The 72,089-nt window shown below is 35.9% G+C and overlaps 2 protein-coding genes across 2 annotated transcripts; both read left to right on the top strand.

The window, feature by feature from the left end:
* Positions 1 to 13,119: 13,119 nt before the first annotated feature.
* On the top strand, positions 13,120 to 15,133 carry LOC120423236 (fibroblast growth factor receptor homolog 2-like). Its single transcript, XM_039586945.2, has 2 exons — positions 13,120 to 13,169; positions 13,233 to 15,133. The coding sequence occupies exon 2, from the start codon at positions 13,246 to 13,248 to the stop codon at positions 14,806 to 14,808; it is 1,563 nt and encodes a 520-aa protein (XP_039442879.2). The 5' UTR covers positions 13,120 to 13,169; positions 13,233 to 13,245; the 3' UTR covers positions 14,809 to 15,133.
* An 18,209-nt stretch (positions 15,134 to 33,342) lies between these two features.
* On the top strand, positions 33,343 to 61,757 carry LOC120423237 (uncharacterized). The gene is given in 2 exon segments (XM_039586948.1): positions 33,343 to 33,446; positions 58,722 to 61,757. Coding segments are annotated over 2 exon segments (2,829 nt in total). The 3' UTR covers positions 61,447 to 61,757.
* The last annotated feature ends 10,332 nt before the right edge of the window (positions 61,758 to 72,089 follow it).

Raw genomic sequence — 72,089 nt, 5'->3', positions numbered from 1 at the left:
CAAAAATGGATTTTTCAAGAAGATTCCATAACACTTTCTGTTATTTTAACAGTATTTGTTATTGAAATGGCATGAATTTTGTTATTGCCTTCTGCCCGGGTATTTGCTTCGAAAATGTAATTAAAAAAATGTATTCAAAGATATTGAATCATGCCTCAAAGACCGCTGCCTCTAAGGAGACAAAATAATTAATTTAGTCGGCTTTTTTACTTGGATTTTCCCATTCTGCTGTGACGTTTCAACGATTTAATGTTTCTTTTTTTCAGTTTTTCTGCTGAAACTCTGAAATTTAAAAGAAAACACCTATTTTTTTCACTGATTCTTAAAGTACATTATATTTGTCATAAGAACCAATTTTGGGTTTTGGATTTAATATTTTGGCTTCTGTTCTACAGGAGAATTCTGTTTTAAAAATCATTTAATGAAAAAGACGTAATCAGTATAAACTACACTTTTTCAGGTTATTCACGTCGACTTAATAATGCAAATATCAAAAGAATTATTCCCAAAATTGGAAACAATAGCATATTTTTACATTTTCTAAAAAAAAAAAAAGTCAAAATCATATTTTATCAAAAATATGTACCCTCGCAAAATCAAAGCCCAAAATTTCTCCAATAAAAATGTAAATCAATCTCATTAGCAGTCAATCCCCTTAGCAGCACGTCAGGGGCTCGCCGAAAACTGTTTGCCACCCCTCTTGCAACGCAAAAATATTTTTCTTAATGCGTGACAAATCATCAAAAATGTGACATCCGATATAGACTGCACACGCATGCGACAAGTACAATTTACGCACATTCGACACATATGAATCAACAATATTGATCTCTTTGCTGGTGGTGGAATGGTGGTGCCATTGCGCTTCGTTCTGCATCATTGAACTGTTGCTTCTCGCAGATTGATTGCACGGAGGGAAATTTACACTCGCTTTTTCTGTTTCTTAATTGAAATTTTCTTCAAAATATTTCTCTCAGTGCACATTATAATCAAAAGAAATTCTCGCTCTTTTCTTTTTCTGTTTGTCATTCGTTTACATTTTGCGCGCAAATAAGCGGAGAAAAACCAGAAACGTCACTCGCGCTGTCACATTTCGCGTGACAATAAATGTGACAGATGATGGACGCAAGCAATTCCCCTCGCTCAGAATGCTGCTGCAAACTTTTCAAATGAATAGCGAATGTCTGCGTTACTTGCAATGGTAATTCTATAATATTTTTTTGCGCCCATCCTGTTGCTCTAAAATTCATTAATTTAAGGGGAGGGATTTCCACTTTAAAGTAGGTATTTTCATCCCCTCTGCAAATAAAAAACGACAAGTAAAAAATCGCCGACGTGAGTGGCGTTGAAGCAAGTAGCAATTATCATTTCAATATGCAAATTAACAGTCATTGTGGCGTAAATTACAATTTTCCAGGACAATCGGGCATCGAATCGGTGACTTACTGCGGCGTCTGGCCGTGGCATGGCAGCAGCTGTCCCCGCGTCCGGGATCGAACCAAAAGTAATTATTTAATTAAAATAACGTCGATCCAATTTCGATGGGTCGCGATGGGCGTTCAGGCCCCTTTTTTTCGAGCACCCCGCACCAATCGGTGAATTTAAATTAGTTGTGGAAATTTAATTTCAAAATTATCTGCAATTAAAAGCGAACTTGGGCTGGCATTTGCAAACCAATTCGATACACCTGATCAATCTATTGGTAGTAGCTTGGAAAGTAACAAATTAACTGTTTTTTCCCCTCAGATTCAAGTTTTCCCCCGAAGCCACTGACAGTAATATGACAGTATCCGAAACAAAATTACACTTGTTACTTTTGCCCCGAAAACGACAGCTGAGACCAAATGTCGACCCGGTAAAGCTGACACACTAGAGAGAGATGAAATTAGTTGCACTTATCCCGGGAATCCTCCCGGTTCTGCAGTTTGAATTCTGATTGAAGAGGGTCATCCAACCGGGTGATCTAGAACAGGGGGCGTGAAGAAAACAAGGGGTTGGTTGGCTGTTTGGACAATCCGGTCACGATTTGGTTCTTATCCACTCGACATTTGGACTACGGACAGGTCAAATCACAATTCTTGATTGGATCGGACTAATAAATCATACAGATGGGAAAAAGAAGGGGGCGGAAGAAGTGGTTGCGAGGAGAGTAGGAAATTGCTTTAGCGATGCTCGTTTGGCGAGTTACGACCTTTTGAGTTTGATGATTTCTTATCGAGGGATCGGATTTGAGGGCGTAATAAGATTTTGGTTATCTGTCCATCACTTGGACATTGGAGTATTTTTGAACGAAGCAATGCTTTCGAGAATGAGCAAAATATATATTTGTATTCCTTGATATGATTGAAACGTTGAGGGTGCATTATATCTGGATCTTCTAATTATATCATATCTGGATCTTCTAATTAGAAAATAGCTATATTTTGAGACTCTCCATTTTGTCACACTTGCGACAACCCCCCCCCCCCTTCTTGAACGTGACGTACTTTATGAATGACGCCTTTCGGGGACTGGTCATACAAATTGAGCTTGCAAATTTTCGAAATTTACATTTGCATTTTCGAAATTTGTATTTTGAGAAGGGATTTTCTGATAGTTTGATGTCTTCGGCAAAGTTGTAGTTCATCATTTAGACTATTCAGAAAGTAAAAAAAAAATCTGAAAATCCTGATATTTTCTGATTTTTTAAAGGGAATATAACAAGCATATTTGGCGTAAGAGTTTAATATGAGTAAAAATATGGTACCGGAAATATCATTTGTTGACAAAGAAAGATTTTTGGTACAAATGTAAAATATTGTCATACTAGATATTGAAACTCTGTTTGAAATGCAATCCAATTGCTATTGAAAATTTCTTGCACATTATTTTATAAAATTACAACGATTTTTATAAATATGCATTTAAGAGTATTTTTAAAATGCTAAGTTTTTGCTATTTAAAAATACTTCATGAAGGAAAAGCAACCCTGCAAAAAATATTTTGGAAAAAAAATTCTATAAATTTACTGTTTAGACTTTGATGGATTACTGACTGCTGATAGAATGCCTCCTACTGTGATTTTTATTGTTAAAATGATTTTTTTCTCTGAGACTCGATGGAATTGGATGCTGTTCCTTTTTTATGAAAATAAATTTTCTTCTTTTTTAAATAAAAATAATTTCAATATTAAAAAACTAAGCTCAACTTTCAAAAATGCTTAAGATGTTTCAAAATGCATTGATAATCTTTTTGAGCATATTTGAATTAGCTTGAAAATATTTTGATTTTTTCAGAAATCCGAAGTACAGCCACCACAAAAAGTTTTTTTTTTTTTGCAAAAAAAATATCGCCAATACTTAGACATTTTGATTGTAAATCAAGTGCAAAGGTGTAATATGCATTTCAAAATACTTTTTTCATTCAAATGTTGAAAAGATGGGTTGTAAATTTCTTCTATATTTTTTTTATTTCTCCATCCTCCTTTCGACTTTGGTTGGAGTCAAATATTTCAAAAAACTCAGGTCTGAAAGGGTTAAAACGGTTCACTTAATCAAAATGTGTGTGAAGTCATTTTAGATTGTAAATTTAGTTTTGCATAATACATTTTTTCAAATTTTGTTTAAAATTTTTATTTTTTTTCAAAAACAGTTTTTTTCAATATATAAAAATTTTCGATGGTTTTGTTCGAACGCGAATCAGTTCGTAACGTAAAATCAAATATTGATCAAAGGAGGCTGAAAAAGCAAACAAGCTAAAAACGTCAACAAACGAGGAAAAGACATGACGAAGTTTGTCGGGTTTAGCTTGTAATTTATAACTCTGGTACCACATTTTGCATCTTCATATAGGTTAAATATACCCATTTTAATCACTCTAAGCCGTTCGATCAATTCTCATCACTTTCGCCGTTTTCCGCTATTAAGTCAACATTTTAAGATGTACCAACAATGGAGAGTTGCTTGCTCACTTTTCTTTGAGCTATTTATTACTTTGGATGAGTCAAAAACACTTTATGAAAGCGTAATTCATGACCAAAGTGCTGATAGGCCGATAATAGAAATAGGCTGAAAAAGGGTATAGTTCCCTTACTCCTCTAGCGCAAATGCTGATTTTTTAGTCCCTTTAAGGCCGTTGCAAATATTTTTTAAAGTTTATGTTGCCCCTCTTGCAAAATCGGCTTTAAAAATCAGGAGGCTAAACTTCAAAATTATAACGGAAATATCATACACTGAAATCAAGTTGACAAGCAATTTCTTGCATTTTAAATCATATTTATCAGGTTTAAGATCGATTTTGAATATTTTTTAATATTTATATAACACTTAACAATGGAAAAAGATATCTTTGACAGAAAAAATTAACAGTAAAAAAACAAAAGAAAACTTCAAATTGGTCTGTTCCAGCTCTGCCGGTTTGTAAGGAAAAATTATTTAATATGAAAATTTGTTTCGAACTACAAAAAACATGCATACAACAATTCCCCACGAAAACAGCATGGAAAAAAAAACAAATGTGCTGGGGGTTCCCTGGCCGAAATAATTAGACCCGTATTTATTTGTTTGGCCATTAGGGTGACCAACGCCGTGTTAGGGTGGTCTGAAAAATGACCATTTTCGTCGATTTTCGCAAAAACCACTTTTTTCGAAAAATCATAACTCCTCGCCATTTCAACCGATTTCAATTGTCTTATACGCAAATGATAGGTGATAAGTTGGTCTTTCAAAGAAAAATAATAAGAAGTTTCTAGCCTAACATATGAAAAGGGCGTTTGAAACATTAAAACACCGTTTTGACGATGTCTGGACCAAAGAGTTTATGTCTGGAAATATTTTCATCGGATTCGTCGGACATTTTTATGTAACATACTAAAAAATGGGAGGAGTTCATTAACAGGATTCCGAGATATGATTTTTTCAAAAAAATATCCGTGTTTTTCGACGCGCCGAGCGCATTTGAAAGACGCAACTTTTGGACATGTATAAGCCATCGCTGAAATTTTAAAGTTATCGCAGTTTTAGTTAAAAAAGTAGATTTTTTGCCGATTTCGTCATTTTCCGGTTTTTGCGCGCGGCGCGTCGAAAAACATGCTTTTTTTTTCAAAAAAAAAAAATATCTCGAAATCCTGAACCCCCAGAAAATTTTCGAGCCCGATCCGAGCACTTTTGTTTTTTTCCATGCTGTTTTCGTATGGAATTGCTGTATATCTGTAATTAAAACACCAAAATATAATAAATTACATGAAAAGGTACTTTGGGGTTATGAACACTACAAATTCATAAATTTTTCCTAATAAGCTAAAATCATTCATAATGCGCATTAACAATTTTTCTTAAAATTCCTATCGAATACTTATAATTCAACAGTTCCTCAATTTTCACTTCCAAACTTGATTTTTTTTCAATTTTAAGAAATCCGGAATAAATTATTAAAAAATAACAGAATTTGGGAACTACTGGTTTTGAAAAATTCACAAGAATTCTATCTTCTGTATTTTTTTTTGGTTTTTATGCGATTTTTTGTAAATTTTCATGATGGTTAAGAGCACCTCCCTGAGAGATCGATATTGTTTAAGAACAAATTCAAAAACAAAGGACGTTAAAGTTGGTTTAAATAATATAAATGAAAATTGCAAAGGTTTTTCAAAAGTGTTACTATTAACATCATTTAGACAATCAAACACTCCATTGTAATTCGTCTGTTCAGTCTAAATTACAACCAGCCAACACAGACAGAAGCAATTAACTTTGTACCATTCTGGTTGGCACCCTCCTGGCCATAAACAGGCCCCGCCGAGCAAACTCAATGATCCGTTCCAAATCCGGCCCGGAAAACAATGGCACCTTAATCATAGATCTCGATGACTTCTAAAGCTGCAGCATCCCGGTGCGTAGTCCTGACCGGTCAAGGAGCGCAACAGTAACACAATTGACGCAATAATAACATCCCTCAGTCTCTCTTTTGGCGTTCTGCGTCCTCGTTTCGGAATTATTGGGAAATTGTACCATTTGGTGGCCGTGATTTTTCCTTCCTCGCAAGTTTATCTTTTATTGGAAATCAATTTATGGTGTTGGTTCGTTATTGTTCCTGGAAACTCCCAAACGATTTGGACGGCGACGGCGAGGTGCCCCCGAGTGGCACTTTGGACAAATCTGCTACGATTTACAGCTAGTTAATTACGGGGGTGATTGTTTGGAAGGACGACGAATTGTTTGGAGAGTGGAGAGTTGGGAATTTTGAGAATTGAATCGATTGGGAATTATATAAGAGGCGATTTTATCAATATTTTTTTAAGATTGACATTTTTATTCTGTTTTTAAGTTAAAGAAAACAAAGAAAATTAAAAACTAATTTTGTAAAAGTTTTTTTATGAAAATTATAATCCATAATTCATAGAGATGCTGTCTAAAATAGTGTACAAAGCTCAAATTAGATATCAGCACCGCTGCAGCCATTTTCTCTGCAAACAGTTCATAAATCCTTCATGCACTTCCACGGCCACGAACTAATCCCTTTCAAGACCCCACCATAGAGAGCTCCATTATCCTTTCCAGAAGACCACTATCGATTACATTAAACAATGGTTAAGTGAACTTTGCGCGGGGGCCAAACTGCAACTAGGTCATCATTGTCGCTCATTCACTCGGCACGCATTAATTAGCCATTTGCTCGGTGTAATTAAGGCACCACCCCCATCCCACCCAGCCTCTCAAACGAGCTGCTGAAGCTGTCCAGAACCGTGTAAATCACGTGTTGAAGCTGGCGGCGCTCCCCGACAGTAGTGTCGTAAATCACACACCACAACCGCCATCGACACCGCCGCCGTCGTCATGATGATCCTCACCATCGAGTGAGAGCTCATGAAAGTCGGCGTTGAAATTCTACACTTTGCACTACTCTACTGGGTTCGCAAGTGAGTGAGTGAAGTTTCGCGAGACGGGTCGCTTTGAAATTGATGCTCGCGACGCGATTGGAGGTGGTCGTGAATGAGAGGGGCGTGGGCAGATTTTGGGGCGGAGAAGCCTTGGTAGACATGTGGTGTCAGGGTGGTTTCGAGGAGATCAGAATTTAATTTAATTATTATGATTATAATCTGTGTAAGTTTAGTCACTGAAGATGATTAAAAGTGGGCAAATATGTGCACTTATTAAAAAAAAAACTGCGACTATTTTCAAAAAAAGTTCCCTAAAAATGGCTTTAACTTGAAAACGATGCACTTTATCAAAATTTCACTGAAGTACATTTTGATTGCAAATTTGATTTTACATCGAAAAATGAAGTTGAAATTTTTTTGCGACCAATATTTCGATTTTTTTTTTTAAATCATTATTGATTCCAAAATTCATAACTCGGTCACCGATTTTTGCACAACCTGGAAATTTCTGAAAAGGCATTTGATGTCTGCTAAACATATCAAAAAATGAAAAAAAATAATATAAAAATAGTGTTTTATTTGCAAATCTAGTTTTAGTGACAAAAAGTTAAATTTAAATTCACCCAAAAAATTTTACCGTGTATCATTTTTTTCAATGTAGTCCTTATTCATACCTACAACTTTGCCGAAGACACCTAATCGATCAACAAATTCCTTCGAAAGGTACAGATTTTTGAATTTTCATATTTTATTTTTGTATGAACAGCTGCCAAATTTGTATGGAAAATTATATGGACAAACCAATGGTGCAAAATGGCTTCTTTGGGCATATCGAAGCCACCAAAAAAGTTTCAGCGGGATTAAAAAATACAAAAATACATGAAAAAATAAGAAAGGGAAAATGTAATGATAGTAGGTGGTAAAATAGGCCAAATACTATCAAAAACAAACATAAACTAGACAAGATATATGCAAATTTAAATACTAAAAATAAAATAAGAAAAACTTAGAACAAGAGAAGAAATGTTTTTCGTAGAAAAAAAAGTTGATCAAAATGACCTCCTGAACACGGGAAATTTAAAAAAATCAAAATACAAGTTATATTGATTTCCAGATTTAAGGGAACAATTTTCTTATGAGGCACTTTTTTAGAGAAAAGATTGTTAAATAATGAATTTTTCGAATTTATGAATTTATGAATTTATGAATTTATGAATTTATGAATTTATGAATTTATGAATTTATGAATTTATGAATTTATGAATTTATGAATTTATGAATTTATGAATTTATGAATTTATGAATTTATGAATTTATGAATTTATGAATTTATGAATTTATGAATTTATGAATTTATGAATTTATGAATTTATGAATTTATGAATTTATGAATTTATGAATTTATGAATTTATGAATTTATGAATTTATGAATTTATGAATTTATGAATTTATGAATTTATGAATTTATGAATTTATGAATTTATGAATTTATGAATTTATGAATTTATGAATTTATGAATTTATGAATTTATGAATTTATGAATTTATGAATTTATGAATTTATGAATTTATGAATTTATGAATTTATGAATTTATGAATTTATGAATTTATGAATTTATGAATTTATGAATTTATGAATTTATGAATTTCTGAATTTATGAATTTATGAATTTATGAATTTATGAATTTATGAATTTATGAATTTATGAATTTATGAATTTATGAATTTATGAATTTATGAATTTATGAATTCATGAATTTATGAATTTATGAATTTATGAATTTATGAATTTATGAATTTATGAATTTATGAATTTATGAATTTAAGGTTTTATGAATTTATGAATTTATGAATTTATGAATTTATGAATTTATGAATTTATGAATTTATGAATTTATGAATTTATGAATTTATGAATTTATGAATTTATGAATTTATGAATTTATGAATTTATGAATTTATGAATTTATGAATTTATGAATTTATGAATTTATGAATTTATGAATTTATGAATTTATGAATTTATGAATTTATGAATTTATGAATTTATGAATTTATGAATTTATGAATTTATGAATTTATGAATTTATGAATTTATGAATTTATGAATTTATGAATTTATGAATTTATGAATTTATGAATTTATGAATTTATGAATTTATGAATTTATGAATTTATGAATTTATGAATTTATGAATTTATAAATTTATGAATTTATGAATTTATGAATTTATGAATTTATGAATTTATGAATTTATGAATTTATGAATTTATGAATTTATGAATTTATGAATTTATGAATTTATTAATTTATGAATTTATGAATTTATGAATTTATGAATTCATGCCACTTTATTTGAACACGGCGCACGAGTGTAGGTGTGCGAATTTTTGGACCCCCTAACTCGGTTTAGGTTGCCCAAAGGGTCAGACAAAAAATATGGTTCTGATTATTTCACCCAAGGAACCTGCAGAAAATGTTTGAGTCCGATCAGCTTTTTTTTTGTTTTGCTCTTGGGTAATTCTCCGCCAACTCACACAGCAGTTGCCCCGACCCCCCTTCGATTTGCGTAAAACTTTGTCCTAAGGGGTAACTTTTGTCCCTGATCACGAATCCGAGGTCCGTTTTTTGATATCTCGTGACGGAGGGGCGGTACGACCCCTTCCATTTTTGAACATGCGAAAAAAGAGGTGTTTTTCAATAATTTGCAGCCTGAAACGGTGATGAGATAGAAATTTGGTGTCCAAGGAACTTTTATGTAAAATTAGACGCCCGATTTGATGGCGTACTCAGAATTCCGAAAAAACGTATTTTTCATCGAAAAAAACACTAAAAAAGTTTTAAAAATTCTCCCATTTTCCGTTACTCGACTGTAAAATTTTTTGGAACATGTCATTTTATGGGAAATTTAATGTACTTTTCGAATCTGCATTGTCCCAGAAGGGTCATTTTTTCATTTAGAACAAAATTTTTCATTTTGAAATTTCGTGTTTTTTCTAACTTTGCAGGGTTATCTTTTAGAGTGTAACAATGTTGTACAAAGTTGTAGAGCAGACAATTACAAAAATTTTGATCTATAGACATAAGGGGTTTGCTTATAAACATCACGAGTTATCGCGATTTTACGAAAAAAAGTTTTTAAAAAGTTGGTCGTCATCGATCATGGCCGTTCATGGTCACCCGCGACAGACACGGACGACGAAACAAAGAGAAACGCAAAAAGTAACTTTTTCAAAACTTTTTTTCGTAAAATCGCGATAACTTGTGATGTTTATAAGCAAACCCCTTATGTCTATATATCAAATTTTTTGTAATTGTCTGCTCTACAACTTTGTAGAACATTGTTACACTCTAAAAGATAACCCTGCAAAGTTAGAAAAAACACGAAATTTTAAAATGAAAAATTTTGTTCTAAATGAAAAAATGACCCTTCTGGGACAATGTAGATTCGAAAAGTACATTAAATTTCCCATAAAATGACATGTTCCAAAAATTTTTACAGTCGAGTAACGGAAAATGGGAGAATTTTTAAAACTTTTTTAGTGTTTTTTTCAATGAAAAATACGTTTTTTTCGGAATTCTGAGTACGCCATCAAATCGGGCGTCTAATTTTACATAAAAGTCCCTTTGACACCAAATGTCTATCTCATCACCGTTGCAGGCTCCAAATGATTGAAAAACACTTTTTTTTTGCATGTTCAAAAATGGAAGGGGTCGTACCGCCCCTCCGTCACGAGATATCAAAAACGGACCTCGGATTCGGGATCAGGGACAAAAGTTACCCCTTAGGACAAAGTTTCACGCAAATCGAAGAAGGGTCGGGGCAACTTTTCCCGATTTCGTGTGAGTTGGTAGAGAATGACCCATGGACAAACTAATGGTGCAAAATGGCTTCTTTGGGCATATCGAAGCCACCAAAAAAGTTTCAGCCGGATTAAAAAATACAAAACTACATGAAAAAATAAGAAAGGGAAAATGTCATGATGGTTGGTGGTAAAATAGGCCAAATACTACCAAAAACAAACATAAACTAGACAAGATATATGCAAATTAAAATACTAAAAATAAAATAAGAAAAACTTAGAACAAGAGAAGAAATGTTTTTCGTAGAACAAAAGTTGATCAAAATGACCTCCTGAACACGGGAAATTTAAAAAAATCAAAATACAAGTTATATTGATTTCCAGATTTAAGGGAACAATTTTCTTATGAATTTATGAATTTATGAATTTATGAATTTATGAATTTATGAATTTATGAATTTATGAATTTATGAATTTATGAATTTATGAATTTATGAATTTATGAATTTATGAATTTATGAATTTATGAATTTATGAATTTATGAATTTATGAATTTATGAATTTATGAATTTATGAATTTATGAATTTATGAATTTATGAATTTATAAATTTATGAATTTATGAATTTATGAATTTATGAATTTATGAATTTATGAATTTATGAATTTATGAATTTATGAATTTATGAATTCATGAATTTATGAATTTATGAATTTATGAATTTATGAATTTATGAATTTATGAATTTATGAATTTATGAATTTATGAATTTATGAATTTATGAATTTATGAATTTATGAATTTATGAATTTATGAATTTATGAATTTATGAATTTATGAATTTATGAATTTATGAATTTTATGAATTTATGAATTTTATGAATTTATGAATTTATCAATTTATGAATTTATGAATTTATGAATTTATGAATTTATGAATTTATGAATTTATGAATTTATGAATTTATGAATTTATGAATTTATGAATTTATGAATTTATGAATTTATGAATTTATGAATTTATGAATTTATGAATTTATGAATTTATGAATTTATGAATTTATGAATTTATGAATTTATGAATTTATGAATATATGAATATATGAATTTATGAATTTATGAATATATGAATATATGAATTTATGAATTTATGAATTTATGAATTTATGAATTCATGAATTAATGAATGTATGAATTTATGAATTTATAAATTATGAATTTATGAATTTATGAATTTATGAATTTATGAATTTATGAATTTATGAATTTATGAATTTATGAATTTATGAATTTATGAATTTATGAATTTATGAATTTATGAATTTATGAATTTATGAATTTTATGAATTTATGAATTTATGAATTTATGAATTTATGAATTTATGAATTTATGAATTTATGAATTTATGAATATATGAATTTATGAATTAATGAATTTATGAATTTATGCCACTTTATTTTGAACACGGCGCACGAGTGTAGGTGTGCGAATTTTTGGACCCCCTAACTCGGTTTAGGTTGCCCTAAGGGTCAGACAAAAAATATGGTTCTGATTATTTCACCCAAGGAACCTGCAGAAAATGTTTGAGTCCGATCAGCTTTTTTTTTTGTTTTTGCTCTTTTCAAATTGTATTGCTGTTAAGTTTGACATGATTTTGTATACAAATTCATCTGTTTTTTAGCTGTAATCTTTAAAATATAGATTTATAATTCATTGTTTGCACATGTTTAAAAAATATGACAGTTTTTTTTAGTTTTTTCCCAAATCCCAAAAATTACAGTTTTTAATACTGTGTTGATGAACTCGGGATACAGCTAAAACCAAGATTTTCTACGTGGAAACTTGAAAAGTTTGCTACAAATTTGTTTGTTGAACAACACTTTTGCAGAAGATTAGTCATCGAAAACGAAAAAATATTTAAATTACTCAAATGCAACTGTATCAGGCTGAATCACAACAGAAAGCACTACTTATGTTTGTGGTTTAAACAAGCTTGTTATCAGTAATTACACCAACCGACAACCTAGTTGTTCACTCTTAATTCAAAGGGAGGCAAATCCGACGTTGATTTTTCGAGTTTTTTTTGGGAATGCCGAGCTAAATTTATTTCTCTCATTTTTTATTAATATGCAAAATAGCGGCATGCAATTTTCGATCATTTTATAGCGCTGATTTGCCGTATTAGTAAAAAACTTAGAAAAAATCATTCGGCTCTCAAAAACTCAATTATGCTCAATGGTTGTTTGTTCCATTTGTTAAGGCTAGTGTATTTGATAGCAGTATTTATTTCAAGAAATTCCTTCATCAAACATGCAGCGTGACTCTAGAAATCTCACTCCAATTAAATTGGCAACGTATGTTTGAGTGATAAGCGAGGTTTCGTTCATTGCAGTGACTAATTTGTATTTCCCTACTTTCATCTGAATGTTTGTCGTGGCTGCGCATAACGTTAGTAGTTTTTGCTGTGCAGTTGAGAAAGGTTGTTGGTTGTTTCGTTCACTGAATCGGTAATTACATAATGGATATTGATTGTATATTTAGATTGATGTATCTTTTTTTTCTCATTTTAGCTAATTCACTAAAATGACATCATCGATTAACACATTTATAATCAGCATTTTATCGGTAGCACTAATTATTCTAACCATCGAGTGTGAAGCAAAATTTGACTCTTTTGTCGAAAAGCTGGCAAGAGGAGATAAATATTCCGTAGTACCAGGGAACAATAGCAAGCCTTTCAAGGAACAACTGTATCGAGTAAACGTCACAAGCCCTAATTTGTCCGTTAGGCTGCCATGCGGTGCTCAAAAAGTTTATCATTTTGCACATTTTTCCTGGACGAAAGATCGACACTCCGTTGCATTAAAATATTATAAAAATAAGTATTCTCTGTTAGTGCGAAATCTCAACATTGCTGACAGTGGAATATATAGTTGCATGATATGCAGCTATACAACGTGCACTAGTTCAAATGTAAAATTAGTGGTCAACTCTGGAACTATCATGCGTAACCAAACAGTGCCCGCTGGATCTGATGCAGTGTTCAACTGTTTTATTCCATTTGCTGATAATCAGAACTATGAAACAGTTGTTTATAAAAAGAGTGCTGTAGACACGGAAGAAATGCATTTCAGGAGGGCAAAGCATAATCATACATTTGAAAGAGTTACCAAAAAAGCAGAGGGTTGGTATACGTGTTTGATACGAGAATCGAATACTGGTACAATAGTTATAAATGAAAGTGCATATTTGGAAGTTGATGATAATAATCAAAATAGTTTGGGAACCACCCTAATAATAATCTCCATCATACTAATCCTACTTATCGTGATAATGATTCTGTTATCGGTCTGGTGGTTCCGAAAGGAACCCAAGAAAGAATACGACGAACGCAAGATCAAACTAGTGACGGTGTCCAAAAAGACATCGAATGATTCTACGAAGGGTTTTCCAAAACCGGTCGTCCGGGTCAGGGGGCAAACTATAATGTTGGAGCGCAACAAGGATAACTCGGCTAAGGTGTTCAAGTACAGGTTTCCGTACGATTCAAAGTGGGAACTTCCACGTGAGAAGCTGGCTTTGGGAAACATGTTGGGAAAAGGAGTGTTTGGAAAGGTGTTTCTGGCGACTGCGGGCGGATTGGTTGGAGGAGGTGTCGCTGAGGTTGCAGTTAGGATGTTGAACGCTGAACATAGCGATGAAGACGTGGAGGACTTGGTGCACGAGTTGGAGGTTATGAAAATGGTGCGAAGTCATCCGAATATCGTCAACTTGCTGGGATGCTGCAGCAAGGATGGACCACTGTACGTAATCGTGGACTATGCAGCCCATGGCAATCTACAGAGCTTCTTGAGAAAGCATCGATTAGAGTTGGAAATTGACCAGGATGACAAGTCGGTTACTTCTCAAAACCAACTGATTTCATATGTGGCCCAAATCGCTTCCGGAATGGAATACCTCGCCTCGATAAACTGCGTCCATCGAGATCTAAGAGCTCGGAACGTGCTGGTCTGCGAAGGTTACACCATGAAGATCACCGACTATGGCCGGGATGTGTACAATTTGGACCGTTTCCCCAAGACTTCGTCCGGTAAGGTTCCGATCCAGTGGATGGCACCGGAATCACTGCTGGAGCGTTTGGAGTGACGTTCTGGGAGGTCACAATCATCGGTGGATATCCACTCCCGGAATTTGCGGACTGTGAACAGTTGGTTGAGTTTCTGAAGGAAGGAAATCGTTTGGAGCAACCGAGGAGCTGTTCTGATAGTGTTTATGCGATTATGAGTGATTGCTGGCTGATGCAGGCTGAGAATCGTCCAACGTTTAGAGAAGTTGTTCAACAAATGAAACAACTTCCGTATACAATTTTGCTCGATGGTTACAGTAAAGTGCATGATGAAAATGATAGTAGTCGCGATTCGTATGCATCTATTCATGAATGGTGAGAATAAAAAATAATATTGGAAGTTTTCTAAATCAATCAATGCTTTAAATATTCATCCAAAAACCTCCCTCAAAACACCCCTGCGTGTCATATGACAGCTTTGATCTCGCGCGAAGACGACACGTCGCGAATGAAAAGCAACTCCACCTCCGAAACTTGCTTCCACTTGTTCTCACCTAATTTACGACATCATTAAAGTGAATGCGTCTCTGTACCACCAACAAGCATGCATCCAATCATAAAGAGTCAGTTTCATAAACATCTTTCAGCTGAGTGAACAGGTACATAATGTGAGATGAGATGAAATAATAAGTCATGTTTGTTCATCCTGAAACGATTACTTTAAATTAAATATTGTTTTGAAAACATTGGTTTCTATTAAATAACTATTGAAGTTTTACCTGATTATTGTTAGAAACTAGAGCAATTTTCTGAGATTTCATTCATTTGATTTTTTTTTATTTTTTTTATTCTGCTGAAACTTGTTTGGTGCCTTCGGTATGTCCAAAGAAGTCATTTTGCATCATTAGTTTGTCCATATAATTTTCCATACAAATTTGGCAGCTGTCTTTACAAAAATGATTTATGAAAATTCAAAAATCTGTATCTTTTGAAGGAATTATTTGATCGATTTGGTGTCTTCGGCAAAATTAGGTAGGTATGGATAAGGACTATCATTGAAAAAAATGATATGCGGTAAAAATAATCTGGAGATTTTTTATATATTTTTTTGTCACAAAAATTTGTTTTGCAAAAAAAACACTATTTTTTTCTGATATGTTATAGGAGACATCAAAGCCAACTTTTCTGATAATTTCAGAATGTGCAAAAAATCTTTGACTGAGTTATGAATTGAAATCATTAAATCGAATTATTGGTCGACTTTTCAACTTAATTTTTTAATGTAAAATTGAATTTGCAATCAAAAAGTACCTTAATGAAATTTTGATAAAGTTCACCGTTTTTACGTTATAGCCATTTTTAACTTTATTGAAAATAGTCGCAGTTATTCATTTTTTTTAAATCAGTGCCCATGTTTAACCACTTAAAAAAAAATATTTTGAAAACCTGAGAAAACTTTGTTGATACGACCTTTAGTTGCTGAGATATTGCCATGCAAAGATTTAGAAACAGGAAAATTGATATTTTCTAAGTCTCACCCAAACAACCAACATTTTTCTAATGTCGATATCTCAGCAACTAATGGTCCGATTTTCAATGTTAAAGCATGAAACATTCGTGAAATTTTCCGATCTTTTCGAAAAACATATTTTATTTTTTTTTAAATCAATACTAACATTTCAAAAGGGCGTAACATTGAATGATTGGCCCTTTTGAAATATTAGTCTTGATTTGAAAAAATACTAAAATAAAACAAAAACGACCGATTTCGTAGAGAATAGCTCACTATGAAGAGTTTCTGTTTTTCAAAAGAATTGAATAAAATATTTCAATAATCTGAAATCTCGCCACCGGGACCTTCTGGGATTGGACTCCGGCCAACTGGGTGAGAGGTCAGCACGCTTACCCCTACACCACGGATCCTGGCGCATAATTTAGATTTTTTTTAAGTCTGGAAAATTATCTATGACTCAAAATCAATGTTCGGGGTTTATCAAAAATGCGTTTTAAGAGAAATTTATGATGAATTTTTTTTCAATAAGTTCATCGGTAATCATTGCTTACAGGAAAGTTTCCATCGATAAAAAAAAATCAATTTTTATGCCTAATTTGCAAAAAAAAGCTTTATTTGAACTTCTTCCTTATTTTTTGATTTAATATGCTTTTTACCAGAATAGACTTTTTTCAACCTTTGAAAAATCAAATAAATGAATATATTTTTTTCCAAGATTGTAGCATTTTTTAGATGGTCATCAAATCGCTTCGCTAGGAGAAGGTGATTTTAGTGGATTGCAGACTGGTTTAAAAACGTAGCAAAGACATCAAATTGATCATAAAGTATATTGTGAAGATTTTATATTTTTAGATTTTTATATAGTAGCAAACGCATTATGTATGGTTTTTTTTTCTTCCGAAAAATGATTTTTTGTTTTGAAAATTTGATTTTGTAATATTTGTTTTGGAAGAAATTTTTGGTGTACCTTTTCAAGTTATTTTGCATTCTCCATTCTCATACAATTTTGGCAGCTGTCTTTATAAAAAGGATAGTAAAATTTTCTAAAATCTGTATCCGTTTTCAAGATTTTCTGATCTATTTAATGTCTTCGGAAAAGTTGAAAGTATTCCTCAAGACTTCTCAGTTTAAAAAAATACAGTCCAAAAAAACTTAGCCGTTGTTTAAATTGTTTTTAACCCATGAATCAATCATTTCTGGAAAATCTCATTTTTTAATATGTTTTAGAGAGAAAAAAATCCATTTTTAAAGTTATGGTACAAGTGGGTCATAATTTATTAGGCATTGTTGCCAATTTTCCAAAGAAATATGATTTTTGAATAACTTGGAAAAGTGGCAAATAACATACAAACATAATCAAACTTGCAATCGAAAAGTATCGTGAACCGTTTCTAGTTATAGCCACTAAAAATAGTTATTTTTGTAAAATATTCCGATCACCCAATTTATTTTTTTCTCAATATTTTGATTTCTTTCCTATCATTTGTAAAGGCCTAAAAGCATTTATTTCTGACAATATCAATAGTATTGGCTATAAAGAATGCTTCTATCATGAAGAAGTTTTCAAAAATCATTAGAATAGTTCTTCTTTAAATAATCTTCTGTTGTTGTTTGCAATATGTGTGGATGCTGAATATTGAGTTTTTATCATTTATAACGTATTTCAAATTTGGAAATAAATGAAACAATAGAATATCAAGCGAACTTTTTATCAAATAAGCCGTGTTTTTGTGAAATTTGTTTTTTCATCACACTTACATTTGGTATTAAATTATTCAAATGTCATTTCAAGTATCTTCCCCTCCCCCTTTTACTAATTCCTCCAAAAATCATGAAGCCAAATAAAATTTGTAGAAATTGGGGGTTTCACTGTAAAATGAAAATTTAGTTTTATTTTGGTGCAAATATTTTTTTCATATTTTAAATTTGGGACCATAAACAAGAAATTGACTTACGGAAAACAAAATGTATGAATTATCGTTATTAGACAAAATGTTACAAATCCATTGTCGTAGTCAAAACATTTTTTTAATAAAAAATAAAACAAAACATAAATTTTCAAGACAGTTTTTATATACCATTACCAGTTTCCACGAACAATTTAACAACCGGTAGGAAAAAGTAACTGTGTCGCGAGTTGAAAATGGAAAACATTCAGCACAAAACGGAGGTTGGAGTTTTGCGAGTGTTGCGAAGGACAATCAGTTCAGCAGCTGGAATGAAAATGAAATGGGAAAAGTTTTAATTGACATTTATTCAGTTCGCGGGTTTGCCAGTTGAGGTGGGTTCCTCGAGGAAAGCAAACAAATCAATGTTAAGAAAATGGCGAGCGAATTTTTGACAATGCTTCTTATTAATGTTAATTTGTTGAAAAAACTAAATACATTGTATCATGTTTTTATTCCAAGAAATTTAATACTTCAAAACACACATGCCTTCATTTACTGCTTGCTCGTTACATCGCACCGGGTATTAGCTTTGATTGCAGAGGTGGTCCTCCTCCCGCACCTTCTACCTCCCCGTCCAAGGCACTAAATCCTTTCGTCCCAAGCTCCAGCCTGCAGCACGATATTCCTTCAATTGTTCCAGTGGGGAAAAAAAAGGGAAGGTGGAAAAGCGGGTAAATTTCATGTCTAGTTTACGATCACTATCACGGCTCATACACTTCTAAGCAGGATAAGCCCCCTTTCTGTGCCCTGGTTCTGGATTGAGCAACAACAACAACGACCACCTTTAGCAACCTCCAGCAGCAAAAGCTCAATTGTTCGGACCCAGGATCAGGACGACGATGACGATGATGACGATGAGGAGAGGTGGTCCGAGGTGGTTCGAGAACCGATCTGGGGATGAATGTTGTTTGTTACATTGCAAGGGATGTGCTTTTTTCAAGTGTTGTTCCATGCTGAGAATCCAGGTCAGAGGCGGCATTAGCAGACGCAGCAGCCGGTACTCGACTTATTCTGGAGAATGGGAGTATTCCTGCTGGTGCTGCCTAGGATCAAGGTTAATCCTTTGCCGAATGATTTTCTGCAATTAGGAAAGGATTCAGTCACGTTCCAGTTGAGTACGCTGGATTGTGTTGTTACCTTTTGGTCAAATAGTGAAAAGTACTGAATTGGTCTAAAACATGTAAGTTTTGAAAGGTTAAAAAAATACTTAAACTACCTTTTACCTTTACCAAAGGGTAATTCTCCGCCAACTCACACAGCAGTTGCCCCGACCCCTCTTCGATTTGCGTGAAACTTTGTCCTAAGGGGTAACTTTTGTCCCTGATCACGAATCCGAGGTCCGTTTTTTGATATCTCGTGACGGAGGGGCGGTACGACCCCTTCCATTTTTAAACATGCGAAAAAAGAGGTGTTTTTCAATAATTTGCAGCCTAAAACGGTGATGAGATAGAAATTTGGTGTCAAAGGGACTTTTATTGAAAATTAGACGCCCGATTTGATGGCGTACTCAGAATTCCGAAAAAACGTATTTTTCATCGAAAAAAACACAAAAAAGTTTTAAAAATTCTCCCATTCTTCGTTACTCGACTGTAACAAATTTTGAAACATCTCATTTTATGGGAAATTTAATGTACTTTTCGAATCTACATTAACCCAGAAGGGTCATTTTTTCATTTGGAACAAAATTTTTCATTTTAAAATTTCGTGTTTTTTCTAACTTTGCAGGGTTATTGACGTAGACTTACGTCTTTGTCGAAGGTACTGGGGTGTCATTCCAAAAAACCCGGGCCGAAGGCCCTGGAATATTGCGTCATCCGTCAATCGCTTATATCTTCCTTCCCTCAAATCGAATCGGCACGATTTTGGTTCCACTCGATTCGAAAATTATTCAGCAATTTGCTATAAAACTTTCATTGTTGGCAAAATAGTTTTACTATTGAAACAATTGAATGTTTTAAAATGTTTTCAAAATGCAGAGATTTTGCAAGCAAAATGAGCGCTTCCCACTCACGGACGGGAATGTCAAGTACCTATTTTGAGGGGAAAAATCATCCGAGCAACGCGACCGAGTGTCGGTCGCGAAAAAGGAGGGGAAGTAGCAGACCGAAATCATATATAAGAACGCGCGCTCAGCCCATTCTATCATTCACGTCTCAGACGTCGGACCGGCAGCAGCAGCAGCAGGAGCAGCAGGAGCAGCAGCAGCAGGAAAGCTCAGCCCAGAGCAGCAGCAGCAGGAGAGAGAGGGACCAGAACTGCAAAAGAAGTGCGCATCGCCTTCTCGTCGTCACCGTCAGCCAGTTGCCTCTCGATGGCCGGACCGTTTGGATCGTCCCACCCGGGACGAGGCAGCAACAAGATGGGGCGCGCGCTTGCTGCCTTCTCGCCGAAAAGTTGCCTCTCGTGGGTCAAGCCGTGGTTGTGAAACTTCCAAATTCTAGTTGTTAAACTTCCCAACTCTTCGGAGTTGCCTCACTCCCCGTCCCTCGTCCCACCCGGGGCGAGGCAGCGCAATGAATAATAACAGTTTAAATTTCAGGAACAAATTTTGGTTTTCGGGGGCGACGGACTGCACAGCTTTCTGAGGCTGCTCTCGCCCCCAACTCCTAAAAACCCGGGCCGAAGGCCCTGGAATACTGCGTCATTCGTCAAACGCTTATATCTTCCTTCCCTCTAATTGAATTGACACGATTTACTTCGGGGGTGACGGATTGCACAGCTTTCTGAGGCTGCCCTCCCCCTCATTCTGCTACCAAAAATTCATTCGGTTCGCGAAAAAATCGTTTTTCCTTCTTCTTTTTCCTTCCTCCATTCGATGTTGTCTAGTCAAAGATTTATCAACACATTCAAAGTATGTTTACATGGTAGCTGCGGTTTTGTTCGCATTAGATTTGCCATCTCTTTCTAGTAAAAGTCAATTCGAATCGTATAAAAATTCTGTTTCAACAACCGGTACGTACACGGTCCGATTGAATTTACCGATCTTATTCCGTTAATGTATTTCAAGTGTCTAGCTAATTCATCAAAATTAAGAAATGGTTCACATATCAAAACTTTACGTAGTCTACGCCATTCCGGTTATGTCTGTGACATAACTACTTTGACTTTTTTTTAGAGTGTAACAATGTTCTACAAAGTTGTAGAGCAGACAATTACAAAAATTTTGATATATAGACATAAGGGGTTTGCTTATAAACATCATGAGTTATCGCGATTTTACGAAAAAAAGTTTTGAAAAAGGTACTTTTTGCGATTCTCTTTGTTTCGTCGTCCGTGTCTGTCGCGGGTGACCATGAACGGCCATGATCGATGACGACCAATTTTTTCAAAACTTTTTTTTCGTAAAATCGCGATAACTCGTGATGTTTATAAGCAAACCCCTTATGTCTATATATCAAAATTTTTGTAATTGTCTGCTCTACAACTTTGTAGAACATTGTTACACTCTAAAAAATAACCCTGCAAAGTTAGAAAAAACACGAAATTTTAAAATGAAAAATTTTGTTCTAAATGAAAAAAAATACCCTTCTGGGTCAATGAAGATTCGAAAAGAACATTAAATTTCCCATAAAATGACATGTTCCAAAAATTTGTACAGTCGAGTAACGGAAAATGGGAGAATTTTTAAAACTTTTTTTGTGTTTTTTTCGATGAAAAATACGTTTTTTCGGAATTCTGAGTACGCCATCAAATCGAGCGTCTAATTTTCAATAAAAGTCCCTTTGACACCAAATTTCTATCTCATCACCGTTTTAGGCTGCAAATTAATGAAAAACACCTCTTTTTTCGCATGTTTAAAAATGGAAGGGGTCGTACCGCCCCTCCGTCACGAGATATCAAAAAACGGACCTCGGATTCGTGATCAGGGACAAAAGTTACCCCTTAGGACAAAATTTCACGCAAATCGAAGAGGGGTCGGGGCAACTTTTCCCGATTTCGTGTGAGTTGGTAGAGAATTACCCCAAAAAAAAAAGATTTTTTATGGCATTTTGACCCACATCTCAACTAAAATTATGGGAATAAATACCGTAAAAAAATGGTATCTCAATTATTATTCAAAATCACTATAGTACTATGTGGATTACTCCGTGTTTTATTTTCTCTTGCGCTGAAAACGTAAGCATTGTTTTGGGACAAATTGCCTCATCAGGCCCCGTCGACAGCTGGAATCTAGTCCGTTTTTTGCCAGCTTTTGCTCAATCAATTCGATATTAGTCTTGTCGGTGGACGGGAACCTTTCTGAAGGATTGTTGAGATTTCTCAGATATGTTCGATGTTTTTTAGTGAGCTCAATTAATTTAAACCTTTTTTTGTAATCTAATCTGGCAAAAAAATAATTCTGAATTTTTTTTTCATTAGTACATGACCAAAATATAAGATTAAAGTACTTAAATGAAATTCAATTGCATTCCAATTGGGAACATTTACCGTAATTGCAATCCACAAAGCCTCTCAAAGGCTTACACTAGGAAATCTGAAACCCTTCAAAGTCAGTAGCACTGCAAACCAGTGAGTACAAGTAAGTCTATAATTACGCCAGACACTCCAACTGAGCTTGTTATCCCAAACCCCCGCTTTCGGCCAACCGTACGAGCAACAAGCGGCGTCAATTTTCTGTAAGAAAGTCCACCCAAAGTCTGCGAAAGAAGTGTTGAAAACAATATCCCTGTCGGCTCACACTCTGTGCCGACTCCCCATAAGGAAGAAATAATAACATGTTTTTGGCAGTCGTAGTCTCCACGGAGTCGCCGTCGTGCATTTCTCAAGGGGTTAATATCGACCTCGAAAGAAAGAAAAAATCGTTGACTGACTGACTAACTGGCTGCCTGTCGTCGCCGTCACAATCGCCTGAAATTGTTAATCACTAGCAGATGTGTGAAATATCTTCGCGTGATTTAACTATGACACGACCTTAAAAATCGTACAGAAGCTGTCGAAACTACCCGAAAGCATCGTCACGACCTTCCGCAGGGAGTGTTAAATTACACTAGGGAAGAGTGGTTCAATTACCATCCAATAACAAGCGATGTTTTCATGTGTCAAAACAGTCACGAAGTGATTGGTTTGGGATTTTCTCGTCACACTCTTGATCTGTTTTTTTTTTAAAGAAATTTATTTATCATGATTTTTTTTCAAGATTTCATTTCAAAAAGGCCAAACATTCAATATTACTCCCTTTTGAAATGTTAGTCATGATTTAAAAAAATTGAAAATATTGTTTTAGAAAAGATCACGAACTTCATATTTTAACATTGAAAATCGGACCATTAGTTGCAGAGATATCGACATTAGATAATGGTGGGTTGTTTGGATAAGACTTTAAAAACATAAATTTTCCTGTTTTCAAACTTTTGCATGGCCATAACTCTGTAACTAAGGGTCGTATCAACAAAGTTTAAAAAAGCAAAATATAGAGAATTTTTTTAACTGCACACTTTTGTAAAAAATATTCTTGAAAAGCTGAGAAAATTCTCTATATTTTGCTTTTTTAAACTTTGTTGATACGACCCTTAGTTGCTGAGATATGGGCTCTAATTAAAAAAAAAAATGAATAACTGCTACCAAAAAATTTATATAACTTGAAAACGATGCACTTTTTCCCAAACTTCACACAGTACTTTTTGATTGCAAATTCGATTGTACATAAAAAATTGGTTGATATTTTTTTGCGACCAATATTTCAATTTTTTTTAAATCAGTGTTGATTCAAAAATTTACAACACGGTCAATAATGTTTTGCCAATTCTGAAAATTTCTGAAAAGTTGGCTTTTGATGTATCCTAAAACATATCAGAAAAATTGTGATTTTTTCAAATCAAATTTTTGTGACAAAAAGAGAAATTAAAAATCACAAAAAAAATTCAACGTGTATCATTTTTTTTCAGTGTAGTCCTTATCCATATCTACAACTTTGCCAAACACTCCAAATCGATCAAAAAATTTAATTTGTTAATATGTTAATTTGTTAATTTGTTAATTTGTTAATTTGTTAATTTGTTAATTTGTTAATTTGTTAATTTGTTAATTTGTTAATTTGTTAATTTGTTAATTTGTTAATTTGTTAATTTGTTAATTTGTTAATTTGTTAATTTGTTAATTTGTTAATTTGTTAATTTGTTAATTTGTTAATTTGTTAATTTGTTAATTTATCATCGGGACTGGCAACACCAGCCAGCAACAGTCAACTGTTCGTAGCTTCTCAAACTTTTCGATTTTTTCGCCGTAATTAACCGTGTTTACCCGCGAGTTTGCTGCTTCAGCATGCCAAGGGCCGGCAGTGGCCGTGGCAGTTCGAGTGCGGCCTCGAAAAACCCGCGAAGTTCATCTACCGGCAGAGTGCAGAAAGGTAAACACACCAACGCCGCATCGACCGCCATCGCGCACGGGAGCGTGCCCGGTGACGTCACCGATCCTTCTTTTTTACACGTGTCATACCGTCCACGTGAGTCCCCTGTACGGACGAGACAATCGACCCGGGCATCCGGAAGCACTTCCGGCCAGCAGCAGCAGCAGTCCACCAGCACTACGACAACAACCACTTCCAACGTTCCCACCAGCAACGAATTTGAGATGCTGAGTGGAGAAGAAAACAACACCGCCAGTGACAGCAGCAGTACTGGCGACGACGATGATGATGATGAACTTGCGCGCAAGCAAGGAAAGCAGAAAAAGTGTAACTCTCCGAAGGAACGACGTCCACCTCCAATTTTTGTTTTGGATACGTTGGCTGACGATGTTGACGAGTTGCTTCATTGTTCATCGAGCATTCGTTGGAGAAGGTTGTCTGATTCAACATGACTCGTCGCGTCCCGGCGCAAAACGCCGGCAATATCGCCCTACCTGCGGCTCAAGCAGGCAAAAAAGTGGGAATTTCCAAAAGGAAGGTTGAGGCCTCAACTGATGGCCAAAAACCGGGGATTTCCAAGAGGAAGGTGCTTTTGGAAGTGACATCGAACAGCAAAAAGACGAAAAAGAGCGACGGTACTGTACCGATGGATGAGGAGGAGGAGAACTCTTCATCGCACGAGGAGCAGCTATTGAAGAACAACAAGTTCGCTGGACTGCCTGACGAGGACCAGGTAGCGGAAGCAAAGGAGAATGAAGTGAAACAGCGAAAGGAGAAACTGCCTCCTTTTTATGTGCGGCAAACAGCAGCAACGATCGACTTTCGAGCGGGGCTGGTTGAACTCATCAAGTCTGGGAAAGTCCAAGGCAACATTCGTCTGTGTCAGGACGGATTTAAGGTGCTGGTGCAATCCAGGCAGCACTATCAACTGGTCAAGGAATACTTGACCGAAAACGAGGCGGAGTACTTTACCCATGATGTCGCCATGGATAAGCCGTACAAAATCGTCTTCAGAGGTCTGTACGACATGCCAGTGGAGGAATTAGCTGCCGAGCTAAAAGTTTTGAAACTGGATGTGTTGGCCGTGCACAAAATGAGCCGACGCAACAAAGACATCAAGTACCGTGACCAGCTCTACCTGCTGCATTTGGCTAAGGGATCGACGACGCTTCCTGAGCTGAAGGCAATCCGAGCGGTTTTCAACATTATTGTGTCGTGGGAGCGATACCGACCAGTGCACCGTGACGTCACACAATGCTTCAACTGCCTGGGTTTCGGGCACGGAGGTAAGAACTGCCACCTAAAGCGTCGTTGCGCCAAATGTGGTACCGATGCGCACATCACATCCCAGTGCATCCAAGATTCGCTGGTTAAGTGCCTCAACTGCAACGGTGAGCACTCGTCAACCGACCGAAAGTGCCCCAAGAGAGCTGAGTTCGTGAAAATTCGGCAGCAAGCATCGACGAAGAATCAGCCTCAGCGTCGTAGAACTCCTCCAGCCCTGGTGGAGCAAAACTTTCCACCTCTTCAACCGCGACGCCAGGTCCCGAACTTGGCACCGTTGCCGTTGGATCCCAGGAAGAGAGCTGAGATGAATCAACCGCGGCCGGGTTCCAGCCAGGAGCCGAGACCGTCACCACCGGGCTTCAGCCAGGAGCCAAGACCAACCCAAGAACCAGCAGTTGAGGAAAATGGTAATGATCTTTACACCTCAACCGAACTCCTCAATATTTTCAAACAGATGTCCGCTGCACTGCGTGGATGCAAAACCAAGACCCAGCAGATTGAAGTGCTGACCTCGTTCGTCATCCAGTATGGATCGTAGGTCCCTCAAGATGCTGAATTGGAACGCTTGCTCCATTAGGAGGAAGAACTTAGAGCTGGTGGATTTTCTTCGCGAGAAGGAGATCGACGTAGCTGCCATCACGGAAACTCATCTGAAGCCCGGTGAAAAAGTTTATCTGCAAAACTACAAGATCGCGACGCAACTTGACAGGACCACCTCTGGAGGAGGAGGTGTGCTTGTCGCTGTTCATCGTGATCTCAAGCCACGCCGGCTGCCACACTTCAAGCTGGACATCATCGAGGCCGTTGGGGTGGAAATTCCCACTTCGGTTGGCCCAGTACTCTTCATTGCTGCATACTGCCCACGTCAGGTGAATTCCAGAGATGGTTCAGCAGCAAAACTGAAGAGCGATATCCAGAAGCTGACACGGCGGAGCGCAAAGTACATCATCGCTGGTGACCTCAACGCGAAGCATGAAGTTTGGGGCAACAGCAGGAGGAATCGGAACGGAGTGATTCTGCACAACGATCTGCAAAACGGATACTACAACGTTGTGAGTCCGGATCGTCCAACGAGGGTGGCTCGGTCTGGGAATCACTCAATCATCGACTTCTTCATTACCAATATGGCTGAGAACGTGGCTCATCCTGAGGTGTTTGAAGAGCTGAGTTCTGATCACTATCCGGTGGTTGTGGAGGTTGGAGCTTCCGTTACTCCGCAGCAGCAACCAACCCGGAAAGATTACCACAACGTTGACTGGCAGCAGTTTCAGCAAGTGGTCGACAGCAACATCGACTATGATCAACACCCGGAAACTTCTGCCGATATTGATCGTTCGCTGGAGGTGATCCAGCAGGCTATCAACCAAGCAGAGGCTGCCAACGTTCGGGAGGTTCCTGTTAATTTTAAGGTAACTGATATTGACGTAGATACTAAACACTTGATAAGACTAAGGAATGTTTATAGGAGACAATATCAACGGACTGGGGACTATGACAAAAAGATTTCAGTGAACAATTTGAACAAAATCATACAAGACCGACTTGACAATATCAGAAATCAAGAATTTTCAAAACATGTAAGCCAGCTTGGGAATTATTCAAAACCATTTTGGAAACTTTCTAAAGTTCTTAAAAACAAACCAAAGCCTATTCCTCCTCTTATTGTTGAGGATTCTCCCTTGATTACATCCGAGGAAAAGGCAAATGCACTTGGGCTTCATTTTGTTAGTTCTCATAATCTTGGCGCTTCCATGACCAGCCGTAAAGAAACATCAGTTGCCAATAGTATTTCAACAATTAATAACTCTACCTTTGAATTTCCTGCAGATTCCCATGTTTCTGGTGAGGAAGTCAAAGTTGCAGTAAAACAAATGAAAAATATGAAAGCTCCTGGCTTTGATAACATTTTTAATCTAGTGTTGAAAAAACAGAGTGATCAGTTCTTTCAACATCTAGCCAATATTTTCAATAAATGTTTGCAACTTGGTTACTTCCCCACCAATTGGAAACTGGGCAAAGTCATACCAATTTTGAAGCCTCAAAAAGATCCAACATCGCCAACAAGTTATCGTCCCATTAGTCTTTTGAGTAGTCTGTCCAAACTCTTTGAGAAGGTCATCTATTCAAGGCTTTTGGATTTTACCAACGATAATAATATAATTTTGAATGAGCAGTTTGGCTTCCGTAAGGGACATAATACTGCTCATCAGCTTACGAGAGTAACTAAAATCATCAAGCAGAACAAGCTTGAGTCTAAATCAACTGCTATGGCTTTGTTGGATGTTGAGAAGGCTTTTGACAATGTTTGGCATGATGGTTTGATACATAAACTGTATTTGTACGGTTTTCCAATGTAACTTATCAAAATTATCCAGCACTATCTTTCGGAGAGATCGTTCAGGGTTTTGCCTTCCTCACTGAGGTAAGGCTATAATCCTGCTCTAAAAATGAACTTTTTATTAAAAGCTCAAAGACCCACCTTCATGTGTACATATCGACTCAGAATCGAAAACTGAACAAATGTCTGTGTGTGTGTATGTGTGTGTGTATGTGTGTGCGTATGTGTGTGTGTATGTGTGTGTATGTATGTATGTGACCAAAATTCTCACTGAGTTTTCTCAGCACTGGCTGAACCGATTTTGACCAAACCAGTTGCATTCGACTTGGTTTAGGGTCCCATAAATCGCTATTGAATTGTTTGAAGTTTCGATAACTAGTTCAAAAGTTATGTATAAAAATGTGTTTTCACATATATCCGGATCTCATTTATATGCATGTAAACGATGACCGGATCCATCATCCTACCCATCGTTGGTTAGGTAATCGAGAGACCTTTCCAACGAGTCCACAACATTGAAGATCTGGCAACCCTGTCTCGAGTTATGACCACTTAAGTGATATTTATGTACTTTTTTGAAGCCGGATCTCACTTAAATGTATGTAAACGATGTCCGGATCCATCATCCGACCCATCGTTGGTTAGGTAATCGAGAGACCTTTCCAACGAGTCCACAACATTGAAGAACTGGCAACCCTGTCTCGAGTTATGACCACTTAAGTGATATTTATGTACTTTTTTGAAGCCGGATCTCACATAAATGTATGTAAACGATGTCCGGATCCATCATCCGACCCATCGTTGGTTAGGTAATCGAGAGACCTTTCCAACGAGTCCACAACATTGAAGATCTGGCAACCCTGTCTCGAGTTATGACCACTTAAGTGATATTTATGTACTTTTTTGAAGCCGGATCTCACTTAAATGTATGTAAACGATGTCCGGATCCATCATCCGACCCATCGTTGGTTAGGTAATCGAGAGACTTTTCCAACGAGTCCACAAAATTGAAGATCTGGCAACCCTGTCTCGAGTCATGACCACTTAAGTGATATTTATGTACTTTTTTGAAGCCGGATCTCACATAAATGTATGTAACCGATGTTCGGATCCATCATTCGACCCATCGTTGGTTAGGTAATCCAGAGACCTTTCCAACGAGTGCACAACATTGAAGATCTGGCAACCCTGTCTCGAGTTATGACCACTTAAGTGATATTTATGTACTTTTTTGAAGCCGGATCTCACTTCAATGTATGTAAACGATGTCCGGATCCATCATCCGACCCATCGTTGGTTAGGTAATCGAGAGACCTTTCCAACGAGTCCACAACATTGAAGATCTGGCAACCCTGTCTTGAGTTATGACCACTTGAGTTATATTTATATACTTTTTTGAAGCCGGATCTCATTTATACGCACGTAAACGATGTCCGGATCCATCATCCGACCCATCGTTGGTTAGGTAATCGAGATACCTTTCCAACGAGTCCACAACATTGAAGATCTGGCAATCCTGTCTCGAGTTATGACCACTTAAGTGATATTTATGTACTTTTTTGAAGCCGGATCTCACTTAAATGTATGTAATTGATGTCCGGATCCATTATCCGACCCATCGTTGGTTAGGTAATCGAGAGACCTTTCCAACGAGTCCACAACATTGAAGATCTGGCAACCCTGTCTCGAGTTATGACCACTTAAGTGATAATTATGTACCCTGTCTCGAGTTATGATCACTTAAGTTATATCTTTGTACTTATTTTTGTGGATCTAAAAAATATCTGAAATATGTGTCCAAATCGCTCATATTATCCATTGTTGGTAAAAAGTGAGGAAGGCATCATCCACATAGGTGGATTAAGTTAGTTTTTCTGAATGGGATTGCTTCTGGATTATTCAACATTGATGCTGGGGTTCCCCAAGGAAGTATTCTTGGCCCACTTCTGTACAATATTTTTACATCTGATTTGCCTACTCTTCCTGGTAATGGTGTGTTGTCACTTTTTGCTGATGACACTGCCGTTATTTATAAGGGTAAAATAACCAGATATTTAGTTGGCCGTCTTCAGAAGGGTCTTGACGTTCTTTCCGAATACTTTGGCGACTGGAAAATTCGTATAAATGCAGCAAAAACTCAAAACATCATTTTTCCTCTTTCCAAATCGGCCAGATTTGTCCCAAAGGATGATGTTTTGATAAAAATGAATGATGTTTCGATACCCTGGTCAAAGGAAGTTGTCTACTTAGGCCTCATACTTGACTCGAAACTTTTGTTTCGGCAGCATGTAGACAAAATATTGAACAAGTGCAGCATTCTCATCAGGTGCTTGTACCCTTTAATTAACAGAAAATCAAAGCTTTCTTTGAAAAATAAGCTAGCAGTTTACAAACAAATAATTTACCCCGTTATTGAGTATGCAGTACCTGTTTGGGAGTGTTGCGCTAGAACTCATAAATTGAAGCTCCAGCGTGTCCAAAACAAGGTACTCAAAATGGTTTTGAATGTTCCTGGCTGGACAAGATCAAGTGAGGTTCATGAATTAGCAGAAGTAAAAATGTTGGATCAGAAGATTCAAGAAAAATGTTTGAAATTCAGGGAAAAATGTGCTATTTCTGAATACCCCTTGATTCAAGGATTGGTTTAGTTTATTGTAAGTTTAAGTTAGTTTTAGGTTTTCGGTTATGTTTTCTTAACATTTTTTTTCCTCATTGTACCTAGTGTTACAAAAATGATAAATCATATACTTTTAAAGTTATGAAAATGAACAGTGTTTAAATCACGAAAAGCAAATTAAAGCTGAAGAGCCACAGCTGACCACTTATTATGTAAACCAAATGTAATTATTATAAGAAAGATTCAATAAAGTATATTTAATTCAAAAAAAAAAAAAAAAAAAAATTGACGAGTTGCTTGAGGAACTCCAATATTGTCTCAAAATCAGCAAAACTTCTGTGCAAGTGATTACCCACAAGAAGCTGCATTTCGACTTGGTGGTGAAGAAGTTGAAGTTGCGAAACTTCAAATTCTTCACATTTGATCCTGCAGAGAAGGTCCCAGTGAAGTCCTTCAGGGATATCCGGACCGCCCGATCTCCGACCTGGAAGAACACCTGACGGGCGTCAAGGTAAAGCCTCGAGAGATAAAGGTGCTCTCAAAATCGACTACGGTGACAGGTACGTACACCTTGTACCTCCTGTACTTCGATCGCGGGTCCGTCAAAATCCAGGACCTACGGCGGATCAAAGCACTGGACGGCTTCTTTGTGACGTGGCGATTCTATACGAAGAATCCGGCCGACGCAGCTCAATGCCACCGCTGTCAGAAATTCGGACACGGTTCCAGAAATTGCAATCTTCCACCCCGGTGCGTAAAGTGCGGTGAGACCCACTTCACCGAAAGGTGCAATCTTCCGCGGAAAGACCAGCTGGGGGAAAACACCCAGCAGCACAAAGCGCGCGTCAAGTGTGCGAACTGTGGTGGAAACCACACGGCGAATTTCCGTGGCTGTGCCGCGCGGAAAAAGTACATCGAGGAGCAGGACAAGAAGAAGAAAGCGCCAGCGTCCCGCCAACCTCCAAAGACATCGAGCTCGAACGCTGCAGCAGCTGGCGGCGGAGCGGTTCCACCGACCAACCCAGCGTTCCCTCCCGGTTGGGGAGGTTCGTACGCTAGAGTAGCCGCTTCTGGGAGTGGTACTTCACCGGGACAAGCAGACGTCACCGGAGATGACCTCTTCACGCTTCCCGAGTTTTTCGCTCTTGCTGGAGAGATGCTCACAATAATTTGTTAATTTGTTAATTTGTTAATTTGTTAATTTGTTAATTTGTTAATTTGTTAATTTGTTAATTTTTTAATTTGTTAATTTGTTAATTTGTTAAATTGTTAATTTGTTAATTTGTTAATTTGTTAATTTGTTAATTTGTTAATTTGTTAATTTGTTAATTTGTTAATTTGTTAATTTGTTAATTTGTTAATTTGTTAATTTGTTAATTTGTTAATTTGTTAATTTGTTAATTTGTTAATTTGTTAATTTGTTAATTTGTTAATTTGTTAATTTGTTAATTTGTTAATTTGTTAATTTGTTAATTTGTTAATTTGTTAATTTGTTAATTTGTTAATTTGTTAATTTGTTAATTTGTTAATTTGTTAATTTGTTAATTTGTTAATTTGTTAATTTGTTAATTTGTTAATTTGTTAATTTGTTAATTTGTTAATTTGTTAATTTGTTAATTTGTTAATTTGTTAATTTGTTAATTTGTTAATTTGTTAATTTGTTAATTTGTTAATTTGTTAATTTGTTAATTTGTTAATTTGTTAATTTGTTAATTTGTTAATTTGTTAATTTTTTAATTTGTTAATTTGTTATTTTTAAATTGTTTTTGTCTCCTAAAAATACATTTTTAAATTGAGAAGTGTGCCCATTTTCGCTCAAAATAGCAGATCTCTTCAACGATAGCACTAATGAAGTATCAAACTGTTATTGCCCTAGCTTCTTATCAGCATTTCTCAGAAGGCCCCTTCAAAATCATGAAAGACGTGGTCCAGATTGCCTTTGCCGAAAAACCCGCCTCTCCCGTCACGGTTAATGAGATTAAAGCTTGTAAATTAGGTTAATCCACAGTGTTTGTCGAACGGACTTTGGCCCCCAAATGAAGGCAAGGTGATTTGAAAACAGCCTGCGATTTCGCTGATTAGAAACGAGCCCATTTTCGCATCATCTGCCGCGAAAAAGTGTCCTCCAGCAGTTAATTTGATTATTTTATTTGCGTAGCAAATGGACAAAAAATGCTGAAATTGGCGAATCGATTTTCTGCGCCAAAGTGGTTCCACAAAAATTGCAACTTGACATTGTGACTAGTTTCGCTGGGACGCGCCGAAAGTTGGTCACCAGTTCGCCTGATGTCGAAAAAAAAAGTTTTGCACGTGCAATTTAAATTCAAATAAAATAAAAACGCGAAAAAAGTGACTCTGCAAACTCGGTGCAGTCAGCGTAATTTATGGAAGTTTTTTTTTGTTCGTTGCTACAATTTCATAGCAAAAGTATTGCCTTTTTCCATGCTGTTTGTGATATTTCATTGTTGTATCATAAATTAAATGCAAACATGCAATGTGCCCCCCGCTGCCGGGAGTGTGTGTCTGTGAACCGCGAAATTTTGTAACTAAAAATGGTGGAGGCAATGGGTGGGGGGGAGGGCCCATCCATGAATCACGTGTCGCAAATGCAGAAGAAGCAGCAGCAACTACAAGGGGTAGTTTGTCAGCTGGTACTAACGAGCAAACAGTTTGTTTTTGTGTGCTTGTTTTTTTTTTGTTGTGAAATTTGATAAAAAAAAAGCTGAGTTGTATCGCAGAGTGCACGCCAGTTCACGGGGTGGATCAGGTGGAATTCATTATTTAGTTGTGATTTTATGTGGGGGTGCTAGTTTGATAGTGTCGGTGAATGTTTGCTAGGCTTGATAATAAGCTTTAACTGAGGGTAAATGTTTATTAAAGCCGCATTGATTGATTCTTTGCGATGCATTTATCAGTTGAATTTGTGTTACTCTTTTTAAAATAAATGGGGAGCAAAACTTAAACCCATAATTAGAATATTTGAGCAATTCTCTGGCTTATCCTTATTTTTTTACGAATTTAAATTTAATATCTTTTGATTGCCATTTCACATCAATTGGTTGTTACATAAAAGTGTTCATACAAATTTAGATATTGTAAAAAATCCTTAAATAATAATTAAGAAATAACAAATCAAAATTACTTGAGTAAAACTTTATTAAAATGCATGATTTTTTTTTTGTTATAGCAACTTCAGGCTTATTTTGTATCTGACTATCAATCTAAAAATTGTGTTCATCCTCGTCCATCTATGAAGATAATAAATGTAGTCTTGCCAAAAATTAAAATAAAATAAAAATATTTTATGATGTAACTCATAATGCTTTTTGTAACTGTTTGTAAAATTTGGAAATCTGTTTTAAAAAAAAATTGAACCGCAAGAATATTTTTCGGTTAGTACATAGTCTCTAGAATTTTGAATTCAAAAGTGCCTATCTTAAGATAAAAATGCTGAATTATTATTTAGGTATCAATAGTATTATTAACTATATATTTTGACTAATCTCAAATGGTTGACATTATTTCTGAATCTTTAAAATAGTGAAATTCAAATTATCACGAAAGCAGGTTTGTGGAATCAAACTGTTTTTGAAGCAACTCCGACTCTTGTTTTTTTCTGAAAACTTGGGGGCGCAACTCTAACTCTAACCATTTTGGGGATTTAATGACTCCAACTCTGACTTCGACACGAGCACTACAAAAAGACCCGACTACACCGACTCAGACTCCAACATTAATTCCGATACAAAGTTGCTAAAGATTAGTTGACTTCGTCTCCAGATCCTAAAAAAGAATATCTCCAATTCATTGTTGATGAAAAAATAATTTAAAATCTGACATTTGTCGAGGAGTCTTCGCAAATGATTGCGGAATATTTGAAGTTCAAAAATTTTAGCCTTGCTTCAGATTGTTTATTAATGAATTTTAACGTGAATATAACATGAATCTTGATTTTTTTTTCAAATTTTATCACAAATGAAGTATATATTTTTCATAAGTATATTGATATTTTCCATTAAAAAAAGTTTCTATAAGTCCTGATTACTCTAAGATGTCAATTAAATAATTCGTCTTAAATTACTGTAACAAGCATATTGTGAAATTTTTGATGCAAAAAATTAACATAAATTTAGGCTTGACATTTATATTTAACAAAAAACAACAAAAACTTATAAAACATTTACCAGTCTGATTGTACTGAAAAGAAAAAAAAGTATCATGAAAGTTTACTATTTTTAATGTTGATTTTGAATGAGCAAATTTTATTCTTGGCATTATTTATTGAAAACTTTTCCCGGGCAGACAGTAATAACAAAGTTCATGCCATTTCAATAATAAAGGTAAATAATGATTTCTAAAGATCTACAAAAATTCAAATAAAACGATTGAAAAGAAGACGTGAAAGATAAAACTTAAGAAATGAACAACAATTTGACATCAAAATATGACCAATGAAATTTTTGAACAACCCTACTTTCCAATCATGCGAAAAAAGTCACTTGAAAGCAAACATTTTAAATTAAGCCCCCAAACCAAACACCACAAACTGTAAATAGTTTTATTAGATTATACGGCTCCGGCTGATGGAGCACCACCATCGGGGGTTGTGAGGGATTCAGTGGGGGTAGCAAAGTGACACACATAATTCGCTGACTGGACTGGAAAACCGTAAATTGCGTTGCATTATGTGTTTACCTCCGCATTTTGCGTCATGTTTTGTCAAACAATATTTTCCTTTCTGGTATTGCACAGTGTATGCGTGTGGCTCAATCGATGGTGGGGGTGGCTTTATTTATTTATCTTGGAAATGGACCAAAAGTGCACAAAAACAACCCCGCAGATAAGCCAGACAATCTGAGCTGGAACACGCTAATTGAAGGCAAACACGTTCGAGCGTTGACTGTTGCGTCCCGTGTTTTGACAGTTCTAGGGGCAACACAGCACAAAATGAAATAAAAAAATCGTTCAATTAATCATCAATCATGGTGGAACATGCCGCTATTGACAGTAGTTGAGATTGCAAGGCGAGGAAGATTCGGCTTCACGAAGATGTTCCCTCGAAGATCAGTATTATTACAGAATCTGTCACAGGGAACACGTCTTGTCGTCGTGTCGGTTTGACTTTATTGCTTTCTCTGCGCTGTGGGTTGGTGGCAGCAGTCTGGTGCTCTCGATTTCAGCGGGGGTTGAAACCAGTAGTTTGTAGTACTTGCAAGGCTGGTTTCACTTAACTGTCGATGGAAGTCGTTATGATCAATTGCTTTTTTTTAAGGGAGTCCACAGTTTGGTGGAGGATGAAATATGATGACGCAATAGAGTGGATGCAAGTGAGGATATTCATAACTGAAGGGGGACCTTTTTTTGGGAGGAGTCTGGCGGCATCTGCTGGCGATTTTCCTAAGTGATGGAACAATTAATGTGTCTCAATCAGTGCATTGAACTGACAGTTCACTAAACGTTTCTCATTTCTCTAGAACCTAAGCAGAATTTTGCCCACTGAATCCAAATTCCAGAACAGATTTATTTGAAGTGATCTCAAATTTAAGCAACGTCTTTTGAAAAAAATAGATATTTGTTATTTCTGCAGGAATATAATGTTTTGTTTTGTGTTTTATAGAATTCTAACAGAAATATTTATCCGCAATTTTATACCCAAATGTTGAAATGTCGGAACAATGCTGTCCATTATAATAAAAACGGTTTTCTGTCGGAATCGGCATTTGATTTGGGTGATTTGAGTCTTTTGAATCAAGAATTATACCAAAACAGTGTTTGATATGATTTAAGGGACTAATACATGCATCTTTTGCGCTAGAGTTTAGGACGCCAAATAAAATATTTAAAATCATTTTTAGATGCAAAATCAAATTGGAAATTGAAAATGATTTTAGCATTTTTATTATATAATGTTATTGGCATTTGATTTTAACATAAAAATCTTAAAATCAATTTAAACATATTCAGAAAGTAAAGCACCCATTGATCAATTCTATACAAAACCTTTATTTTTTTGTATTTTTTTACTATACTCAAACTTTTTGAAAGCCTTCCTCATGACCAAAAAAGCCATTTTGTATCATTGGTTCACCCATTCAAGGCTACCTACAATTTTGGCAGCTGTTCATACAAAAATGGTACGTAAATATTCGAAAATCTGCAGTTTTTGAAGGGATTCATCAATCAGTTTTGTTTCTTGGGCAAAGTTGTAGGTATTGATGAGGACTATTCAGAAAAAATTGCAAGCGGAAAAGTAAAATTTTTAGTTCGTCAGATTTTTTCTCAAAAATATTTTTTTCTGAATTCATATTTTATATAAAAAAAATGATGTGATATAGAAGACAACTTTTGAGTAAAAGAAAAGTATTGATAAAAATGTATGCATCGAGCTTATTTTTTTTAAAGAAGTAGAAATTTAACTCGAAACATTTTTTTTATTTCAGTTTGTAATGTAAAATTAAATGTGAAATAAAAAAGTTCAGATTTTAGATATTTTGATAAACTGCACCGTTTTCAAGATGTAGCCACCAAAAGTGTAACTTCAGTTTAAAAATGAAACAGTTTTTTGATTTTTCAAAATGGTTGATTGTCCATTTTCCAAATTTTCAATAAAATTTACTTAAAAACATTGAAGATTGGTTGCTAAAATACAACGAATGAAAGAAAAAGAAAGACAAAAAGTTAAAGTTTCATCCGAACAGCCTTTTATTTTAAAAAATCAACATCTCAGAATTAAGTATTCTTTGTTAAATGTTTAAAAATTAAACATTTGTGAAATAAGACGATTTTATCACAAAAAAAAGTTTATTTAAAGAATTTAGGAATCAACTCTAATAATTTAAAAGAGCGTAATATTGCATATTGGACCTTTTTGTAATGTCATTTTTTTTTTCACAAGATCGTAGCTCGGCTTCAAAATTTTGTGAATGCTTTAACTTGGCTCAAAAAATGCGGTGATTATCTCCTGAAATATTTATAAATAAGCAAAAATAAGAAAATATAAATATTGGGAAATTTTATCTAAAATTTTTCGATATTTTAAATTGTTTGGCTAGATTTCTAAATTTCTTGATATTTCTATAGAAAAGAGCAGAAAATTTCACAAAGCTTTAATTTTCAACAATAATATACGAACCAATACTTTCTAAGACACCGCGATTTGAAACAATAGAGTAATTTAGGCTGGCTTCCTTCAAAATTGGCCTGAAAAATTAGGGGCCAATTTTTTATTTTTTTTTTCAAAAAGCTTCATAGTTGCGATGGAAATCAAAATGCAATCAGCTTTAGCATTAGCCTGCGTTTTAAATCATTTTTGGCATGTTTGGGTTACTTCAAAAATCTTTAGATTTTTTGAAAATTTTCGAAGTATTTATCGCAAAAAGTTTTTTTTTTCGCAAATTTTTTTGTTTTCGTCAGATCTTGCTTTTTTTTAAATTAATGATTGCAAAACAACTGAACTTGTGTAAAATGAATTTTTAAACACCTTTTTTCATTTAAATGAGAAAACTATGGCTTGTTATTCAAATTTTTATATTTTTCTTATTTTTTTGCCCCTCTTCGATCTCGGCCAGAGCCGTGGGACAAGAACTTATTTAAATATTTGCATCGGCCTTGCATGCCAATGAGAAAATCATTTTTAATCCAATTTTTATTTTAAAATCCTGTGACTCAGTAACCAGCACATCAATTTTCAAAAAATTAAAATTAAAGGAAATTTTCAATAAAAAGAAATCAAGGGTGCTGGCTAGAAATACTTTTAAATTGCAAAAACTTATAATTTCTCGAATATATTTTAGATGTTTTCCATTTTTTTCAAACTCTTGAAACTAAAAATAACGTATTTTGCGGAATTAAAATTTTAGTAAAAAAAAGCTTAAAAAATTGGGATGTTTTATCCGTGTTTAATTTTTTCTGAAAAGTCCTTGTAATAATCTACAACTTTGTTGAAGACATCAAATCGATCAGAATCAATAGACAAAGTAGATTTTTTTCATAAGTTCTACAAGAGTTGTTCAATATAGCAACAGCAAAGCAATTTGAACCGAAGTAGGATACGACTCTCGTTAAGTTCCCTTCGAATATCGAGCCGAAGGATTTTGGATTTATGTATTTTTCGACGGAGGATTTAAAGAATATTAAAAAAATGTGTAATATGCTAATTTTTTAAATGACTTTCCAGTAAATTTTGTGAGATATGTGGCTGAGGAGATAATTTAAAAAAGAAAATTACGATATTTATGCCATTTTCAATAATATTCCATCCATCGTTCCGAGGACGAGGACTTTTGGAGATTGTTTTATCAATTTTTAAACATATTTGCAAACCGTTTATTTTTTTCAAATATCTTTTGACCAGATCCGCTAGTAGAAAAATATTCCATAGCGCATTATGGAATGAGAATCCACGTCGAATTTTACTGGAATCGTCCAAATTCGTATAGAAATTTCAAAAAAATCGAATGAGATTATTTTGAAAAAAAATGAGCAGGATTATAGCCATGTTTTGAGTTTAACATGTCCACAGATTGAATCCTTTCTGAATTGTCTCATTTTAGATTTCGTTTTGTTTTCATTACCTTTCATAAAAACTGTGCAAAATATTTGCACAACTTTTTCAATACTTAACCTAAATTCACCCCCGGTAATAGGATTACGATGTTTCCGATGCAAGCGAAAAAAAAGTTCAAAAATAATTCTAAATCCTCCCGTTGGCCCAACAAATCCCAGATTTTCAAGCTGAAAACTGAAAGCTTGTCTAATCCTCGGAACACCATCACCCAAACGGAGGCTGACACACAGTCGTCACGGAGAATCGACCCCTAATTTGCAAGTGACAATAACGGATCAGCCGAGGAGCCCGGACAAATAAAAACAATCGTCCGTTCGTTCGGGTCGTCACCGGCTACCTGGCTACCTGTGGGGAGGGGAGGACTTCTATTCATTAAATTCCATCGGACCTAATGATAATTGGCCAATTATGTAAATTCACATTCCTTGACGGGAGCGTTGTCTTTGCAAGGTGAAACTCAGTTTTTTTTTGTTTTGTCTGTTATTTGTGACCTCAGTGATGACGAAAAATTGTCAAATTGCAAAATTCCGAATAATTTGTAAAACGAAAATCTCACAACACTGCTAGGTAGATCGGACTCATCCAACAGGTTCCAGGTGCGCCAGGTGACACAAAAAGTGTGCTCTTCCCATCTACCTCGCACTCTTGGTCTCATGTTGGAAGCTGTCAATTATCTTAATCCTGGTGAGTTCCACAAGCGTATCCTTCGACACTGGCCGACTCTGATCTGGATCCGGGATTAACGTAAGCGACACAGACTCCGGGGATTGTCCTGGTGCTGTGACGTGACCTGGATTTGGCACGTTGACAATTATCTGCTGTGATGTGTTCTGATTTATGCTACGTTGCGTTGAATGAGAGAGGATTTTTGAAATATCTTCGATTTTTTTTCTGGCAGTAAAATGTTAATAGAAATTACCATTTTGTTTAGTGTTGTTCGACTGTTGTGACCTCCCCAACAATTTTTATTTTTAAGTCAGCACTGATCTGCTGAATTCTACAAAAAAGCTTCTAAGAATTCTGCTGACAAGTGCATCACACCATGTACGCAGATCTGAGCTACTTTCGTCAAAATCGCTTCCCAAATCACATAAAACCTCCATCAAGTATCATCCCAGGGAGCGATGCGTTCATAGCCTGGAACGTTCCCAGCCTCCAGGATCGGGAAAAAAACCCTCTGCAACACAAATCACCATAAATCTTATCCAATTTAAGGTTTCAAAAATAGACGCCACCAGCCAAACGCCGTGATTTCATTTTACGATATTTGCTGTCAATTTAGGGCAAACGGGAGAGTGCAGTGGCAGCAAGTTCTGCGAACAAAAAAAAAAATCTCCCATCGATCCCATAAAAGGTCATAAAATGGCACTTTATTTTAAATTGAACCTCTTTCGCTCTGAAGCTGAAACTGCAAGCCAGGGGATGACGCTCCGCCGGAGACAACTTCAGACAAGTCGCACCAGGGTGGTTTACAGCAGCAACCAGAAGGCCAATCGGTGCACTGCTGTTGCATGAATTCAGGAGAAGCCATATGTTACGGGCAATTTCCGAACGCAGCAGTTGCTGTGATTTGGCGCGTTTTTTAATCTGCTTCGAGGTCATTAGGTGCAATTTATGGGGAATTTCGGGAGGAAAAATAGAGTCGAAACACTTGTTGGACAACAGGCATGAAGAGATTTGATTTTACAACGAGTCAGGTGGTAGAATGGTAGTTTATGCAACGTACTTTTTCCAGAAGGAGTCGTAAACGTTTCCAACAAAACTTGTCGAGTGAGATAAATACAGTTTTGTTTTTAACAGTGATTTCAAATTAATCCCAAATATTAGCACAATTGGACGAAATCTCGAGCAGCCCTAGTTGAACACATTTTCTATAAGTGGAGTTCTATATGACTTACCCATTTTTTTCATGATTAAAAAAAACGATTTGGATGAAACTTTGTCCAACATTTTCGGATCATTCCAATATATTTAAAAAAAAAATAATTTGGTCTAAAATATGAAATAAAATATCTGCAATTTCGCTATTTTTTTCATGATTTAAAAAAAATGATTTGGATGAAACTTTGCCCAATTTCAAAAAAAAAATTGGTCTTAAATATGAATTATAGAAAATGATGAATTTTAAAAATCTTTTCAAAAATAAAGCTTGATTTTAAAAACAAAGGTTATAGAAAATATCTGAAAATTTCGCCAAGGTTTGTTTTTTTAACATTTAAAATTGGACCAATAGTTTTCGAGATGTCGTCGATTGAAAATTACAGGTGGTTAGGTGACACTTAAATAACATTTATTTTTATCGATTTGAATTCTTTGTTAGGCTGTATCTCAGAAAATAGTTGCTCGATTTTTAAAGTTTTAGAAAAAAATGTATCTTTTCAAAAATATTTTATTGCAAATACTTTTCTTTCATAAATTATACCTGAAACTCAAAAAACCTTAAAAAAACACTTTTCGATTGCAAATTTTTTTTTGTTTTGAAATATGGTTTTTAGTTTATTTTGTCCAGATTTTAGATATTTTCCAAAAAAAAAACCAGAGTTTATATGAGTTTTCTAAAACAAATAAAAAAATAAATTAAAAATTAATTAAATATTTTTTTGTGTGCCTGTGTTTTCGAAAAGTCCTAATCATAATCATAACAATTTTACTGAAGACACAAAATCGATTAGAAATTCCCTTCTCAAGATACATAATTTTAAATTTTGTCCAAAATTTTCTGATCTTTTCATTAAAAATATTTCCTAAATTTTGTAATTTGGTCTAAAATTTGAAATTAAAAAAAATATCAATATTTAGGACCTTTTTAGCTAAGTAAAGCTTTATTTAAAATTCAAGATTTTTTTCCAGAAAAAATATCATAAAATTTCGCGAAGCTTAAATTTTTCAACATTTCAGGCTAATTAGGTGAAACTTAGAGAAATTAACTTTAATGGATTTGATTTTTTTGTGAAGCTGTATCCCAGAAACTAGTTGTTCGACTTTCGAAGTTCTAGAAAAAAATAGCGAAAATTTTTAGTATTTAGAAAAGATGATTTTCCTTCAAAAATATTTTAAAAACAAAAAAATCTATTGAAAATGTTATTTTGTTTTGAAAAATTATTTTGAATTTATTTTGTCCAGATTTTCGATATTAAAAAAAAATAATATTCAAAAAAATCGTACCTTTTAAACCAGAGTTTACACTATCACAAACTACGACTTAAAAAGTGTCCTTTTTTTGATTTCTTAAAATAAAACAAAAAAATCAGGAAAACAAAAAAAAATATTTTGAGAAATCAATTTTTAGTGATACAAAGTTTATTAAAATCTTTTTTTGTGTGCCTATTTTTTCGAAAAGTCCTAATCATAATCACAACAACTTTAATGAAGACACCAAATCGATCAGGAAATCCCTTTTTAAGATACAGAATTTCATTTATATATACAGAATCATTTTGTATGGAGACTTTTTTGGAAAAAATAAAACTTATCATCACAGTAAAAAATTGTGTAAATTTGGAAGCTGTTATTTTTGTAGGTTGAATATTACCTCTTTTATGATGTAATTTTACCTCGATTTAGACTGAAACAGCGACATTACAGCAAAATAGTGGTAAAATTACACATTTTCAGAGAAAAAATTACACATTTTCTGACATAAAAGATGTACCCCTTCCCAGATGTAATATTACCATTTTTTTTTCTGTGATGCAAAATGACTTTTTGACAAAGTTGCATGAACAAAATTAAATTTAAAAAAATATAATCACGAAAAAAATGCAAAATCGTTCAGAACTACTATGTTGTAAAATGAATATCATTTCAGTACAGTTTTCCAACAAGACTATTCAAAATGGGATACAAATGATATGTGCTACAAAAATTGAATTTCGCAGCGATTTTTTTTTTCATTTAACGTTTAGTTTTGGAAATGCTGCTTTAAACCTCTAATCTATCCTCTTATTAATATTCTGATAAATTTCTAAAAAACTGACCTTTACAAATTAACAAAAAAACAATGTTTTAATGTGTTTCAATAAAACAAGCTGTGTTCATTTTTTTTTGGTGCCCCATATCTTCAGAATGGCCACTCAAATCCCATTTTGGATTTTTTTTACTCAAATATTAAAATAAAATAATGCAATCAATTAACGAGCAGAATTTGAAAACTAATTAAAAATAAATTAAGCTACTGTCAATTTTAGAAGAGTTGAATACATTAAATTGATTAAAAAAAGCTATTTAAAAAATGGAAACACTTATAACTTTGATTCAGAAAGGAAACTTGAACAATTAGCCAGTAAATAATAATTTAAAATTTCAAGGTTAAAAATTGAAAAAAATCAAAAGTTCCTCAGTTTATTCGGAAAGATTAAAAAAAAAGATTGAGTGAAAATTTAGGTAATGATCATTTTTTATCAAAAATCGCTTAAAACATGAATACAGCTAAATATTGTTCTTGAAAAAAAAAACTAAATATCTAGGAATGCGTGAAAATTTATATTCTTGATTTCATTTTCATGAAATATCTCGTTACTTCTAATTGTATGCTAAATTTTTAAAATCAAATGTTCAAACAAATTTATAACAGCTTAAATCAAAATTTCTTGAATTTTTTGTAATGTCTAAAACAAGTCTAAAATAGTCCTTTCAATCACAAATAGATTATAAAAGTAAAATGAACCTCCAAATATAAAGTAAGCTGCGAATCGATTTAAAAGTCAAATTCAAGATATCGCAAAGTTAATCAAGAGCTAGAAAATTATTTTCAAACAGGTTGCTTGAAATTTTTAACTTTTCTTAATTTTTATTTACAAAATAACACATAATTTTTTTGTGCGGATTTAGACGAAGTTCTGACTTGGCCAACCTGTCTCTTAATAACTCATTCATTCTCTGAAAAAAAAAAACCGTTTCAGTTTTCCCAGTATCATTAAACAGCCTACAGTCCTCCCATAGATTAGTGAAGTCTGATCAATCCCTAATGTAGGGGGATGATGAAGTCGATTATCCTATCCTGTCCTTGGCACATAAGACACTAAAAGCTTTCCACCGCAAATTCCCTTCAAAACTTCCCCCTTAGCCCATGTGTTCCCTCCTAATGAAAATGAGAGACTCCGATGACGATGGCGAAAATCCTGCTGCAGAAGGGCTCATCCTGCCGGCAGCGTAAAAGGGGTTAATAAAATTTCCGAAAACCTTGGCCACACAGCTTAGACAACTTCGAACCAACGACTGCCCTTAACTGACTGCACAGTGTCTGTCTCACTTTTCATTCGGAACCATTAATTAAGAGATATGACCGTAGGGACCGGAGTCCCTCTGTCGGAACGAAAGATGATTAATTTGGAGTTTTTACCCCTTCTTAACTTTTGCACACGGTCGGATTAATACGGGGCTAGGAGTCGATCATTCCAAGTCTGCTGACTACCTTGAAGGGAACGAAGTCCAGACTTTTGGTGTAATGAAAACACAAATAGTGGTAAACACAACTGTCTGGGTTTTCGTGTAAGGTGAGTTGGGGTTAATTTATAATCTTCAAAATTACTGACAAAATTTCAGCATCAATCAAATTTGAACATTACAAAAGGGCAAATCAGAAAAAATAATAATATGCAAACAATTTTTAATTTCTATATGAAAAGTTTCAATATACTCCAACTTCCCCTAAAACCGCATGCGTTCCATGTAGACCGTAGATTGTTAGACGATAATGAAAGTTGAATCCTCCGGGGGAAAAGTGTTAAACCCTGAAGGCCAACCAGGGAAAGCTGACGCTCGGGGAAAACGAGGGGAAAATGACAGCGAAAAATATCACAGATTGGCACCCCTTCACCACCAAAAAACCCGTTCCAACCTTGTAATGAAATCATCACCGCGCTCCGAAAAATTCATCCATCCGATTTCATACACATAAATTTTATTTATTAAGCCACGTGGGTTCGGGGTTGATAAAATTATTCCATTTCTCGGCCGACGATTGCTTTAGATTATCACCGCAAAAGTGTACCTAAATGCGGAGTTGGCCTAATTTGCATACAAAAAGGATCGCGTTTTGGGCTGCGTCTCCCACGGGAAGTGGTTTGCGTCATGGGAATACGTCAGTATAGGAGAGGACTCGGAACTCGACCCAATGAGTTGCAATTGTTGGGCTTTTAATATTACAAAATCTTCACCGTAGGGGGTTCTGGTAGCGGGAATGGGTTTTAGATTGGGGTAATAAATTAACTACATTTCACTTAATTAGATCATCAAACGGTCGTGGTTGGTGGGTTGGTGCTGGGAAATGTCATGACCGATTTTGAAATTTCATGAAAATTTTTAAAGGATATAATTCAAAGCGTAACATGTTTTTTTTTTGTTCAGGAGAAAAAGATTTATAGTGTTATTTATAAAATCGTTCGTATGAATAAATTGTAAAAAAAACATTTTCATTCATTTCAAACAAAAACGAGGTAGTAGGTAGTAATTGAAAACGTGAAGCAAGTTGGTTTCCTTTCCTAAATTTTCTGAAATCATTTTTGCCTGTCTGTGAAAATTAATTGGATCAAAAATATGAATTTTAAATTTTTTTATTTCTGAAAGAACGATAAAAGCGCGTTTTAGTCCAACTTCAATTAAAGGATATTTCTGGTTGATGTAGTCATAAATAAGTGTTTTTGGGGCTTTTATGATGTTGAGGTTGATTTGATTTTTTTTTAATATTGTGACTTTTCAGACATTGAAAGTCGGACGATTTTTTACTGACGAATCTTTTTAAAGTATACCGCTTTTTTCCTTTTTGCTTTTCTTAGAGGCTGAATCTAAGCAAAATTGCAAGGAGCAACATTGTAGAAATTTTCTGATCTGTTCGAAAACAAATATTTTCAGGGATGGTTGTGACTTACTTCTACAGGTAAAACAAGTCACGTTATCAACAAAAAAATAATTTCGGGTCACTATAACTTTGAAACGGAACACGATATCTGAACTCATGTTAGAGTTCACAAACATTTCCGATTTCTAAATTTACTGCTCTAAAATCCTGGACCGCATTTTAGACTGTAGTCCCGATTTTCCCTTGTTGGCGGTAGTAACTCAAAGATAATGTGCAAATGGAGCTTTACATTTCAAAAGGGCACATAACTTTTGTAAACAATAGTGTATCCCTTTCACTCAAATGACAGTTTACATAAGGTGTGAAAGGGACACACTCTAGCCTAAAAAAGTTATGTGCCCTAATGAAATGGCAAGCACCAAATGATGTTTTATATAAAACATGAAATTCGAAAAATAAATAAACTTTACATTGACCGGTATCATTATATAATAAAATATTTGTAACTTTTTTTGTTGTCTTTTAAAAAATATATAACTTTTATTTAAAAGATTTTTTTAACCCTCCACTGCCCAAATTTTTTTTTGAGGAAATTATTTTTTCACTGTTGACAAAATGACATCCTAATTTTGAGTAACTTTTGCTCTACGAAAAACTGTTCTTCTCTTGTTTTATGTTATTCTTGTTTTATTTTTAGTATTTTAATTTTCATTTATCTTGTTTAGTTTATGTTTGTTTCTGATAGTATTTTGCTTACTCTACTACCTTTTCCCTAGTGTTGAGTTTTTCATGTTTTTAAAGTCACTTTTTTATTTTTTTGTTTTTCACATTTTCTGCTATAAAATGGTACTATTATCATTTTATTTTTTTAAATTTCGTAGAGGCATGGTCTGGGACACTACACAAATTACTGCATACTTATTTTCACAAAATATAGGGTAAATGTTGGTAAGAAACACAGCCAAAGTTGACCCCAGAAAAAATATTTTTTTTAAAAACATTGACAAATATCATAAAACAAGTCAAACAGCCAAATAGTAAATTTTCTGAAATTTAAAGAGTTCTCATATCCAATGTTTTTTCCTGAAAATTGGTTTGTAGTTCATTTAAAATCCAGAACACAACAAAAAAATAACAATTTCTTTTAAGCTATTAAAAAACTGTCGCCCTTGTTAAGATTGAGATTATTAACAATTCATATAATTGAGCTAATTCTGTGATTTTAAGCTTGAATAAAATAACAAAACATAACATAGACTTTATGACTGTTTCAAAAATTTCCCGTGATCCCGGGAATTCCAAAATTAAAAAAAATATTTTTCCCGTTTCCAGGGAAATTCAAAACCCGGGAAATTTGGACGCTTTGATATTAGAATCATGTTTAGGTTAATTCAAAAATCTTTTGAACTTTTTATGTGCTTTTTTCGTCAAATCTTACATTTTTTAAGATTGCAAAACAATTAAAATTATAAAAAATGTATATCAACACCTAAACTCCCAAGCTTGGGAGTTTAGGAATTAAGAATCCTTTTTACAACGTATTTTTTTTTCAATATTTTTTTCAAAATAAATTCTTCAGCGACAATAATAACAATTCCAGGGTGATACGTGCTACAATTTCAATATCTATTGATTTTTCATCGATCTAATAATCATTAGCACCTGCATAAACAATAGCAAGTCTTTATCAAATCATAAATTAATGTTGTAGATCAGTATGATATTCAAAACAGTCTGAAATTTGCTTATTCTCACTCCGTTGCACCGTCACAGAGAAATTCGTATGGCGTCATCCATAAAGTATGTCACGCTCTAGGGGGGGAGGGGGGGTCTGAGTAAGTGTGACATTGCATGTTGTAAGTATAGGAAAAACGTGACAAAGGGGGGGAGGGGGGGTAAATTTTGGCTGATTTTAGCGTGACGTACTTTATGGATGAAGCCTATGGCAAATGAAAAATTCTACAAAAAATACTTTTCCATGGTGAATAATTGTAAAAACTTCAATTCTTGATCCAGTCTTGAATCTGTACGAATATTAAAGATTGCAACGCTGGAATGTGTCTTTAGTATTAATAGGAAAAATTATTTTTTGAGGAATTGCCTGATAAGAATAAGGAACATCATGAAATAAAAATAATTAACCAAAATTATTCACTACACACTCGATTATCCGAAGTTCTCAGAAAAAAAAAACGTTTCGGATAATCGAATAACGAAAAAAAAGATATCTTATTTTGAGTTAAAATCAAATTTATCATTTTACCTTATTTTGAGTCGTTGAGCTCAAATTTGATCCTAAAAATAATCATAAGAGATTTGGAAATTTCAAACCAAGATTGTGACCGTGACCAAAATGTCGGTGATGAAATATTCAGAGAATCAACAACGCAAATTGAATTAAAATGAGATCGCAGAACTCGAATTGGATGTCAAAAAATGAAAATAAAAAAATACCCGAAATTTGTTTTTGCCTTGTCAAAAGTTCATAAAAAAAAAACCTTCGAATTATCGAACAAGCTATTCTGAACTATACATAATTCATTTTAACTGGTTTCCAGGTGATTAAACTTGAATTTTCATTAAAATTTTGATTTTTTTCGAAAAAATATTTTTTTTGACCGCTGATTATTCAGGTCGGCTTTGAGGGGAACTTTGAAAAATATTTGCAACGGCCTAATTCAAAGCTGATTTTATTTCACCAGTCCTCTACATTGGTGCTGGGTATGAATCCCACAGGTTAGTTTTATTTTTGCACAGAAAACGAAATTCAGTTGACTTGTCTCAATTTTGGACCATTGTATTATTTGCTGTGTAGGTTCAATTTTGCTTTATTCTTGTGGTGCTTTCAATAATAATTTCTGCTGGTTAGAAACATGTCAACGACCCAACCGTTTGATTTCTCATTCATTGTTCTTAGAAACCAACGTTGAAATCCCTCCCAATTTCCATACCAACCAGCAATCAACCACAATTTCCCATCACGAGCATAAATCTGGTGGCACCCGGAACCAAAGTGCACCAAATTACCATAACCTTGGGAAACCCCCCTGCCTGGTCGGTGCAGTACACCGAAACACGCATGAGTGACAAAATTATGAGGGACAGCGCCTAAATTTCCCCCTCACCGAACCAACTCAACTCTCTGACAACCTTCAAACAGTTGTCCCAACAAGCGGGCGGGAGCGATTCCGTCAAGAAGTTTCAAAGTCAGAGTTCGTTGCACCATTTCAAGATCATTAATCAATCGTCAACAATCTAACTAGCTAACGGTTGGCTCGTCAGCTCGGACGACGACGATTCTGGAGATTCGAAGATTATTGATTTTTGTGCTTTTTTTTTTGGAGAGAAATTTAAAATTTCACACCAATTCGATGACGACGTGATTAATGAGCTCTAATAAGCCCCGGGTCTTACCGGGCAACCTTGGGGAGAGACCCCTCGAGGGAGGGCTGTGCATTTATTTACCAACGGGATTAAAGTATTAGATCTAATCGTCTCTCTGTTCGTTTTCAATTTCGTCTTCGTTAATGTTGTTTTTTGAGAACCTTTCTCCAGACTCGCAGGGTTTTTCGGAAGGTTTGTTTGGTTTTAGAATTATGGCAGCAATAATCTACTGCTAATGCGCTTCGCAAACAAGATGCGGGTTTATCAAAAAGTTCCACTTTAATATTGGAAAAAAGGCTTACACGTGTGCTGTGCCATCACCATCGCAGGGGAAAGTTATGGAAGAATCCCCTGGAAGTATGCACCAGTGAGGGTGAAATTGCATGACGAACCACTTTTCCGTACTGCCAATCAGCAGGAAAGTTTCGATTTGTTGCTGGCAGTGGCAAACTAGGTGAAGTTCTACTTACTTAGAAAAGGGGGTTTGTTTTCCAAGTATTGCACTACTTACTTGTTTGTCAGGAACGCAAAGTTTGTTGGTTTCCTTAGTGGGAAACTTTCTTCAAAGGATGAAATCGATTAATTTTAGTTCAGCTTTAACTTGAACGTGGTTTAATTCATTTAAAACATTCCACTGAAGATGCCTTCAAAATTTGAAATTACAAATTCAAAACAAATTACCCTACTCCAAGCTGTTGTAACAAATGTTCAACACACGGTACGTGACTTCCTCGGTTTCCCTTCCAAAAAATCATCTTCCCAAAATGACGGATTCCACGATTTGTTCCGCCTTGGGGATCTACATCCGAAATTAGTCCGCTCCGAACCTCCTTGGGGTTCAATTTCCACAGCCAAGGACGCCTCTTGCCATGAAGATCTACCGACGTCAACGCGACCGAAAAATTTCTCCCCTCTTGCGACGAAACGCTAGCGCGTAACCCTAAATCGCTGGGGATTTACGGGGACTCAACGGCGATGATGACTTCAACGGGAGGCCGCGGCATTAGTCATGCATGCCGGTTGGTCGATGGGCCAGCATATTGTGTAGACCTCCCTCGGAACTAGCGATTTCGGTGCAATACAGGAAAATTTACATTTTTAAGAAGCTTCACACGAGATAAGGCAGGCAGTCGGCGTTGGTCGCGGGGCTGCGACTGTGGGACAGAAGTTCTGAAGCAGTGTGGCTTCGTCTAAGATAAGATTTTTATTAGCTACGCTTTGCAAAAAAAGAGAGCGTCTGTGGAATGGAAAGTTCGAAGAAGTTAGGGTTCTTGAAATATTTGTTGTCAATGAAAAAGTATTGAGTTTTAATAAATTTCTGGTCAAAACTATTGAAGACAGAGAAAACATCGCTGTGAGGAATTTTTTCAAGCTTGAACTCAACCTTTATAAAAAAAAATTTGAGAAAAAAGTTAATATGGAACATAAGTTGCCATGAGATAAAAGTAATTTTGAGATAAAGATAACTATGAGACATCGGATACTCTGAGACAAAGTTAACTATGAGACAAAGTTAACTATGAGACAAAGATAACTATGAGACTAAGATAACTATGAGACAAAGATGACAATGAGACAAAGATAACTGTGAGACAAATATTACTATGAGACAAAGATGACAATGAGACAAAGATTACTATGAGACAAAGGATACTCTGAGACAAAGTTAACTATGAGACAAAGGTAACTATGAGACAAAGATAACTATGAGACAAAGATGACAATGAGACAAAGATAACTATGAGACAAAGATAACTATAAGACAAAGATTACTATGAGCCAACGGGTACTCTGAGACAACGGATAGTGAGCATGAGCATGAGCATGAGAGACCACCCATGGTTGTCCTTCTCCGTTGCTGAACAGGACCGTAATATCCTATCAACACAACCGGTCATACGCTTCAACGATCAAATAATGTTTCCCTTATCAACAGCATGCATGAATGCGCTGAAAAGATAAAACATCACGATCATCAAAACTTGAGCCGTTGCTAATAGGAAACAGTCGTTGGCCAACGGCGCCCGCCATGTCAGTTTGTAGATCTGGAGGGGATGGGACGGGAATGTTAGTTAGCACAGGCTGCTACCAAAAAAAAAAAAAAAAAAAAAAAAAAAAAAAAAAAAAAAAAAAAAAAAAAAAAAAAAAATAAAAAAAAAAAAAAAAAAAAAAACAAAAAACAAAAAATAAACTGCTGCCAAGGGTGGGTTCTATACGATATCCACACCCCCGCGTGTGCCGGAAAAACTACTTCTACTTGGTATTTTGTTAGTGGGTTAGGGTAATGGTCAGGATTCATCATAGAAGATGATGATGTGACCCAAAAATCAGTAAGTTATGTTTATAGGGTGATGTATTATTCTCAAGGCAAACAATCGGATGTTGCTGATGAGATGATTCCCGTTTATTTTCTGTTGAGTTTAATAAATGTTTAAAATCTTAGACAGCCGGCTGTGGAAAGATATAACCAAAATGATGTGAAGGTATTGGGACAGATTTAAAACTTGAACACTTTATTAGGCTAAAACTAAATGATTGAGCAGTAAGCTTCTTGCTATAGAGAGAAGTTGTATAATAACGTTTAATAAATACTTGTCGCCGTGCCTCCCGAGCTACGATGCTAGAGGAAGGTCTTGTCCTGTGCCCAATCGCAAACGAATTATTTAAACTAACGCTACTGGGTGAATTCCGTATTATCATCGATTAACACGCCACAACAAACTCTAATATTGTTTACGACAACCGAGCAAAAACAAATCAAAATCGATCAATAACGAGGCTAACACACGAATATACGGGGGAAAGAAGACGACGAAAACGAACACGACGCGCACATTTCTTCCGGTAAAATCCAACTGTCAGTTTCCGCCAATCCCCGATTAGTGTTTAAATATAAATTAAATCGTACAAGCCTAGACAGCCGGCTGTGGAAAGCTTGAACTAACTGAAAGAGCATATTACTAAGTATAATACACAAATTAATAACAAAACGCGCCCTTAGTCAATATTTCATATTCTTTCTCTTTTATCTTTTAAGTTAACGGTTCAAGTATGCATCAAACACGGCGGCGAACGCGAAGAACAAGACCGGTCCTACGTAAACGCGTTGCTAATCAGACTAAACTATCCGACTAAATTTGCTTGAAATCCCTCGCAAGACCACCGAAAACCGCTGTAACCAAATTATTTATTAGTAATTTACTTACTCTTTCACTCATTCTTTCACTCAGACGGTCACACAAAAAACTAACTAATTTAAATTACTATTTAGGGTCAACCATTTTTCAAATGAATAGTTTTGCCTAACATTACGTTTAAAACATATAAGGTGACACTAATCACATACTTAAAATGTCTTATTAGCTTTCAATATTTATAGTTTCTTATTTAAAATGCATGATCTAAAAAATAGTTTAACAAAAGAAAAACTCTGCTCAATACCACGCAAGTTTCCAGTTTACAACACTAGAAATTAACAACAAACAAAAAGAAATGAAAAATTTAAAATTTGGCCCACTGTTTAGGGCAAAAATCTATCTAGATAAGTTACGCTATATCTGTTTCGCTCTCACTCACACTCGCAAACATAAAAAAAATCATGGTACAAGGAAAATATAATTGGAACTTTCTCACCGCGGATGATCGTTGGCTTTGCTGCTCTAAAAATCCTCTTGGCATCAGAGTAGTCCAAATTTTTCGATTCGTTCCGAATTGCCTCATCACAGCAGCAGCACGATGATCGTCCTCTCTCCTCTTCCCCTTCAACACACGCACACTACACGACGCGTTTTCTGACCGGGCACACAAATACATGTTTACAGCCGACGACGACGACGGGGCAGAGTCCAGCTTTGGTGGACGGTAGCCATCTTTCAAGAGAAGATCGACGGTTTATTTTCACAAAATTACACGCACTTTCGAGAAAAGTTCGAAAAAACTTTATCCATCCGGCAATGTTACTGGTCGGACACGTCAGATTTTGTGCATATTAGACCGGTATTTGCCGTTTTACACACGAAAAAACTAGTTTAGAATCGCGAACCAATCAACCGTCGACCGAACCGCTCAACCACACGCACACCAATCGGTACTCTGAGACAACGGATAATATGAGGCAAAGATGACTATGGGACAAAGATAGCTTTGAGACAAAGGTAACTATGAGACAAAAGTTACTATGAAACATTCACTTTGAGACAAAAATAACTATGAGACAAAGAATACTTGAGACAAACGTAACTATGAGACAAAGACAACTATGAGACAAAGACTACCATGAGAAAAGATAAATATGAGACAAAGATAACTATGAGATAAAGATTACTATGAGACAACGGATACTTTGAGTCAAAGGTAACAATGAGACAAAGATTCATATGAGACAATGAATGAAATAGAACATAAGTAATTATGAGACAAATGAGACAAAAAATAATTTGAGACAAAGACTATCGAGACATAAGTATCTTTGAGACAGAAAAAATCTTGATACAAAAGTTATTTTGAGACAAAAGTAAATTTGAGACATCAGACACCTTTTACGACAAATTGTTGACAGCTAAATTTTTTTTAAGATTCAAAAAAACAGAAAACAAACCTTTCCAAGAAACATCTTCACACTCTTAGTTGAGTGAGTCCCACTTTTTCTTCAAGTCCCGCTCTTATCTAAGAAAGTTCTGCCCCCCTCATATCCATACCAATTGGCGATGCAAAGCGAATCCTGCTCTGGAAAGAAGCAAAAAAATCTGTTTAATTTGATATTCCCATACACTTTGTGCAGCCGGTTTTTATTACCACCACGGCCAGCGCCCTGGTAGCTCTAAATTGGTTACGCCACCGGAATTAAATTAATTTTTATTAACGACCTCACTCTTTTCGCAGGACCGTGACATCAAACACGTTTGCGCGCTTCAGTTGAGAAACTTGCGGCTAATTCCAAGGATCCTGAAGGGGGTACTTGGGTAAGGATTTGCGAGATGGTTTTAAGGAGCAACTTGAAGTGGTTACAAATGCGCGATGAGGGGTTCGCTCTCGAGGACAACAATTTGCACGTGTATGACCACACTACGTCCTACCTCTTTGATCCAGTAAAACTTGAAGAATTGATTTTTAAACTTTTGATCAGCGCCTGAGGGATTGCTGCTTAGTTAACAATTAAAGGGATAAGGTGGGAGAAGTTATCTAGTAATGTACTAAAAAGTTATCTAGTAAAGTACTAAAACTTGAAAAACATCGCCACTAGATAACTTTTTAGTACAGAAGTTATCTAGTAGCGATGTTTTTTTTTAAACATAGAATTTACTAGATAACCAAGCTACTAGATAACTTCTTCAATATTTTAACTTACTAGATAACTCTGGAACATTTTTCAATTTTTTTTGAAATTACTAGATAACCATGCTACTAGAAAACTTCTCCAAAAAAAAAAATCGCCAACTAGATAACTGAAATTCCACCAATATTTTTTGGCTTACTAGATAACTTTGGAACATTTTTAAATAATTTCTGAAATTACTAGATAACCAAGCTACTAGATAACTTCTCCAAAAAAAAAAATGCAATGTTTTGGCTTAATAGATAACTTCGGAATATTTTTAAATAATTTCTGAAGTTAATGGATAACCAAGCTACTAGATAACTTCTCCAAAAAAAATTCCAATATTTTTGGTTTACTAGATAACTTCCGAATATTTTTTAATAATTTCTGAAATTACTAGATAACCAAGCTACTAGATAACTTCTCCAAACAAAATTTTCAATATTTTTGGTTTACTAGTTAACTTCTTAATATTTTTTGATAATTTCTGAAGTTACCAGATAACCAAGCTACTAGATAACTTCTCCAAAAAAAATCCAATGTTTTTGGCTTACTAGATTACTTCGGAATATTTTTTAATAATTTCTGAAGTTACTAGATAACCAAGCTACTAGATAACTTCTAAAAAAAAAAATCCAATATTTTTGGTTTAATAGATTACTTCGGAATATTTTTTAATAATTTCTGAAATTACTAGTTAACCAAGCTACTAGATAACTTCTCCAAACAAAATTTTCAATATTTTTGGTTTACTAGTTAACTTCTTAATATTTTTTGATAATTTCTGAAGTTACCAGATAACCAAGCTACTAGATAACTTCTCCAAAAAAAATCCAATGTGATTATGATTACTTCGGAATATTTTTTAATAATTTCTGAAGTTACTAGATAACCAAGCTACTAGATAACTTCTCCAAAAAAAAATATTCCAATATTTTTGGTTTACTAGATTACTTCGGAATATTTTTTAAAAATTTCTGAAATTACTAGTTAACCAAGCTACTAGATAACTTCTCCAAACAAAATTTCCAATATTTTTGGTTTACTAGATAACTTCGGAATATTTTTAAATAATTTCTGAAATTACTAGATAACCAAGCTACTAGATAACTTCTCCAATTTTTTTTTAAATATTTTAAGCTTACTAGAGCAGTGCGTGGCCGAATGGTTACGCTGTCCGCTTTGTAAGCGGATGATTCTGGGTTCGATTCCCATCTGCTCCAACCTTCCATCGGATGAGGAAGTAAAATGTCGGTCCCGGCCTTGGTTGTTGTTAGGCCGTTAAGTCATTCCAGGTGTAAGAGTCGTCTCCATACCATAAGTACCAAAAACACATCAAACCAAGCCTACTCCGGTGGAATCGCTGGCGGCGGTTGGACTCGCAATCCAAAGGTCGTCAGTTCAAACACTGGGGTGGAAGGTTCCTTGGAGTAAAAAGAGGGTTGGGTGCTCTCCCCATTCAAGCCTTTGGACTCCTAGGTTCGAGCAGAAACTTGCAATAGAGACCACAAAAGACCCGGGGGTCGTTAATGTGGATGGTTTGATTTTTTGAAGCTTACTAGATAACTTCGGAATATTTTTAAATAATTTCTGAAGTTACTGAATAACCAAGCTACTAGATAACTTCTCCAAAAAAAAATCCAATATTTTTGGTTTACTAGATTACTTCGGAATATTTTTTAATAATTTCTGAAGTTACTAGATTACCAAGCTAGTAGATAACTTCTTCAAACAAAATTTTCAATATTTTTGGTTTACTAGATAACTTCCGAATATTTTTTAATAATTTCTGAAATTACTAGATAACCAAGATTCTAGATAACTTCTGCAAACAAAATTTCCAATATTTTTGGTTTACTAGATAACTTCGAAATATTTTTTAATAATTTCTGAAATTAATAGATAACCAAGCTACTAGATAACTTCTCCAAAAAAATCCAATGTTTTTGGCTTACAAGATAACTTCCGAATATTTTTAAAAATTTCTGAAATCACTAGATAACCAAGCTACTAGATAACTTCTCCAAAAAAAAAAATCCAATATTTTTGGTTTACTAGATTACTTCGGAATATTTTTTAATAATTTCTGAAGTTACTAGATTACCAAGCTACTAGATAACTTCTCCAAACAAAATTTCCAATATTTTTGGTTTACTAGATTACTTCCGAATATTTTTTAAAAATTTCTGAAATTACTAGATAACCAAGCTACTATATAACTTCTCCAATTTTATTAAAAATATTTTTAGCTTACTAGATAACTTCGGAATATGTTTAAATAATTTCTGAAGTTACTAGATAACCAAGCTACTAGATAACTTCTCCAAACAAAATTTTCAATATTTTTGGTTTACTAGATAACTTCCGAATATTTTTTAATAATTTCTGAAATTACTAGATAACCAAGCTACTAGATAACTTCTCCATTTTTTTTAAAAATATTTTTAGCTTACTAGATAACTTCGGAATATTTTTAAATAATTTCTGAAGTTACTAGATAACCAAGCTACTAGATAACTTCTCCAAAAAAAATTTCCAATATTTTTGGTTTACTAGATAACTTCGGAATATTTTTTCATAATTTCTGAAATTACTAGATAACCAAGCTACTAGATAACTTTTCCAAAAAAAATCCAATGTTTTTGGCTTACAAGATAACTTCGGAATATTTTTTAATAATTTCTGAAATTACTAGATAACCAAGCTACTAGATAACTTCTCCAATTTTTTTTTTAAATATTTTTAGCTTACTAGATAACTTCGGAATATTTTTAAATAATTTCTGAAGTTACTAGATAACCAAGCTACTAGATAACTTCTCCAAACAAAATTTCCAATATTTTTGGTTTACTAGTGTTCGAGCCTGAATCTGTCAGCTCGAAGAAATTTTTGGTTTTGATTTGGCAGCACTACGCTTGCTGCGACCAAAACGAGAAAGAAAGTGGCAACCCAGCTGGCGTCGTTGCCAACAACAAAGAAAGCGCGCGCAACGAGCTGCGTGCGAAATCAAGCGTGCCGAAGCTGACAACAACGCGCCGTTGATGACGGCTCGACAACGACATGAGAGAGAGGGAGACCAAACGACGCACGACGAAGGTGGTGTGAGAGGATTTTTGGCGCGCTACGAAGAGCAGCGAGCAGAAGTGAGCGCGTCGAGACAAGTTTGTCGCAAGCAGCCGAACCGGTCGGACATCAAGTCGAGCGCGTCGCGATCGTCGGAGGAGACACTAGTTTTATTCACTTAATTTAGTTATAGTTATTAAATAGAAAGTAGTGAGAGAAAATCTAGTGTTTTGTTTGCTTGCGGTAATTCCAACCCTCCCAACTGGTTCCCCAAGTCCGCCTGAAGTGAAATGAATTACAGTCCGCTCCGGACATGGTCCTTCGAGCCGGATTAATTGAACCAGAAGTGCCGGGATTTTCGGGGACAGTGATGGACAAAAGGCGGAGGGTCGATTCTATCGCGGCAAGTGGGCACAAGGCCCACTGAGTTGAAAAAGACGCCGCGGGAAAAAGTGAACAAAGGCGCCATCTTGGCTCAAAAAAGTGCTCAAGTGAAAAAAGGCGACGCCATTTTGGAATCAGCAGAGTGCGTCCGAAGAGCAAGTGAAAAAAGTGCTAAGCGACGCCATCTTGGATGCGTCCAGAACCTTCTGAAGCCGGAAAAAGGTTCCGGAAAGAAGGCTCAAGTGAAGTGAAGTTCCGGCCAAGAGGACACAAAGTTCCCCCAAGTACCGTGATTTCAGACTTGGCTGATTTCCGTGCTTGGTTCGGACACTGGGTCCGATCGTTGGTGTTCCTCTTGTGCCGGAAACTGCCCTAAGGCGCCTGCAACAACTCCCGGGAGCGGCGCTGAGTAAGGACGCGTCGACTCCAGAGAAGAAGATGCGGAGGTTGCAGGCAGAGTCGGAAGAAGCTTTCGGGAAGTGGTCCTGGAAGTGAACACCGAGAAGAGGAGCGAAAACCTTCTGCGAACTTGGTCCGGAAGTGAAGACGCTCGAAGTGAGAAGGCTTCGCGAAACTGGTTCCGGAAGACAACGCGAAAAAGTGGTTCCGGAAAAGGTGCGCAGAACGTTTTGGAAAGTGGTTCCGGAAGTTCGGCGCAGAGTGCAAGTAAGCGGGTAGAAGAACCCCAAAGTGAAGGCGAACGGTTCCAGCAGCCGTTCCGAGCTCAGTGCCCTGCCATTGTAGCATCGGTGGTCAAAGTGCTTCGCCCGAGGAAGCCACCAAAGAAGCTGAGGAACTCGGAGAAGGCGGCCACACCGAAGAAGAAGACCGGCGGCAAGTGCGGTCATTAAGTGCACTGAGTGATCCCCTGCAGAGCGAGCAGTGTAAAGGAGCTGGCGGAGATGGAGCGGTTCAGCGACGTCGTCCACCAGCGTGAGCTGGCTCAAGGTAAGCTCACCACTATTCTTGACAGCTTGGAAGATGCCACGACGCTCACATGGGCAGCGTTGAAGACGTGTCAGAAGGAGGTAGAAGCCGCGTACGATGCGTACCACACGGCGTACGGGCAGATCCTTGGCATGGTTCCGTCAACATCACGGGACGAGCAAGATGCCCTCTACGACGCCTTCGACGACCTGCACACAGAGGTCCTGACGGTCATCGAAGAGAAGCTGCTAGAAGTAGGCCAGCCCACACGACGAAGAATCGCGTACACGCCTGGTGTACCACAATGGGTGGACGAGACAACGAACCCAACAACCGCTAAGATCGTCGGATGCGCTAACGAGACGGCCATCGACGAACCCCAGAAGCGTTCCGGGAAGCTGCTGGCAGAGCAGCTGGACACGGAAGATCGGGTACGACCGGAGTTTACCATCCCGCATGGTGAACGGTCCGAGAACAACCACAAGATCGAGAAGCCCAAGACAATCATCGACACATGCAAGATCGCTGACGAGAGGGACTCGTCAAAACCCACCAAGAAGCCACCCGGACAGAACGCTACGGATGATCCGGGTCAGCAGAAGATGGTCTCGACCGCCGGAAGTAAGCCGGCACAGAAGTGCGACGTGTGCGGACTAGGCCAGCACAAGAGCTGGAAGTGTCCGCAGTTCCTGGAGATGGCAGTCCCCCAGCGGCTGATCAAGGTTAAGGAGAAGCAGCTCTGCTTCAACTGCCTCCAGGCGGGACATACCTCAGCGCAGTGTGTGTCCAACGGAGCGTGCGCGACGTGCAAGAAGCGGCACCACACCCTGCTGCACGCCGAGTACCGGAAAAACCCAAAGCAACCGACAACACAAAGGAAGGTGGAGCAAACTGGTGCTCCACAACAAGCCGAAACGGATCAAGTGACGCCAGAGGCCAGCTCCTCTGGACAACTAGCGCCGGACGCGCTGTCAGCCATCGCGGACTTTCGAGACGAACCCTGCAACCCAAACCCCTGCCGTGGTTTATTGATCACAAGTAAGTTCGACACACACTTGATCAAGGACACTCTGGACAGACACAACGCGAACGAGTTGGCTGACGTGGAGCAGATGCAGCCACGTTCCAACACCTTGGTGATTCCTGCGGGAGTCCAACTCGTCGACAGAGCCAACTTGGTGGCTTTGCGCGAGGCGAGGCTCCGCCAGGACACATACGGCACAACAGGAAGCAGCACAGCACGCGGAGAAGCGGTTAGGGCTCATGCCACGACGTTTGAGGACGAACCAGAGTTGAACAAGGACATCGAAGATCGTGGAGTTGGTGAAACCTACAAGGAAACAAGTTTAGTGAGTGGTCAAACAACACAAGGAAGGTTTTACCTGCTGTTCCAGGCGATGCTACAAACATCGAAGATAACGCTGGCTTTCCAAGTCGAGCGTTTCCAAGGAGGAGAGACAAGGTGCAGCGCCCGGCTGCAATCAACGCTCTTGACGGCGGCGCGTACAAGTACGCCGCACAAGGCTGCTGTAGTTGGCACACAGCTGAGGTTTCATGAGCGTTCAAAGCATCGAGCAACTGCAGCACCAGTGATTATGAAGAAGACGAAGAGTGGCTCTGGAAGAACCCACCCACACCAGCGGTCGGTGTGCGCCGACCCACTGACGAAGAGGACATTTGGAGCCGCTGGAGATGGTCCAGGTGGAAACAGAAAAAGATGCCGGTTTCCGACAATCGGCTTGCAACAGGAGGTACTGAAGATCATCTCTCGAGTCGTTCAGTACGAGGAATCTGAAAGGCAGCCCCAGCGCCTGCTACTCAACAGGACCTGTAAGTACGACATGAAGCTAAGCATTTTTGGAAACAAGATGAAACAGGTCCGCATCAGGTTGCGGAACCGAAAGCCCCCCGAAGTAATTGATCGGAACTTGCCTGGATCTGGTCAACGAACGGAGATTGGAACTCCGACCAACACTGGACGGCAGAAGTCCGAGATCTGGATCGCTTGGAGAACACTTGCAGTTTTCCGCGGGTGGAGGATGTTCGAGCCTGAATCTGTCAGCTCGAAGAAATTTTTGGTTTTGATTTGGCAGCACTACGCTTGCTGCGACCAAAACGAGAAAGAAAGTGGCAACCCAGCTGGCGTCGTTGCCAACAACAAAGAAAGCGCGCGCAACGAGCTGCGTGCGAAATCAAGCGTGCCGAAGCTGACAACAACGCGCCGTTGATGACGGCTCGACAACGACATGAGAGAGAGGGAGACCAAACGACGCACGACGAAGGTGGTGCGAGAGGATTTTTGGCGCGCTACGAAGAGCAGCGAGCAGAAGTGAGCGCGTCGAGACAAGTTTGTCGCAAGCAGCCGAACCGGTCGGACGTCAAGTCGAGCGCGTCGCGATCGTCGGAAGAACGCTAGAAAACATCTTTACCTAGTTAATTTTAGTAGTAAATAGAAATTAGTGAAGAGAAATCTAGTGTTTTGTTTGCTTGCGAAATTTCCGATCCTCCCAAGCTGGTTCCCCAAGTCCGCCTGAAGTGAAGTGAAAATACAGTCCGCTCCGTACAACTAGATAACTTCGAAATATTTTTTAATAATTTCTGAAATTAATAGATAACCAAGCTACTAGATAACTTCTCCAAAAAAATCCAATGTTTTTGTCTTACAAGATAACTTCCGAATATTTTTTAATAATTTCTGAAATTACTAGATAACCAAGCTACTAGATAACTTCTCCAATTTTTTTTAAAATATTTTTAGCTTACTAGATAACTTCGGAATATGTTTAAATAATTTCTGAAGTTACTAGATAACCAAGCTACTAGATAACTTCTCCAAACAAAATTTCCAATATTTTTGGTTTACTAGATAACTTCGAAATATTTTTTAATAATTTCTGAAATTACTAGATAACCAAGCTACTAGATAACTTCTCCAAAAAAAAATTCCAATATTTTTGGTTTACTAGATAACTTCGGAATATTTTTTAATAATTTCTGAAGTTACTAGATTACCAAGCTACTAGATAACTTCTCCAAACAAAATTTCCAATATTTTTGGTTTACTAGATAACTTCGGAATATGTTTAAATAATTTCTGAAATTACTAGATAACCAAGCTACTAGATAACTTCTCCATTTTTTTTTTTAAATATTTTTAGCTTACTAGATAACTTCGGAATATTTTTAAATAATTTCTGAAGTTACTAGATAACCAAGCTACTAGATAACTTCTCCAAAAAAAAATCCAATATTTTTGGTTTACTAGATTACTTCGGAATATTTTTTAATAATTTCTGAAGTTACTAGATTACCAAGCTACTAGATAACTTCTCCAAACAAAATTTCCAATATTTTTGGTTTACTAGATTACTTCCGAATATTTTTTAATAATTTCTGAAATTACTAGATAACCAAGCTACTAGATAACTTCTCCAATTTTTTTAAAAATATTTTTAGCTTACTAGATAACTTCGGAATATTTTAAAATAATTTCTGAAGTTACTAGATAACCAAGCTACTAGATAACTTCTCCAAACAAAATTTCCAATATTTTTGGTTTACTAGATAACTTCGGAATATTTTTTAATAATTTCTGAAATTACTAGATAACCAAGCTACTAGATAACTTCTCCAAAAAAATCCAATGTTTTTGGCTTACAAGATAACTTCGGAATATTTTTTAATAATTTCTGAAATTACTAGATAACCAAGCTACTAGATAACTTCTCCAATTTTTTTAAAAATATTTTTAGCTTACTAGATAACTTCGGAATATGTTTAAATAATTTCTGAAGTTACTAGATAACCAAGCTACTAGATAACTTCTCCAAACAAAATTTTCAATATTTTTGGTTTACTAGATAACTTCCGAATATTTTTTAATAATTTCTGAAATTACTAGATAACCAAGCTACTAGATAACTTCTCCAATTTTTTTAAAAATATTTTATGCTTACTAGATAACTTCGGAATATGTTTAAATAATTTCTAAAGTTACTAGATAACCAAGCTACTAGATAACTTCTCCAAACAAAATTTCCAATATTTTTGGTTTACTAGATAACTTCGAAATATTTTTTAATAATTTCTGAAATTAATAGATAACCAAGCTACTAGATAACTTCTCCAAAAAAATCCAATGTTTTTGGCTTACCAGATAACTTCCGAATATTTTTAAAAATTTCTGAAATTACTAGATAACCAAGCTACTAGATAACTTCTCCAAAAAAAAATCCAATATTTTTGGTTTACTAGATTACTTCGGAATATTTTTTAATAATTTCTGAAGTTACTAGATTACCAAGCTACTAGATAACTTCTCCAAACAAAATTTTCAATATTTTTGGTTTACTAGATAACTTCCGAATATTTTTTAATAATTTCTGAAATTAATAGATAACCAAGATTCTAGATAACTTCTCCAAACAAAATTTCCAATATTTTTGGTTTACTAGATACCTTCGGAATATTTTTAATAATTCCTGAAATTACTAGATAACCAAGCTGCTAGATAACTTCTCCAGAATAATTTCACCAACTAGATAACTCAGGGCTGCTCAAAGTTTTTGAATTACAACCCAGAAAATTTCAACACTTCATGAAAAAAAAAAAAGAAAATGTATAAATTGTAAGTTTGTTATGCAAAGTAAGTTTGAGGCTCAGTTATTATGATTTTTGAATTATTATTACATACTTATATTTTTGCATTCATTATAGTTTTATATCTAAGTCAAATTTGAACATTTCCAAAAATGCATGATGAAAATTTTGACGATATTTACTAGTTTCACTCACAGTGAAACATGTGCAATTGTTTCAATTACAAAATATTTTTGTTTTTATCCTTATTACATAACTACGAAATAAATTGGAATAAATTTTTGAGTTTTCTAGATAACTAAGCTTATAGCAATCTTCACCTGAAATATCAGCAATATTTTCGCTTACAAAATAATATCTTCTAAAATCAATACACATTTTCTAGCTTCGAAATATTTTTGAATAATTTTATGTTGAATTACGTGATAACTACTTCTAAAAATTCCAGCAACATTTTCGCTAGCTAGTTAGTTTCAGTATGTCTTTAATAATTTTATTTTTGCTGGTAAACCTTGTTGCTTGATTACTTCGGTTTATATTTGAATATTTTCTTTTTTTTTGAAAACTTTTTACAGATCAGATACAAAAAAAACATAAATAAACTTGTAAATTGGAGTGTAAACATTGACCATGCGATGATTTCAAATTTTAGAACATTTTAGTACATCTATGGAATTACACTGATACAAATCTAACTAGTCAGTTTAATAAAACTGCTTTATCGATGAATCGATAATGACGTTTATTCTACTATACCTTACAGTGAATCGAATGATTGTTAGTACATTGCGGTACGGAAACATTGCTTTAGCTTTCAATTAATCAACTGAATCGTGTTGGGTTTTATAGACAATTTGTTTGACAATTAGAAAATATAGTTTAATTCACATGGTTTCTTGCAGGAGTGTACGGACATTTATATGACACACTGTATGCTCTGATGGAAACCTACTTTACCGAATGGTCAAACTTTACGTTGACGTTAAGCTTAAGATGATTTTAAATTGGAATGATTCAACAGAGATAAAATAATATAGTCCTATAACCAAAAGCGTCACTTTCTTGTTTTGCAACGACAGATTTTTTGTAAGCATTTGCACATTTTTGCCTCATATGTCGCCATTCTATTATTTCATAAAATTATTTTTTTATGTAGTTATTTTATTGAGTGGCCTATATCGGCTAACGACCTTTTTTCGATTAACGAATCATAGTGGCCGATACAGTTGAAGTGCATTTCTATAGGCGTTTATCTTCTTTCCTCCATCATCGGTCTGATAGCCGAGCGGGCTAAGGCGCGAATCCGCTTTGCGAGTGGTGGATTTGATTCCCGTCAGTAAAATCTTTTTTTGCGTGGGGAATAACTGTAAATGCAGTGGATTTTTTTTTTGCTCATGTTGAGACAGTGGCTAGCCTTAAGGCTAGCAAACCGACATGCTGCTGCAGAGAAACTTCATGTTTAATTACACAGCAACAAAACCAATGGTAAAATCTCTTGCAAAAGCATGCACAGCACCTCTGTGAGCCAGAGCATGAAATATTGTATGAGAAAACGTGTACAAAAAAAGAATATACTATAAAAAAAATTGCATTCCCTAAAAAATAACATCGACTTGGCGAGGCACTTCCAGATAAAAAAGACCCCGACCCAACCCTCTCGGCTATCTCATCATCTACAGATTCATGGGATCAATACCGATGTAGCAGTAATTTGTCCATACACCATATACAGTTAATACAGTATACGACGTACGGGAAACCTACTGGTACATTGGTGTTGATCAAAATGTTTTCGAGACGGTGAAATAGCCGAGAAGGTTGGGGCGCAGACTGGGTTATCTGGAAGCGACTCTCTCCGAATCAATGTGTTATTAAGATCAGTGCAATGAGTATAAGGCTTAGCAGTCTCCAGCTAACCAGAGAACAATAAAAAAATATTTTAATTTACACATTTCAAGAATTAGGCTTTTTGAAAAATAAATTACGTGTTTTTATTTTTTGCTCGTAAAAAAAGTTAACCCTCAGGACAAAGTTTCACGCAAATCGAAGAGGGGTCCGTGCAACTTTTTCTCGATTTCATGTGAGTTCGTAGAGAATTACCCCTATACTTTTTGGAAACTTTCCATGACTGTGGAAAATCGAATTTGGACTGTACATAAATAAAACCTGTTTTTTACGAGCAAAGAATAAAAAAACGTTATTAATTTTTTTAAAGAGCCTCATTCTTGAAATGTGTAAATTAAAATAATTACAATATTAATCTTTGTAGCTGGAGACTACTAAGCCTCACAGAAAAAAAATGATGGTAATATTCATCAGGAAATGGTGACAGATTCTGTGTCAAAAAAAAAATATGAATTTTAGTTCAGAAAATGATGAGTTTTGATCAGTTATTGATGAATATTCATCAGGTTCACATTTTTACACATTTTTTTGTAATATTACTCAAAAAAAGAGGTAATATTCAACCTACCAAATTTTCAACGTTCCAAAATTAAACTTTTTTTCTGTGCTTTTACTCATTGCAATGATCTTGATTTCTCGGATTCGTTAATTTAATTAAAAAGTAGAATAGTGAAATAGAATAGTGGAAGTCAGTTTGTGTCTCCTTTTCGGTTCATTCACGTTTGTTCAAGCAGAATGTTTGTTCGAAAATTTCCCAAACGTTAACTTTGATTCAGTTTTTCCACAGCCGGCTGTCTAAGGCCGAATCGATTTTAACTGAACAATGGAGGTAGAAACCACAGAGTAACCCAGAGTCCCCGTTCCGAAGAAATGTCATTAAATTTTTTGGCTCCATAAGGTTTGCTGGTAGCAGGCGTGTGATGTACCTGCGATGTACCACCAAGTTGAACCAAAAATCAAGAGGCAGTGCGAACTCTGTCTTACTCTGTGTAGAAACCCTAGGATACACCTCGAAAGGCGTTGCGGGTTGGTTGTAACAGTATTCCTAATTCCAGTCTAGGCTCACCTAGTGTCGCCATGGCCTAGTGGCTAGCATTTCAAGTATTTCTATGTCCTTAACTTTCTCGATGGGAGCAGATGGGAATCGAACCCAGAACCATTCGCTTACAAAGCGAACACTGTAACCATTCAGCCACAGCTGCTCCTAATATTTACACTGTAAAAAATCTTTTAAAATCACATTCGTGAGCAAACGCATGTTATATTTTATGAGAAAACGTGGTACACGTTGCACATACGAAGAAAAAAAAATATATTGCACACCCCAAAATAACACATTGATTCGGAGAGAGTCGCTTCCAGATAACCCAGTCTGCGCCCCAACCTTCTCGGCTATTTCACCGTCTCGAAAACATTTTGATCAACACCAATGTACCAGTAGGTTTCCCGTACGTCGTATACTGTATTAACTGTATATGGTGTATGGACAAATTACTGCTACATCGGTATTGATCCCATGAATCTATAGATGATGAGATAGCCGAGAGGGTTGGGTCGGGGTCTTTTTTATCTGGAAGTGCCTCGCCAAGTCGATGTTATTTTTTAGGGAATGCAATTTTTTTTATAGTATATTCTTTTTTTGTACACGTTTTCTCATACAATATTTCATGCTCTGGCTCACAGAGGTGCTGTGCATGCTTTTGCAAGAGATTTTACCATTGGTTTTGTTGCTGTGTAATTAAACATGAAGTTTCTCTGCAGCAGCATGTCGCTTTGCTGGCCTTAAGGCTAGCCACTGTCTCAAGCTGAGCAAAAAAAAAATCCACTGCATTTACAGTTATTCCCCACGCAAAAAAAGATTTTACTGACGGGAATCAAATCCACCACTCGCAAAGCGGATTCGCGCCTTAGCCCGCTCGGCTATCAGACCGATGATGGAGGAAAGAAGATAAACGCCTATAGAAATGCACTTCAACTGTATCGGCCACTATGATTCGTTAATCGAAAAAAGGTCGTTAGCCGATATAGGCCACTCAATAAAATAACTACATAAAAAAATAATTTTATGAAATAATAGAATGGCGACATATGAGGCAAAAATGTGCAAATACTTACAAAAAATCTGTTGTTGCAAAACAAGAAAGTGGCGCTTTTGGTTATAGGACTATATTATTTTATCTCTGTTGAATCATTCCAATTTAAAATCATCTTAAGCTTAACGTCAACATAAAGTTTGACCATTCGGTAAAGTAGGTTTCCATCAGAGCATACAGTGTGTCATATAAATGTCCGTACACTCCTGCAAGAAACCATGTGAATTAAACTATATTTTCTAATTGTCAAACAAATTGTCTATAAAACCCAACACGATTCAGTTGATTAATTGAAAGCTAAAGCAATGTTTCGTACCGCAATGTATTAATCTTCTCATTGAAAGATGCCGGCGACAAAATTGGGCGAAAAGTTCACCGCCCGGAGATCGCGAGTTGTCGCGAGCGAATGAACACCACGAAAAAAGATTCGGGGGTGCATTGGGGTTAAGTGATCATTTCGTCATTCGGTTTAATTAAAAAATAATTATTTTTTCGTAAATATCGCTACTTTGATGCGATGTAATTAATTTTTACAGTAAATTAGGCATTGTTACATCAAATTTGACCTTTCAAACGCACTAGAATGGCCAAATTTTAAACATCAATGTTTGCCAATTTGACCGTTTTACCCCCAATTCCCCTTGTAGAACAAAAGAAAAGTTCATCCGCGGTCTTTCAGCAGCGCGCTGTTTTGTTTGCTGGATCAACATTTGGAAATGTCGAACGTTGAAGGAAATCGCTCAAAAAATGGAAATTAATCGATTTCAAATGTTATGGCCGCAAATGAAAGGTAAGGGTGGCTAATTTTTGATTCCGATCTGTAAAACTAGTTCTGGCGAGGGTTCTGGGCACTGCGGCAATCGATTTTACCGGCGGGTTGCTTCCGGCTGCATTTGATTTGAAGAGAAGGTTTTTCAATCCACCAGGGGCTTATTCGGGGGCAACAGTTTCGGTCATCCGGAACTTCCGGTAAGTTTCATATTTGCAGTGTTTAGCATGAAAAACAAACTTAGACCAATCTTTCAAATGTGCGCTCTTTTTGAGGAGGGGGCGCAAACCGAAGAAGAGCGCAACTCGGGGGAGCGTTATTTCGGGGTTTGAGCGCAAACCGAAGGAGCGTTATTGCAGGGTTTTGGCGGAAAATGAGATTTTCTTTTTTAATTTTATTTACAATTAAACGAAACATTTATATAAGGGGTCATACACAAAACACTGATAATGGGCCATCCTCAAATCTGGGTATCCAAAACTCCCGGATGTCATGGCCTAGAAAGCTACCTGATCAACGGAGGTCTCAACGGAGGTCTTTATGGGTGAATTAACCATCGGTATACACTCAAACCCCGATGGTTGGTCACTTTTTCGTTGGACTCTTTTTTAGTTTGTACCCCGTTGGTTGGTCAAAGTCAAACTAAAAAGTGACGAACTGTCACTTTTTACACGGCACTCACGCACACTATCAAAACACACGTTTGGTAGTGTGCGTGAACTCCGTGTAAAAGGGGTGTCAAACTAAAAAGTTACCCCGTTCGTCTGACAACAGTTTGTGTCAAACCATCGGGGTTTGAGTGTAGCTTCAGTGAACAATGATGGAGACACTGGGGTACGTTGGATTGTTATAAGTCTTCTAAGAACCATGTTGGATTATTATGGGTCCTCCAGGAACTCCCGGGAGTTATGACCTGATGATCCAAGGCTGTATATCATAGGTACTCACGATCTTGCTTTGCATTAGTGTGAGTGCATGACTCCGTGCCACTAAAACCAAAACAATAACAAACGAACAATGAACCGTGCCAGGAAAAGCAAAACATAAACAATGTCAGTGGCAGTGGAGTGAGAGAGTCAGAGATAACGATTTTGACAACCGCACTACTACACACTCGCGAGTACCTTAGGTAGAAAGCCATGCTGATGATCTACCTAATCAACGGGGGTCTATATGGGTGTATTAACCATTGTAACTATAATCTTTTTTAGACTAAAAAAAGTTTTTAATTCAAACCTGGACATAACTTAAAACATTGCCAATGGTTGGTATTCAGAAAATCTTATCTCAAGATACAGATTTGCGAAAACATTCACAGCACTTGTGTATAGACAGACACCATTTTGTATGAAGAATATGAGGCAATAGTGCACAATAACTATTTTGGTCATAAAAAACATCAATGGACAAGGTTTCATACAAATCTGAAAATGCAATCAAAAGTCGATTTGCAATAACGAAAGGAATTAAATACTTTGTTGAATCCAAATTAGCGCCTCATTTCTCTGTTTGTTTGTTGTTGTGCAGGTTTGGTTTTGGTGCCCAGCTCTTTGAGGAAGGTGGGGCAATAATATGGAAGTTTTGAAAAATACGTCATTTGTGGACACCCCCTGACCAAATGTAGAACAAATTTCTGAGGATGGTGGGGCAGTTGCCCAATGTTGCCCCACCCTGTGCACGCTAGTGATGTTTCAATTGGGCCCAAAGGTGAAGCTTACATTTGTGATATTATTGTTCACAACGATAAAGCTTATTTTTCTGAGTACAATGACACTTTGTACGACCGAGAAGGATTTAAAATCGATTTTAAATCAATTTAAAAAAAATCACAGCTCGTTCTAAGTGGACCTTAGTTGATTCATCAAAAAAATGTTGTCCTGTCCTATTTTTTGCATTTAAATGAAAAAAAAAAAAAAATGATCAAAAATGGGTTTTAATCTTTTTTTACCGTTGAACATAACAATTGACTCAGGGTTTTAGGACCCTATTGTCTATATGGGTGAATTGATCATCGGTGTGGCTTCAGGTAGCTTCAGTGAACAACGATAGATACTCTGGGGTACGTTGTTATCGATCATCCAAGAATTCTAGGAAGTGATGACCTGATGATCTACCTGATCAACGCGAAACTATATGGGTATATCAACCATCGGTATCGCTTCAAGAAGCTTCAGTGGACCATGATAGACACTTTGCACCATGCTTGATTGTTATGGGTTTCCCAGGAACTCTCGGAAGTCAGGTAAATGATCAGGTCATAACTCCCGGGAGTTCCTGGAGGACCCATAATAATCCAACATGGCGAAGGGTATCCATCGTGGTTCACTAAAGCTATCTGAAGCTATACCGATGGTTAATTCACCCATATAGACCTCCGTTGATCAGGTAGCTATCTAGGCCATGACATCCGGGAGTTCTTGGACACCCAGATTTGAGGATGGCCCATTATCAGTGTTTTGTGGATGACCCCTTATATAAATGTTTCGTTTAATTGTAAATAAAATTAAAAAAGAAAATCCCATTTTACGCCAAAACCCCGCAATAACGCTCCTTCGATTTGCGCTCAAACCCCGAAATAACGCTCCCCCGAGTTGCGCTCTTCTTCGGATGCGCCCCCTCCTCAAAAAGAGCGCACACTTGAAAGATTGGTCTAAGTTTGTTTTTCATGCTAAACACTGCAAATATGAAACTTACCGGAAGTTCCGGATGACCGAAACTGTTGCCCCCGAATAAGCCCCTGGTGGATTGAAAAACCTTCTCCTCAAATCAAATGCAACCGGAAGCAACCCGCCGGTAAAATCGATTGCCGCAGTGCCCAGAACCCTCGCCAGAACTAGTTTTACAGATCGGAATCAAAAATTAGCCACCCTTATCTTTCATTTGCGGCCATAACATTTGAAATCGATTAATTTCCATTTTTTGAGCGATTTCCTTCAACGTTCGACATTTCCAAATGTTGATCCAGCAAACAAAACAGCGCGCTGCTGAAAGACCGCGGATGAACTTTTCTTTTGTTCTACAAGGGGAATTGGGGGTAAAACGGTCAAATTGGCAAACATTGATGTTTAAAATTTGGCCATTCTAGTGCGTTTGAAAGGTCAAATTTGATGTAACAATGCCTAATTTACTGTAAAAATGAATTACATCGCATCAAAGTAGCGATATTTACGAAAAAATAATTATTTTTTAATTAAACCGAATGACGAAATGATCATTTAACCCCAATGCACCCCCGAATCTTTTTTCGCGGTATTCATTCGCTCGCGCCAACTCGCGATCTCCGGGCGGTGAACTTTTCGCCCAATTTTGTCGCCGGCACTTTTCAATGAGAAGATTAATACTAACAATCATTCGATTCACTGTAAGGTATAGTAGAATAAACGTCATTATCGATTCATCGATAAAGCAGTATTATTAAACTGACTAGTTAGATTTGTATCAGTGTAATTCCATAGATGTACTAAAATGTTCTAAAATTTGAAATCATCGCATGGTCAATGTTTAC

Source organism: Culex pipiens, chromosome 2 (assembly GCF_016801865.2).
Source record: "Culex pipiens pallens isolate TS chromosome 2, TS_CPP_V2, whole genome shotgun sequence".
Lineage (NCBI taxonomy): Eukaryota > Metazoa > Arthropoda > Insecta > Diptera > Culicidae > Culex > Culex pipiens.
Note: the sequence above shows the minus strand (reverse complement) of the source record. Positions and strands in the feature narration are given on the sequence as shown.

What these genes read in the sequence shown, in the direction of transcription:
- LOC120423236 (XM_039586945.2), top strand. Translation starts at nt 13,246, where the DNA reads ATGACATCATCGATTAACACATTTATAATCAGCATTTTATCGGTAGCA.